The sequence below is a fragment of the Coptis chinensis genome, chromosome 8 (assembly GCF_015680905.1).
Source record: "Coptis chinensis isolate HL-2020 chromosome 8, ASM1568090v1, whole genome shotgun sequence".
NCBI lineage: Eukaryota > Viridiplantae > Streptophyta > Magnoliopsida > Ranunculales > Ranunculaceae > Coptis > Coptis chinensis.
Window position 1 is genome coordinate 56,187,003 of NC_141463.1, and position 72,089 is coordinate 56,259,091.

At 36.2% G+C, this 72,089-nt stretch overlaps 1 protein-coding gene, 2 long non-coding RNA genes and 1 pseudogene across 4 annotated transcripts; all 4 read left to right on the forward strand.

The window, feature by feature from the left end:
- The first annotated feature begins 4,595 nt into the window (after positions 1 to 4,595).
- LOC147482039 (ruBisCO large subunit-binding protein subunit alpha-like) lies at positions 4,596 to 6,192 on the forward strand (annotated as a pseudogene).
- Positions 6,193 to 27,960: 21,768 nt separating this feature from the next.
- Positions 27,961 to 29,017, forward strand: LOC147482040 (uncharacterized). The gene is made up of 3 exons (XR_015203670.1): positions 27,961 to 28,133; positions 28,475 to 28,835; positions 28,916 to 29,017. It is a non-coding gene; the product is annotated as an uncharacterized LOC147482040 (long non-coding RNA).
- An 11,501-nt stretch (positions 29,018 to 40,518) lies between these two features.
- On the forward strand, positions 40,519 to 44,823 carry LOC147482041 (uncharacterized). 2 transcript variants are annotated; one of them, XR_015204932.1, is made up of 5 exons: positions 40,519 to 40,838; positions 41,059 to 41,196; positions 42,324 to 42,472; positions 42,771 to 42,855; positions 44,393 to 44,823. XR_015204932.1 is itself a non-coding variant. In XM_086577893.1 (4 exons), exons 1-4 carry the CDS (start codon positions 40,650 to 40,652, stop codon positions 44,409 to 44,411), a joined length of 495 nt encoding a protein of 164 aa, XP_086434019.1. In that variant the 5' UTR covers positions 40,519 to 40,649; the 3' UTR covers positions 44,412 to 44,823. The 2 variants fall into 2 exon arrangements, 1 of the variants encoding a protein (XP_086434019.1); XM_086577893.1 differs by lacking the exon at positions 42,771 to 42,855.
- A 9,401-nt stretch (positions 44,824 to 54,224) lies between these two features.
- On the forward strand, positions 54,225 to 55,630 carry LOC147482042 (uncharacterized). The gene is made up of 3 exons (XR_015205663.1): positions 54,225 to 54,839; positions 54,927 to 55,017; positions 55,088 to 55,630. It is a non-coding gene; the product is annotated as an uncharacterized LOC147482042 (long non-coding RNA).
- The last annotated feature ends 16,459 nt before the right edge of the window (positions 55,631 to 72,089 follow it).

The window sequence follows — 72,089 nt, forward strand, 5'->3', positions numbered from 1 at the left end:
GATTTGATCAAGGACTAAACCATTAGAAATCGCTTTCCGAGCCGGTCGTTTTAACATATAATAGGCCCAATTCCGAGGTCTGAGTCCAAAAATACGGTCTGTGGAAATTCTGTTGACTTTTACGCTCTGTTTCTGCCTGCATTGACTTTGACTTTTCAGCTTTGACTTGCCTTTAAAAAGGCTTTTTCTCCTTGAAACTTGTGCTTTAACCATAGAACTTCTTAGCAACCAACATTTGCTCCTTTCTCTTACAAAAGTGACATATTTCTTCACATATTTTACTCCAATACCTGAAATATACAAAAGCACGTAAACAGTACTAACTCTTATTTATTATAAACATAATTAGTCTAAATGTAATATTATTAAGGAGTTAAAACTACAGTTTTAGACTCTTATCATAAGCCCTTTGCAATACAAAAACCAAAATTTGGAATACCCAAAAGAATCTATATGTAATACCTATTAGAATATTTTTGTATGTGTATAAAGGACGTGCCAAACATTATAAAAGTCACTGTCTTGGATTGATATACACGAAGATGCTTTCAATGCTTATTACACTCGATCACCAATTGTATGAAAAAAAAGCACATACTATTACCACTGGGAGATTTGAACCACCAGAATTAGATAGGTTGAATAATCAAAGCTTCAAGAGTGCTTTAAGACAGGTATTAAGGGACTTTAAGGCAATAGCATTACTTACTTTTTATGAAGGGACTTTAATGCAATTCATGAAAGTTTTCTAATTGTTTAGACATATCTCAATTTCATATTTTCATTCCTCTCGGAAGTAGAGTAATTACAGCATGTAACTTTCCAATAGTAAGTATTCTAGATACCACTGGCAATGCTCATAAATCACATTGTGACAGCCTTCAATAGATCAGTTGGCTTCCATGGATGGCCACCTAGAATAGTACGAAGAACTTACTGCTCTTTGTAGTTTTCAAATAAATAATATAATCTTTAGCATGTATTTTAAATGACGCAACTTGGTTTTTAGCATGTAATTCTCTTACCAAATAACATTGGATTACTCAAGTCCTTTGCAATTGGTAAGGTCGTTATAGATGAAGCATAATCCACTTCATTCCTTTCCACTCCAAAAGAAGTAATTCATGTAAATATATCTGACATGTTACAGTGTTATGGTATGCAAAGGAATTGAACTCAATAAAGCCTAAGAAGTAGAGAAAGTGGTCTAAGTATTTTGGATGCACATTAAAGGTTCCATGATGAAATAAAAAATTTGAACCCTTGAACAGCAATTGTGTAAAGCATAACACTTTTAATCTAGAGCAATTCAATCATGTGTAACAACAATATAAATTGAATTCACCTTATGTGAATCATCACTTCATGTTCATCTTTCAAAGATCTTCACACTTTATCTTCCCAAACTCTGCTCGCCTACGCAGTTCGCCTTATTCAAAATCCACAATAGAAAAAATCATCATTATTTATCTAGCTCAACCAATCTTTCACTTTCTCTAAAACTCAAATCTAATGCAAAACACTTAAATATAATTCTATATATAACCCTCCTTAAAAGTTTAGACTTTAGATGTGCTTAACACATTACTGCATTTCTTGAGACATATGCCTTGGTTGATTATGTATTATAGCTACACATGAGTATCTCCACTGTGTTCACAAAATTTTGGTTTTGTGCACAGATACATCGATGATATGAAACACATGTACAAAAGTTTGTTCATAGAGAAGCCAATAAAAGAGATTATAAAAGAAGGTAAGCATGCATATATCGTAGAAGAGGCATGTCTACCAAAGGTATTAAATCCTTTAGTGTTTGCAAATCATCTAATGCCTTTCAATCCCTGCCCAACTATTCATTGTCTGCATGGAAAGATCCTCTCTACCAAAAGTTTACCATCCTCTTCAAGCAAAAACCAACCATCTTGCGCAACCAACTCATAGTGAGTTAGATAGATGGAAGACATGAAGTGGAGGTAAGACGTATTCCAAAAGAAAAGAGTAAAAAAGTTCACCCAAATTTAAAAAGCATCTGGTAGCCCTTCCCTGCTCATTTCCCATGTTTGTTAGACTTACTAAGCATGCAAATATAATAATTGAACTTCGTACATATTAATATTGAAGACCATTTAGGACAAATTAAGTAACGGTTTGATCACTAATTTGTCCTTCTTTAGTATACCAACCCTTCCAGTAAATGCACTAAGGAGCGCATTACTTGCAGCACTTTTCGATAAGAAAATAAGCTTCTTTACTCGGCAAATAAATTCTTTCTTGCATAGTTTATGGATTGTTGAATTATCATTCGGGTCTAGCAGGATCATGGTAGATGTGAAGTATGAATCGTACTTGTCAAAATTTAACGTAACGCAATTTGCAGTACGTGTAGAAAATTCAAAACGTGAAGCATATAGCACACACAACAAAGATCAACCAAACAAACAAAATGAATATTTGCAAACAAACAAAATTTGTGTGATCCAAAGATCAAGTTTGCCCTAAATGATGATATGTAAAGTTTCAGTAAATTTAACAATGTGTTGCGTAAGCATTTAATCAGTTTTTTACTTTTTTTGCAATATTAGCTACGGCTAGTGCTTTTAAGGACCATTTAACAGAAAAGATTCCTCTATAGTCCTTATAATTCCCATTGCTTGCGTCTTTTTCATCTTGCTCTTGCTTCTTGGTTACAACCTTGAAGCTAGTTGTCTTTACTAATTGCTTAATTGTCTTAAAGTTAATGGGGCGTTATGTTATCTCTTTGTAAGGTAAGTCATATATCAAAAATGATGGATGAAGCTAAGAGCACTATGAGTCTATGAGCAGGAAAAAAACTTTCCCTTGACAATCTATTTGACAAACAAAAAAAAGTGAATAGATTAAAAAAAATATTACTTTGAAATTACCTGGAGAAGAACATATTAGATTCAAAAATTAAAATTGAGTAGAACCTTACTTAATCTCAATGTAATGTAAGAAGAAAATTTGCAGCCCTAAAATTCATAAGAGAAATCTCACTTTTAACTTAAAATCTCTTCCTTTCGATCAGCAATAAGATAGTACAACAAAATCCTTTTGATCAAGAAAGTGATTAAGACAAGATCAATTGTGGGTTTTTCAGCAAGGTCGTGGTTATTGATACGAAGTTGGAATTCTTTTTCTTTTTGGATTATGATACGTAGTTAGGTTAAGAATTAGAGAGTGCCACCTAAGATTAGGATTGTCCACGTCAGATGTACTCAGCTTTAATATAGAGAGATAGAGAGAGGTGACAAGGTTTTTTACCCGGCCATATGGCCGGGCTCTTTTAGAGATTCCACTTTTATTTCCACTTTTCATCTTGCGTGGTTGATATCTTCATAAAAAACCTAAAACTTAATGTTGTGTTCCCATAGAATTATCATCCCACCTAGTGTAGTTGCTTCCATATGTGTTTTAGTAAAGGACCATAATCTATTGAATTGGTATCTCCAATGCATCTTCAAGGTTGTCAAAGTGGCATTTAAATTTGAATTTACTTAGTAACAAACCAATTCCTGGATTATTTTCCAAATGAGAATCTCCATAGCGTGTGCTTCAAATCTTCTTCTTGTTTCGCACATACGTTAAAGCAACACTCCCTACCATAGGATGACATTCAACTCAATAATTAGTGTTGATACCCTGGCCAATCATTTTCCAATGTTATCTAAACCTTCTCTATAAAATGTTCCTATTACTTCAAGTCCTAGATTGCCCTCATCATGAACTCCATCTGTTTTGATCTTGACCTCAGACATGTTAGGGGTCAACCATATTATTATGTGTAGTGACAAATTCGCTAGCTAGGTACTCCCAATCATAATCACAAATTTAGAATTTAGCCTCAATTCGGCAAGGATGAAATCATTAAGTCATACAAATTCGTTAAGAAAATCGGAAAAAATCGGAAAAGCCATAAATAATTAAAACATAAAATAGTATGCAGTATGTGATTATGCATCATGTCAAGGTTACTTTAGGCATATATCAAATTCAAAATTTGCAAATATATATGTAAAGTCTTGTTATATCTTACGATATCCTACAAATAATTGCAATTTAGAAAATAAAATATTAAAATAAATGAATAGAAAGCTATCAATCATAAAAAAAAAAAAAAAAAAAAAAAAAATCACTAAAAATTAGTAAACATTGAGAATTATGAGACCTTTACCCTTTTTATTGTTTATTCGTTTTGAAATTCGGTAACCTGTCAATTTGGAGACTTTTTACGTTTTTTTTTGAAAAATCAGAGATTTTTGTGACTATGCTCCCAATATGCACGAATGTCCTCAAAATTGTTATTTTTGTAAAGTGGTAATTTTTTAGCGATCACGGTTCTACTACTCGACAAAGTTTGTAATTAATGGCTCATTGGTTTATTTGATTGTGGTAGCATAGCCTAAATTCAGTGAGTTGTTTAGGTAAAAATCAACAAAACCACTCCAATTCAATCAGTTCCGAGTCTTAAATTTTAATCAGCTAATAAAACTCTTCATGCTATACTAAGCTACATGTATCAATAATGACACGCGACCCAATGATCTAGTTACTATTTGTGCCACAAATTGCATATGCATAGCGTTGTAGCTATTGAATTGGCTACATTGCTAACCATTTCTGTTCTCAATCTGGTATTCATAAGAGACCACAAAGACTGTGGTAGCATTAACCTAGCAGGACTACAGGAATGCTCCAAATTCTTCTATTCAAAATTTGCAACTCACTCTCATATGTGAACTTTCAGTTCCTAAAAATTTTAGCAATAATAAGATTTGTTATACATTAGGACTCCCCTAATTATTAGCAACACTTATATTAGCAAGGATAATGAAATCACACAAACAGACGTACCATAAATACAGTTATAGCATCACAAACCTTTTGCTTACACCGAGGAATTCAATGACGGATAATTATTAGCATAATTTTTTAGAATTGATTTAGCAATTGGAGTTATATAAAATTTCCTTGCGAGATGTTGATTGACTTATTAGATATGTTGATTGACTTATTAGGAAACTTCTTAAGATTAAGAGCTCATGCTGTATTATGAAGCTTCTTATGATTTAAGAGTGTCCACATGGCATACCTCTCTCTCAAGAACGTGCCACATAGGAAATAGATAGTCCACATAAGATGTACTCTGCTTTAATATAGAGAGAGGTGTAGGTGATTGTATATATATATATATGATTTTTTTTCGATAATAGTATATTTATATATGAAAAATAAGAGTTTACATTAATAGAAACTTTCTAGAATATTCGGTAGATGTCCTCTTAGAACTCTAACTATATGTACTGTGTATAACAAAGACTGCTCTTTGGGAAAAAGGTTGCAAGTAAAACAAATGACTCTGCTTAGTGATGGAACAACGACGACATAGGTTCTTGCCCGAGAAATATTTAAATTAGGTTTGTTGATTGTTACATCCAGTGCAAATTTAGAGAAGACTAAGAAAGTAAGTGATAAGACTATACAGGGTCTAGTGGCAGATTTAGAGAAGAAAGCAAAGCCCATTGAAGGTCGCATAGTGTTAAAGGTATATGAGTACGTCTTTTCATATTATTTGGATGGTGTAATAAAGATTTAGGTTCTTTATATCTAATCCCATTGCACTTATTACTGTTATCTAAATGGTCCATTGTGCTAGTATCTATGTTTCATTAATCATTTTCTCCCTGGTGCATTTCAGCTGTTGCCACTATCTCTGCTGGCAATCATGAGACTATTTCTTGATTGCTGATGCTGTTGATAGGATGGTATTTTGTGTATTGACTTTTCATCATCCTTGGTGACAATAATTGATGTTGAAGGAGTGGAGGTTTGTATCGTTTCACGACGTCCTTGCCTATAAGTTTTTCTATCTATGCGTAAATGGTGCATAGTTTTTATGTCCTGCTGTGGTTCCCTCAGATCTCACTATGCTTTGGTGTATTATATTAAATTGGCAGAGACTACATCTTCCCACAGTTTGTGACAAGTCCAGAGAAGTTGATTGCTTTGTTTGAAAATGCAAAGGTGTTGGTGACTGATCAAAATATTTCATCGACAAGAGATATAAATCCTTTGTTGGAGAAGACAACCCAATTGCGATCACCGCTACCTATTATTGCTGAAGATGTCACTGGGATGGCTTTGGATACCCTTGTTGTGAACAAGCTATGAGGTACCACCAATGTTGATGCAATCAAACCACCATGTTTTGATGAGAGGCGAAAGGCTCTTGTGTAAGATATTGTCATTCTAACAGGTAAGACGTTTATTGTTTCAAGAACAGAATTTGCACATTGTGAATATGAATTCTATTATTTATAAAAAATTTCTTTTTATACATTATCCATAAGCATTGGAATCCTGTGAGTTTGTGACGTTAGGCTTGTCTTTATGTGTTCTTAAAAGGACAAATCTGTCAAGGCAGTCAAAGGGGTTAGTTAGGTGGCGTCAATGCTGCCCACAGCTTTGGTTGGGAAACATAACGCCTTGCCCCTCGCCTCGCCCGACAACATAGTTTCAGTTGGTGGAGCATGATTACATAACTTGAATTGTCTTTTTCGTGTCATAGGGTTCTTGAGTTCTCATACTTGTATCTTAGTATGCCTGTCTCAATGTTTTTATGCATTTCATTATAAAAAGTTGTTAATGTTAAATAAACATCTTCATATTCAATCCATTTATTAATTTTCTTTGAATTATGATTTGGGATTGTATAAATTAGATTTTTGAAGATGACTTCTGAAGGTTGCAGGTATCATGTAATCACCTATTATGGTTTGTTTTCAAAATTAGAGTTAAGAATCACGGCTTTTGAGTACGAGTATCTTAAAACATCTCTACATAGTTTTCAAAACCTAGAGGATATAAAAATGAAAATTATATGCTCCAAAGTAACCAAAATGATACCGGATTCACGTATAATTTTATCTTTTTGTCAAAACCTTTATATGGTTAGAGATATCTTTTGCATGGGAAAACCAACTAAAAAAAAACGAAGCGTCTCTAAACGCGAATTAAACAAATAGTGTAACCCATAGTGATACTATTCTCTGCTTAATTCTATCATTTGCCCCCACCTCTCTATATTCGTGTCGAGAATCTGACGTTAAAATACTCAACCTTGTACAGACTTTCAAAAATTTCCCCTTCTTTTAAAATCTTAAAATATTTCCCTTTCTCAACCTCTCTTTCTCAAAACTTTCACAAATTTTCAAAAAATGCCTTCTGTTAAGAACAAAAACCCTCCACCTAGTCAGACTAGATGGATCAATTTTTATAATTGTGTACAAACACTTCCTAGAGAACTGCAATTGAAAATATGGACACATATACCAAAAAACATTCCTGGTTTGGGTAAAAGTTCATACGCACATAAGAGACGCGCTATGAGAGAAGGCTGGTGCTCGAACTGTCAAACACCAATTTGCCTCGGTCTTCAACCTCATAGTGAAAATTAAGTTTTCAAGGTTTTCATGTGTCAGCCACCTGCCCACCGAACGCAGTTGAATAGAGTAATCCAACCATCTTCTTGGGATTGACTCGAAGTTTTAAAATACTTTAATAAGTCTTGGGAATCGGACTTAAAACGACACACCTTTTTTTTTTACAGTCTCCAAAAATTCATTCCCAAAAAATTAATTAGTCTTTATCTTTCAGTTTGTAAATACAAAATAAAGATCCTCCTTCCTTTGCCCTCGTAACATTCTTTGTGTATAATCACGCCATTCGTACACGCTTGCTTTTCCAATTGGACACACTCTATTTCTGTAGAGTTTCTTCGTGTTTGAGCTTATGTATTCTACACATCCCAACGTGTTATCCATCATCTTTTGTGTCATACGACCTCGGATAGAAGCATGTGATAGACCGTTGGAGATGATTTTTCATGCTGGTCATTTAGACGAATCGTTTTTCTAATTCTGACCGATAACGACGCGAGGATTCGCGTTTTACGAGTTACTAGACAGGAAAGGACAACTTCGGTATTTCGGATATTCATTTGGGCTTGGGCCAAATTTTCAAAAACCCTAAAAACCCAACATCCGATGGTCGTATGCTGATATAAAACCTAACCACGCGACCGCCCGACTTACTTTTTCTTCCTCCACAAAATCCAGCCCACAAAAACCCGAACCAGGCGCGCCCCCGCCCCTTGATTTTCTCCAAATTTAAATTCGTTCCGTCACCTTCCAGCAAATTTTCACCCCTTCTCAACCCAACCTTCAATTTAACAAAACATCCACTCATGGTTGTTGATCGAACGATAGTACTTGAGATGAACTTTTCATCTCTCTTTGATGTAGGTGTTTATGACGTGTTCTACAAGGCACAGATCCTAAGGAGAGGTTGGAAACCTCTCATGCTAGACTCTACAGCCCGATACTCCCCCTCTCTCATCTAAACCTTTTATCGCGGTTTAGCTCGCGATAACGAGGCTAGCACGACCGTGATGGTTGGAGAAGGATTGTTTGAGCTCAACAGGGCAGTGGTTGGGAAAGCAATGGGAATTCCTCCAAGGCACAGGATTCCGAAAAGTCAAGAGCTCCATGGTTTGGTGTTCGACATGATGACCGCTACGGTTATTGAGGGACAGTACTCCACTGGTTCTACATGCGCGAAGGAAAACCCCTTGAGGAAGAACCAGCTGGCAGTAACAACATGGATAACCCAGAACTTGGTAGGAATGACGAAGCCTTCCGATATAGGTAAGTCAATTCTCCACATTTTTTAGATCTTACAGACCCAAAACAATGGGTTATGTATTGTTACGTTTCTTTGGGACCAGCTCACACAGTCGAGACGAAGTACAGCTCCCCTACCTATCCTTGTTACCAAGATCATACTTGCTTGGGGAGCAACAGAACCTACAGATGCGTGGATGATTCGGATCTGCCACGCGATCCACGCTGATACCGCCACCGTGGGGCTTTGACCGTCGCCTATAGAAGAATGTGTCGTAGAGCACGCAGCAGAGGATCTCCCGCCACCACCTCTAGTCGACTACTTCTGTCACACCCCGAATTTCGACAAAATCGGAAAAACAATAATTGTTCCCGACTCTTCGATTTTCGAGATGTGATGCACTCTCCACTTCCAAAAACCCATCATCTATTTAATTATTCCTATAATTTGAAACCAATAAATTTTTTAAGTTTACAAAAGTTCTCTTAATTACAAAAATTCACAAATATGATTAAATTACAAATTTCCTTTCAACAACTCTTTAATTATAATTACAACTGAAAAATACAAAACAACATTGTCTCAATTGAAAATCTATTGCACCTCAAGGGAAAACAAAACATATCCTGTAATAAGACGCTCACACGAACCACAAGTAGCAATCAACCTTCTTCAACACTAATCCTGTTAAGACTTATCAACTATGTTCATTTTATGAACACACCCGATAAGAAAACATGCAAATTGGGTCAGCATTATAAGCAATGCTGGTATGAGTAGCCCTAAAATACAAAATATACTTATACATATATATACACAATCCATAAGGCAATTAGTTCCTCCACCGAGGCGCCTTAACTTCCAATGACTAATACAACATTCCTAATTACAATAATTAAGGCAAGTAGTTCCTCCACTGAGGCGCCTTAACTTCCAATTCAATAATAACAAGGTATTTAGTTCCTCCACCGAGGCGCCTTAGCTTCAAACCGTACTAGATCAACTATATCTAATAAGAAAATAACAATACTAAAACTTACTCTATACCTACACTGGTGTAGGCCTGATCACAGAGTGGGTCACACCTGCATAAATAATCAATCAAACCCACCCTTCTGTAACACCCTTGTGAATGCAACATAAATTACAATAAAACACACATATCATATACATAATTCCAATCATCTCATTGAACCAATAAGAACAATCTCAATGACCAATTTCACAACCACAATCAATCATTTATTATAGATTTAACGTACACTTTGATATATCATCACAATTATTGTTTAGAGTTTCTTTAAGTGTCTCTAGAATCACGTCGTCTCTATGTCTTACCTAGTTTCCCTGGCTACCACAATCGCTTCCCAATGCCGAACATGTACATCCATATGCCTCCCCTCACATAATGAACCACTCCGTGCGTAGCTACCCTAAGCGAGATATTGCATACTAGGTAACCCTCACACGAAAGCCATTATGTGAGTACTGCCACTATTCGGCATAAAATATAGCGCGTCTCATTCTAATTTTGCGAACGGAATAATCAAGCCACTATTAGGCTACGCCAGAAGGGCCATTTAGATTTACTGAATCGCCAGAAGGGCTATTCAGATTCACTGAAACGTCATAAGGGCCAATCAAATCACATACACCCATCACAAGGGCCAAATCACATGAGTTGTGGTAGCTAGGTTCTAGGATTTTCGTTACGTAATTTATTCAGGTGTCATACATTTATATCTCATAACCATTTCACTTTATCACGTGCATGCCAAATACATTATTGCACTAGGCCATAATATTTAGAAATATCTCAATACATCTTATAACAACTTTCATTCTTTCACGTGCCAATATATTATTGTACTAAGCAACAATCCCGTGGAAAATATCCACAAATACTATACTACCTCGTAGTAGCATCTTACAGATATAATTATGGAGCATTTACATTTATTTCTCCAAAAAATATTGCATTTAATAGATATCCTAACATATCATCTCATTTAACTAACACAATTTCAGCATTCCACATAATGTCACAAATTTCTCCAAACGTACCGCATAACATTTTTATAGCGGTTTAGGAATATCATGTCTTTTAAAATTTCACTTTCGTCCCGTGTCCATAATACACAATATCAACATCAGATCTTTCTTAGATAATGACAACCAAATTTATACTAGCTTCCACAGCATTCTACCATTGGATTAGTCCATAAAATTTACAACATAAAAAGTAACGTAATTAACAGTCAATAGTCCACAATCAAGGCCCAAAATCAAAGCCCAAAAGTCTAAACATTCAAAGACCCAAATTGGACCCATTTTAAGTCCTATGGACCCAGCCCAAACAAAAATAGAACTGGCCTAAACAAAAGAAATGAAACTAGCCCAAAAACTTAAACTGAACTGGCCCAAAACACAAAAGAATAGATTTTGGCCCAACAAAACAATCTAACTCAGTTCCGACCTGATAAAACATAAAAATGAATAGTTTACCTACGAAATGAACGATGAAACTTAAAACGTAAGTAAACTAAAACTATCTTATGTGCCTATATTTTATCAAGTTTTCTACTCTCAATCCTATGAGATATAGTGGAGTAGAGTGATTCGTTCCACTCCTAGTCCTTCCGCATGCTGTGTTCTCTACGTATAAGTATTCTTAACTCTAAAGTCTAATGAAAGTTTTGTTGAACCGAAATGGCCTCTACCTTTTTAGTAAGTGATTCAATTAGAGTTTTAAGCTCGGGATCGTGTTTAATTTCAAACATACCGGCGGCCTTAACTGTATTAGAAGAACTAGCGGAGCGATGGATATCGTCACTACCCCCCAGTTTGTTATTTCGCTTTAGTTGATCCTCTAAAATTTATAAGCCTCCCGGGCTCCTTTGCTTAAGAAACTACCCCCATTCATTATGTCTAGGACTTCTTTATGGTGGTGTAGAAATCCTTTGAAAAAGGCACGAACTAACGTGTCTTTCGCTAAGTTATGATGTGGACACTCTATAAGGAGATCGGTGAAACGATTCCAAGCCTCTGAAAATGATTCATGAGGATTTTGTCGAAAGAAATGAATCTTGGAAAGCATCTCATCTGTCTTTAGGGGTGGGTAAAATGTTCCATAAACAGCTGAACAAGTTTAGCCCACGAGTCCACAGAATTAGGTGCTTGGGCAGTTAACCAAGACGCCGCCTTATCGGCTAAGGTGAAAGGGAATACCCTTAGTTTAATTTGTTTCGCACCAACCGTAGGATGGTGGAATGTTGTTAGGACTTGTTCAATCCTACGCATGTGCTAATAAGGTTTTTCATGGTCTAATCCATGAAAAACGGGTAACAAATTAAAAATATTTGGGGGGATTCGGAAATCCCCATCGGTCTGCTAGAACGATGCAAGATTTGGGGCTATCGCCAAGGCTTTGTAGAAGTCGAGAGAGGAGTCTCTTCTTCGTCCGCATTGTGTCGTGATGTGTGTGAAATAGTAGCTAGAGGTGTAGTGGGTGGTATACTAGATAGACTTGTTTGTTGACGTTGTTGTGTAATTACGTTCGGTGTTTTTGTTCGGCCAGACCTTAATCTCATACAAGGCTAAAACCAAACTTAGCTAAACACATCAACACTCCAAACAATTCTGATATACTAGTATAAACCTCTAACAGGAGATGCGAGGTGTGGAAGAAAGGAATACCTGATTGCGTCCTTGCTTCGCTTATGAATAGCGTCTTGTTTACGCGTGTTTAGTATATATAACAAGTTAGAACACTGAAAAACTTGAAAAATCAAAGTTCGAATCAAAACTGTAGAAATCCGGAAAAATCTAGCTTAGGGCGCTGGGCGCGCGCCACATATAGCGATCAAGGCCGTGTAACTTCGATTCTACAGTGATTTAGGGCGGGTCGTGCTCCACATGGGGGCTGGTCGCTTCGGTGTTCGAGGCTTACGGCGCAGCTAGCTCAGTCAGGCCCTGAGCTGGGCGCGGTGTAATTTCTCGCGGGTCTTTTCAACGATGAAACGGAAACCCACAGTATGAATCAAACAAGGGTGGGTGGGTGAAATGGGACTTTAAGAAAAGTACTTACACTACAAAAACAATGCGAAAGTGAAACTAAGATGGCAGCGGCGCCATTTGATAAAACATAAAATGAATAGTTTACCTACGAAATGAACGATGAACTCAAAACGTAAGTAAACTAAAACTTTCTTATGAGCCTATATTTTATCAAAGATTTCTACTCTCAATCCTATGAGATATAGTGGAGTAGAGTGATTCGTTCCACTCCTAGTCCTTCCGCATGCTGTGTTCTCCACGTATAAGTATTCTTAACTCTAAAGTCTAATAAGAGATTTACGAAGTGGCAACTAGACTACGATGCAACTACCCACAAGATGCAACTAGATGACTATCAGAACAACTATGGGAATGCTACGTTGATTCTATGATAAGGAGTTAGAGGGGGATTGATTCCACCTTAACTCGACTTAATCCTACTAACGACGAATCGTCGTAATCCGAATTGAACTACTTCGCAGAACAATATGGTTACTCCTAATCCCTAATTACACATGGCATTTCTACCAATTCATAACTAGTATGTGAACGATTAAACCCATTCTCATGGTGAACTAATCATTTCTAGAGTGGAAAGGAAATTACGACAACTCTACGATAATCGGAATCAAGCTTTCATCAAGGTTTCTCAACCCCCTCAATGGAGGTTTAGCCGAGAATCATCACGCTATCATTCCCAATGGAATTCAAACAAGACATGATATAAAGATTGAAACTTTGCTTGTTTAAACCCAATTCAAAACTACTAATGCAATAATTTGAATTAAACTAATAATGACAATTACTTAAATCTGCGAATTGAAATTAAACAATTAATGGAAATGAAACTAACTTATGGAGAACACTATTTTATTAATCTAATGAATAATAAAACAATGATTCAAATACTAAATTAATAATCTAACTAATCTAAGTCTAGCTATCTACGTAATAAGGGAAATTAGATCTACACAATTGTAAATGAGAAGAATCGAAATTGACAAACTAGCTAATTTATTAATCAAACTAATTAAGAATAATGATTCTAAGAGTTTAATCTAAAACAAGAATTGAAATGGAACTAAACTTAATTAATCTACTGAAAACTAGATCTAGAATTCAATATATTTTTAGGTCTAACTAGCTACCATTAACTATCTACCATTAACAAAGAGTGAAGCTTTGGTTTTTATACATTCAGATCCAAAAATTGTGCATGGGCTTGGAGCCATGTTTTGGGCCAGAGAATCAGGCCCAAAACCCAATTTTTTCAGTCCAAAAAGGCTTCTTCAGCTGCAGTTGGCTTCAACAGATTTTTCGTCCACTTTTACTCCTCTGATTGGGTCAAGGCTTAGACCATTGGAAAGCTCTTTTCGAGCCGGTCGTTTTGACATAAGGTAGGCCTAATTCCGAGGTCTGAGTCCAAAGATACAGCCTTCGGAAGTTCTACTGACTTTATGTGCTGTTTCTGCCCGCGTCGACTTTTCAGCTTTTGACCGGGCTTTAGAAAGGCTTTGTCTTCTTCAATCTTGGCCTTTAATCACAGAACTCCTTAGCAACCGACCTTTACTTCTTTATCTCGCTAAAGTGGCACATTTCTGCACATAATGGACTTTGAAGCCTGAAATGCATAAAACACACGTGTCGTTAAACTCTTAATTATTATTCACATAATTGGTCTAAAAGTATGACTGTTACAGGGTTAAAACTACAGTTTTGGGCTCTTATCACGACCCAAAACAAAAGAATAGAATCTGGCCCAACAACTTAAACCAAACTGGCCCAAAGAAAACTAATCTAAACTGGCACAACCCAAACAAACCAACTTAGGTCCGGCCCAAGGCCCAACAGAGAGGTCATCTTCCTCCTTTTGCCAGCAGCCTCTCCTCCACCACCAGCCACCACGAATTCTCCTCCTCCTCCACTTTCATCCCATCGGTTTTACCCCTTATGAAAAACCCTATGACTTTAATACATGAAAACTCGATTTCCTCTCACCCTCACCAGCGCCAGCAGCTCCCTTCCACCACCAGCCACCACCGGATCAGCTACTCCTCACTTCCCCATTCAAACAAATCTCAATATACCCCACTCACCCAACATTATCCAACCCAAAACAACAACAGTTCACCTAATCTAATATACTGGGCGATTTCTCTAGACGCCATTAACACATTTACAGAGCTTCAACAACCCCACTCCTCTCCAACACTCAATCACCCAAACCAAACATCAATTCGCATACCCCACACTTCACAACAACCACCAAGCATCATGAAATCAACCAAAACAAAATATATCCTAGTTCAAATAAATTACAGACGATTCTTTCGGTGGGGCTTTAGCCGCCATGAACAGCGCATAAGCTTCCACCAAATTACGACCACCAATAATCTATACATCGATCTACCAATCTATTTACAGTAGTCCTGAAATCGATTGATTACTCGCTTGTTATCAAGGGATCGGGACAAGTTTTCCAGAGACAGAGTTTTCTTCAATCCATAAACACGAATATAAACACAGTTAACATTAAATAGAATACAGTACTAAAACTAAATAAAGACTGAGCACAGACCATTCTCCAGCAGCGTGAAATCGACAAATAACAAGAATTTTTATATAAAAGAAATTCAATAAAATATCTACTCACTTTAATTAAAAGCTCCACAAATCTCTCATAGTCCTAATCTTTGCGCTCCAACTCTCTAGCAAGCAAGTTTTTATCTCTGCCTCCATTTTATTTTATTTTTATTCAAAAACCCTATTCTCTGGAAAAAAAAATATGAATATATGTACCTGGGTTTGAAATCTAAGCCCAACACAGACTCGAGCCCAGAAATCAGGCCCACATATCCCAAATCCAATCCAAGAAATTTTAAATAAAACAAATTAATATATTAATAAATACATATTATAAATACGAGCGTTACAGTTATACACATCTCAAAAGAATCTCGTCCGGAGATTCAGAAGTAAGGTAAGTTATACGAACAAATAACTTTGGTTATTAACTTAGAACCTACACAAGAATGTACAGAGATTAAACTTAAGCAAGATACCGTTGATATTAATTTTTTTAAAATAATTCCAGAATATATGTCCGCATGCCACTACAAAATCTATTATAGTTTAACTGCCTATATTAAAACAAATTATTACTGTCACTTAAACACCAGATAAATATATCATTTATCTTTACCATGCAGTTTCTTGACGCGTATCAACCTCTATGAAAAATAATATACTACTTAAACTAATAAATAATGTGAGGTAATTTCATCCCTGCATAAAACATTAGGGAGTTTTTTTTCCCCCCCCCCCATTATCATGCACAAAAGAATATTAGTGTCCTAATACACTTAAAATAAAAATCACTCATGTCATTGAAACTACAATAAAAATCTCAAGCATTTTAATTAAGTGTACTCCCGTTTCATATGAGTCAATTCGAAAGGGAAACATCTAATTAAAAATACAACCAATAATATTAATCAATAACGATCACTACTCTAAACACCAATGTATCATCATCAATAACGCATTAAAACACTCTTATCCAATTTTTACATCAATTTCTTCTTATGCATATATCAAAATTTATTTTCTTTTACTAGTTAACTATTTTTTTTTTCTTACTAAACAAAAAAATCAAGTTCTCTTATTATCATGGATGACAATCTAAGCAACGGACATACTACGTATTTCATAAGAAAATTGAAATAACAAAATGTATATAATTTGTAGTTTGTTTCATGACTACTCACTATGATAAACCATGGATCTAAATGTGTAAGAAAACTTCGACACACTAACACATTTTAATCACACAAGAATAAAATTAATAAGTTGGCAAAAGTTATAGAGAACGAATGAATTACACTAATTATTATGCATTTGAAATCTATGGAAATGTCACAGGATAGTTACAACCTCAAACAATAAAACTTCATATTTACTTTAGTCATGCTCTAATAAATGAATGCAACTGGATAAAATATAACACGTATTCTAAAAATAATTATTCATATCCATCTATCAAAGTTACATAGACTGAAAAAAAATTAAGAAAAAAAAAACTTTCGACGTTCATTGTTATTATTATTATTACTAATTATTTTAAACAGTGAAAAGGTTCAAAAATTAATCTCCATATGCAATGACAATTACAATAAGACTTGCTACCGTATAACACGAATTTTAAAATTTTTAGGATAATATAAACTCACTTCTAATATATTTCCAACAACAAGTTATATTGGCATGAACAAAGTTCAATATATTAATTAAGAGCAATAAATCCAAGACATGTTTAAAAAATACTTGAAGATGCAAAAATCAATGTGAAACTAATTTAACAATACTAATCAATCATGTCATAATTTATAGGCACGAAACACACTTATAAGACAAAATAAAAAAATTTGTTTGCTGTTGAAGTAAGATCATCATTATATTAAGACATCATCTACATAAATTCGAATATGGTTTATGACTACCAATTATCGCAACTATTTTAATTAATTATTAATAACGTTGCATTAAGAAAACAACCTACACATGCATGTCTTATTAGTGAAACAATATTATCATCATATACACATAGTAATAGTTCTTCTATATACAATAATATAAGAAAGCATGTATACGCACATTTCAAAAGGAATACACATATATTTGATTTTATTTTTCTTTATATTTCTAACTAATCACATCTAACAAATTAATCTCTTTTACTTTAAAATATTATTCATCCATTAAAGTGTATGAGTGAGGCGAGATAGTTCCTCCAACACATAGGCAATGAGTTCCTCACTTAGTACGTCATAAAGTCATCAGTTAATGCAGCTCATTCAATATAGATTAAAATATCTCCTTGTTTCTTGAATAATAAACATAATACTCAAATACAAAGGTCACAGCCATATTGTCGTACTTAATCCATAATCCATGTGAAAATGAACACCAACAATAAAACAACATTATAGCAGTACACATCATTTTGATCAAATCTGTTAATAATTAACGTATAACAAATGTAACTACTCCTCATATGATAAGGAAAAATAAAAAGCATTTCATATGCACTCCATATGAGTAACTAATATAAATATACACATTACACATACAAATAAATCAAGAAAAATATTGACTCGCTTTATTTATGTATCTTTTTTTTTCTTTGTAAAAATAAAATGACTAGCGGAAATAGTTTTGAAAATAATACTTCCTAAACACTACCCATAAACCACGATCTGAGAATCACTTAGACTCACCTAAGTTTAAGCTAACCAAATGCTCTGATACCAAACTGTCACACCCCGAATTTTGACAAAATCGGAAAAACAATAATTGTTCCCGACTCTTCAATTTTCGAGGTGTGATGGACTCTCCACTTCCAAAAACCTATCATCTATTTAATTATTCCTATAATTTGAAGCCAATAAAATTTTTAAGTTTACAAAAGTTCTCTTAATTACAAAAATTCACAAATATGATTAAATTACAAATTTCCTTTCAACAACTCTTTAATTATAATTAAAACTGAAAAATACAAAACAACATTGTCTCAATTGAAAATCTATTGCACCTTAAGGGAAAATAAAATATATCCTGTAATAAGACGCTCACGCGAACCACAAGCAGTAATCAACCTTCTTCAATACTAATCCTGTCAAGACTTATCAACTATATTCATTTTATGAACACACCCGATAAGCAAACATGCAAATCGGATCAGCATTATAAACAATGATGGTATGAGTAGCCCTAAAATACAAAATATACTTATACATATATATACACAATCCATAAGGCAGTTAGTTCCTCCACCGAAGCGCCTTAACTTCCAACGACTAATACAACATTCCTTAATTACAATAATTAAGGCAGGTAGTTCCTCCACTGAGGCGCCTTAGCTTCCAATTCAATAATAACAAGACATTTAGTTCCTTCACCGAGACGCCTTAGCTTCAAACCGTACTAGATCAACTTTATCTAATAATAAAATAACAATACTAAAACTTACTCTATACCTACACTGGTGTAGGCCTGATCACAGAGTGGCTCATACTTGCATAAATAATCAATCCAACCCACCCTTCTGCAACACCCTTGTGAATGCAACATAAATTACAATAAAACACACATATCATATACTTATTTCCAATCATCTCATTGAACCAATAAGAACAATCTCAATGACCAATTTCACAACCACAATCAATCATTTATTATAGATTTAACGTACACTTTGATATATCATCATAATTATTGTTTAGAGTTTCTTTAAGTGTCTCTAGAATCACGTCGTCTCTATGTCTTACCTAGTTTCCCTAGCTACGACAATTGCTTCCCAACGCCGAACATGTACATCCACATGTCTCCCCTCACATAATGAAGCACTCCGTGCGTAGCTACCCTAAGCAGGATATCGCATACTAGGTAACCCTCACACAAAAGCCATTATATGAGTACTACCACTATTCGGCATAAAATATCACGCGTCTCGTTCTAATTTTGCGAATGGAATAATCAAGCCACTATTCGGCTACGCTAGAAGGGCCATTCAGATTTACTGAAATGCCAGAAGGGCCATTCAAATTCACTGAAATGTTAGAAGGGATATTCAGATTTACTTAAATGCCAGAAGAGCCATTCAAATTCACTATAACGGCAGAAGGGCCAATCAAATCACATACGCCCATCACAAGGGCCAAATCACATGAGTTGTGGTAGCTAGGTTCTAGGATTTTCGTTACGTAATTTATTCAGGTGTCATACATTTATATCTCATAACCATTTCACTTTATCACGTGCATGCCAAATACATTATTGCACTAAGCCATAATATTTAGAAATATCTCAATACATCTCATAAAAACTTTCATTCTTTCACGTGTCAATATACAATATTAAAACTAAATCAAGACTGAATCAAAACACAACACAGACCATTTTCCAACAGCGTGAAATTGACAAATAACGAGAATTTTTATATAAAAGAAATTCAATAAAATATCTACTCACTTTAATTAAAAGCTTCATGAATCCCTCATAGTCCGAATCATTGCGCTCCAACTCTCTAGCAAGCAAGTTTTTATCTCCGCCTCCATTTTATTTTATTTTTATCCAAAAATCCTATTCTCTGGAAAAAAAAATATGAATATATATACCTGGGTTTGAAACCTAAGCCCGACACAGACTCGGGCCCAGAAATCAGGCCCACATATCGCGAATCCAATCTAACAAATTTTAAATAAAACAAATAAATAAATACATATTACAAATACGGGCATTACAACTTCGATCCTGGAGCGATTTCTCAGTTCACGCGCCCGCTAGATGCAATTGCATTCATGTAAGAGAGTCAGCGACGCCTGCACCAGCGTGTCCTCATCATGCAGGACAAGTAACGCGCTTCCAGAGAGGACCAGGATGCTTTTCAGGAATGCACCACTCGAACAGTTAACGAGTTACGAGAAGAGATTATTCCTAAGTACTGATAATCACTTTATGTAAACTAACTATCTATGCGTAAACACAAATAATTAATCAACTAAACAAATGTTTAAATCAATATTCCTACTCTCAAATAATAATGAAGTAATATAAAGAGTACGGATTTGTTCCACTCCGAAACTACCAAGACATAAAAGAAATTCAACTAATTTAAATCACAAAGAAACAATGGTGAGAGTAATATTATGTTGAGAGATTTCTATTCTACAATTATATTACGGATTCAAATAAATATAAATTAACTAAACTAATAGAAATAGGGTTTTGATGGAAGAGAAAGTTATAGAGAAGAGTAATCAATCCACCTAATGATTAGTTTCAAGTAAGAATAGAATTATTCACTAAAAAGAAATCATCTCTAGATTTTAACACAATGATCCAATCTAAAGCCTCAAACTTTATCATCCCTAGCAACAACCTACATCTCTATAGTCATTATTACTACCATGTAGGATTATTACAACCAAATCTCTCAACTTAATTACAACAATCCCTAGTTTAATTTATTATATGGTTATTTTGGAAGTCATACAATAAACTAAACTCATTGAAATACATACACAATTAAATAATTCTATTAACCAATCTATTCCTCATTAGGCTTCATAATCACTCCCTCTAATAGGGGGATTAGTTTAATATCATTGGATTAATTAAACTAAAATAATAAAATGAAGACATAATATAAAGAAAAAGTAATTGAATTGAATAAACTAAAGCTTTTATTAAAAGGTTCTAATGGAGGCTATAATTATAAACCCTAATTACTTAAACTATATTAAAACTAAAAAATAATAATAATAATTTAGGGTTTTTATTTTCTTATATAATGATACAAAATCATTCATGGGTTTTTTAGGCTAGGTTATGGACCCATAAATCAAGTCTATAACCTAATTGGTTGAATCAAAGACTTCCAATTCTGGTTGTGTTACTGTAGTGGTAATTTTCACCAACTTATGCTACTCTGATCGAGTCAAAGCCTACACCATTGGAAAGAGCTTTCTGAGCCAGTCATTTTGATATAAAATGGGCCAAAATCTGAGGTCTGAGTCCAAAGATATGGCCTTTTGAAGTTCTGTTGACTTTTCTTCAGCTCTCTAATCCGGTTTGAATTTCACTTAACAATTTTGACTTAGGCTTTTTAAAGGCTTTTTCTCCATTAAACTTGGGCTCTCTTCATGGAACTTCTCTAGCAATCACTTTAGCTCCTTTTAGCGCCTAATTAGTAACGAATTGACATTTATTTAACTCCAAAGCCTGAAATACTCAAAAGCACATAATTAGTGATAAACCTATATTATTAATAACATAATTGGCTAAATAGAAATACTATTAAAGGGTTTAAACTACAGTTTTGGGCTCTTATCAAGTACAGATCTCAGAGAGTCCACATAGAGCCAGGAGAGAGTAGCTCGAGACAGCCTCAACGTTAGATATCATGCACAAATTCTGACTAGGCAGTTCCCTAGTGTCCATATAGTTGGATGTTGGATGTTTTATTTTGTTTTTTTTTTGTTTTCCTTTTCAGCACTTACGTGTATAACGTATAGTATAATTTTAATTATATATGCTTGTTTTAATTATTTCTTATGTAGAATTTGGTATATGAGTATAAGGTAATACAAATACATCATGCCAAAATTTCCATTTGCATTATATATATGTTTTCAAAAATACAAAAATCTAAAAAATTCATAACAAAATAATTACTTAACTCTCTAGTTAAATAACTCATGTATTTCTCGTTCTATATCAAACAAACCACGCTCCAAACTTATTTGGGGGTGCTATATTTGCATCACAAATAATATAATACAGGAGCACTGCCTTTTCTGCTCTTGTTTCTATGGTAATCTATTTCTTTATCTCTCCATACTTTGAGGAAAAAATATATTTCTATTTGGGGGTGGTATAGTAACATTTTGTAAAAACTAAGTTTTTCTTATATTAGTAATAATAGTATATTTCTTCTTTTCTTAAACAAAATTTTTGAAAAATACCAAAAATATTTTTCTGTTTAGTATTGAATATCTTGTTTCCTTTTTTCATGATGAATAAATAGTCTAGAAGTCTCATTATAGCAACAGAGTAAGGATTCGTTCTTCGAACTTAGAATAATATATGTACAATAGTTTTTGCATATTTTCATGAATGGCATGCATAAGCATTTGATTGTATATAACAGTGAGTTTCCGAGACCAAGGTTAGAACAATTAAGTTCCATATCCTGATGTGAGAATCTAACCAAAAGACACATCTGAATGATTATTGAGTGATGACACAAAGGATGTCTGGATAGAAAGACCACACGTCCACTTGCTTAATCACCACGCATATTCTAGGAGAGAATTTAGGCCCTTTTTGGATCAATATAGCCAAATAAACGTTAAAAACCTAAAAAGATAGTTTTTCCTCTAGTTACCCCTTTTGAGCCTTCAAAATTTTCTAAAAGCCTTTTTATTCTTCGCCATCAATCCCTGACCCGTTACAACACACAATAAAAAGTTTACTCAGTGGATGATTTCAGAATTGGATGAGTATTAGAAAAAGAAAAGAGATGACCTTGTACAAAAATAGAAAAATTAGTTGCTTCGAAAAGAAAGAAAGAAAAGAAAAGAAAGACCCATCAAAAACCAAAACTTGAATCTCTCAAAAGTTCAAAATCAAAATAAGTCGATATCAAAAGGAACAAAAACAAAAAGAAATAAAAGCAAAGTTATAACTCCAAAAATTCAAAATCACATGGAGTCAGAAAGTCAAAGGGCTAAAGAATGAATCACAATTCGGAAGCAAAGAACAAAACAAGGTTCATCTCTAGTTACAAGTATCATGAAGACCCAATTTCTCAACTTATCAGATTTTGTTTTCCCTTTCTTTTTCTTTCTAGACCATCACCCTAGCTCTGTAACTCCTAATAAAAGACCTCTAGCTCGATTAGGAATCGGATGGTGTGATAGTAAGTGGCAAGTGTGATCATTCGACCCTGGTTTCCTTTGGACGTCATTCGTGTATGTGAGGAATATAAATGCCCGCTACATTTGAGAGAATAAAACTTCAGTGAATCTATCAGAGAGTTTGTGTTTTAACACATCCCTGTGATAACCCACCTTAAGGATGCTCTCCAAAAGTTTCGGAAACGACTTTGCTTTTGGATTTCATTGCTCATGTTTACGCACTTATCTTTAGATGATTTAATTACTGTGCATTTTATTCTAAGTTCAAAGGAGCTTGTCTTTATTCCCCGATAATGAGATGTATAGACTTCTGAGAATAAATAAAGAGACAAGACCATTTGTACTAGATAGAGGAAGTTTATGAGTACCTTCTCTGGAAAACTCTTATGAGGCTTAAGCTCGTCTATTAGAGAATTCTTAGTGGTTTAAAGTCTTGTTACATATGGTCAATGCAATCACTCCGCAAAATGAGATTTGGATAATAAATCACACAATTGTGATCATAGTTTTCTATCTCATATTTGCTTGAGGACAAGCAAAATGCTATTTGGGGGTGGTTGATCAGCTCCTAAATGTGCATTTTATTACCTTTACAGTACTGCATTACAGCCCTTCTTATGCATAATAAACAGAAAACTCGTAGCTTTTACTACATTTGGCAGGTTACAGTCCATTTTAAACCACTTATCATAAAATATACATTTTAGCGCCAAAAAGAATTTTATTAACACTTCTTATAAAGACTCAAGCTGCTATGAAAAAGTGCTAAAAAAGTCAAATATCAAAGTCAAAGGTCAAAGGTCAAAATACTCAAACCCAGAGGACTGAAAGTTATGTCCTTTACTCAGAAGACTGGAGATGGATGGCCTTGTCACAAAAGAAGACTTGCTCAAGACCTACCTTGCTAAAGAAGATAGAGAAAAAGCAAAAGCATAAAGGAAAAGTCATAAAAAAACAACATAGTGAGGTGTCTTGATTGTAGAGGGAGAGGGCAAATCAGTCATTGTAAAAGTAGGAGTATAAAAGCAAAAAGTAGGGAGAGAAAGCATTATCCAATTTTTGGTATGACAACCCAAAAATTGAGATCAATTTATCATGCTTACTTAGGTAGATTTATTGTATTGCATTTTATTTTCTTGTATTATTATTTACTTATTTCATTCTATCTTGTTTTCTTGTTTTCAATCTTTCATTTCATTACATTCAATCTTGTTTTCAATACGTGTACGTGTTTTCAATCTTTTCATTCCAAGCACTTGTCTCTACATTCTTGTCATTCAATACCAAGAACACAAGTTGCACTCATTGAAGTCATCAACGAGTGTAACTTTGTGATAAAGTCATTACCTATTTCTTCTTCATTCTTCATGTTTTAATCCTACAACTTCATGTTTTCAATGCTTTTAATCTTTCAACATTAGTCTTTCAACACTCATTAGATTTAGAATGAAAAAGATGATTAGGAAGAACTAAAAAGTGATTGTTTTCTTTCATCAATCATTCCTCCCAACTTAAGATTTAGGATAGAAACTTCACTCACCACAACCAATACACTTCACAAGAAGTACTTTATGAGTAATAGGATCAAATAGTTATATGATTTTTTTTTCTTTTGACAATTTCTTAAGACTGCTAACCTGGATGGTGTTTCTTCGATAAAGTAATACCTCAAATCTCTTGCATTTTGCAGATCTTCTTCTTCACAATGGTTAGAGAACGTGAAATGGGTTCCAATGCATAGTTTATCTAAGGTATGTTGCTTATTCAATCCACGCAATTTTATTTGATGGAGTATCTTTCTAGGTCCTTAGCCATTAGTATGTATGTTAAACTGTGACTTTGAAGAGTGTGACAGTTGCACTACATTTTTCTACTTATAATTTGAGTTACTTTAATGATGTTGGTTTTGAAATTGGGGTATTCTAAATTAAATATGTTGTTTTGGTCAAAGTTTTCTGACCTCATTTCTGAGCAAAACGTGATATTATTGTAAATTTGTTTAACGATTATATTGGATAGAGTAGGTTCCTTGACAATGTAAGTATTAATACTTTAAACTCAATAGGTACATTGACTTGGTTGAATTTTTTTCATCTTCTATATATATATATATATATAAGGGGCTAGAGTGACATCCTATCGTGACATACTAATGTTTGTGTCCTTAAGCCCAGCCCACGCACGAACTCAACAAAACACAAAACAGAAATTGGTGAACAAATACCTTCGTGAAACAGTGTCCGGAACCAACTAAGTTGAAAAACACTCCAAACTCCGAAAACTCCAAATTGAAAAGCCCATTCCGGCATTCAAGGTCATCGCAAGCTTTAACCCCTGGTTTGTTACTTTCCTTGTTGCCCATTGCATTATTAATGGTTATCATAACCAACTACTACACATGATCCTTATCTCAATCAGTTTTAGTTTCCCTTTTGCTTTAGGACTTGTATTCGATGGGAGTCTATAAATAGGACCCCATCCTTAGAGTTTTATTATCACACATTAGAGAGAAACTTGAGAGTATAGATTACAAATTAGATGAGCTATTTTGTGAGTGCTTTGTGTGAGATTAATTGAGAGAGATATATTAGTGTTTGTAACTACTTCTTAATAATAGTGAATTGTGGTGCGTTTGTAGATTAAGGCAATTGCCTAACCACGTATGTCTGTGTGTTCCTCTTATTTGTTTCTTTCTTATGAGTTTTCTAGGTTCTAAATTCGTCGTGTTGGTTGGGGTAGATTCCTAGCACACACACCGCGTCTAATAGAGATCTAAAGAGGGCAGCAGACACCATACCCCTAAAAAGCCAAACACATAAAAGTTCCAACACTATGTTTTCCTGTAATCCTGTCCCATGTAGATTACACCTCCAATTGCTACACAACCTCTCGTACTGCTGCAGAAACCATCTGTGGATACTCAAACTTTGGATGAATTATGATTTATATATACCGATGGTTTTTTTCTTCTTCATTCTATTTGCATCTCTAAATACGTCTAGACATCAATGAGGATCAAAATAACGCTCCAAACCCAAAAGCAACTCCTCCTCGAACATCATTACCACCACAATCAATATAGCCAATTTATATATCCAGATACATTCATTGAACTCTCTACAGATATTGAATGTGCATTCCAAGAAGGCAAGAACCAATATTACACCAAATTTGAGCGAGCCCTCTTGACTTTCCAACAAGGAAAGCACATGAAAGCAATACAAAACAATAGGTATTTCTTACACAAGGACTCATTATCAGCTTTGCTTCATGAGGTCACTAGCTAGAGTAAACTCACACAACAAACTCAAGTAAATCTGGGAGAGTAAAACAACTTTCTTGCAGAAGAGATTACCTTCCTGAAGTACTCGCCTTTGAAATTTAAGCTTGTGTGATTGTCTCAGAAACTAACAACAACTTGAAGACAAATATATATGTGCGTGCACTTAGTGTTACCAATTATATGATACAGTTGTTCAAGCAGGGCACTCATGATACCGAATCCAGCTAATTAAAGCGATTTTCGTAGTCCTGAAGCTATATTAGGCGATGTACGAAAGATCGCTTCCGCATTCTCGTTGGAGACTAGTGCACAAACGTATAAATAGGACTGGAAAGCAGATTCCAGAATACCTACTTGGGTTTCTGAATAAGAAGACATTAGAGGACAATTTGATGAAGTACAAATTGTTGTACGTTAGCACCACCCAAAGATAGCGGGGAAGGAGGGTCGGCAAAGTGATCATGCCAACACAAATCTCAGATACCTCAGGAGAATGCGGAGAACCCCGTAGTGCCATTGGCTAATCACAAAGAAAAGTATGGGAAGAATGTAAGTCCAACAAATGCAAAGGTTCGAATTAAGTGTATCTCTGTTTAGAGATTTGAGACGATGAATATTACGTTTTTTCAGTTCGATCTGTTATGGCTCAATACATGCACGCCTCTGGATTTATAGACACCCCTACATACTTTACAGTTAGAACTGAACAATTGAAAAAGATTTTAACTAACTAGGATAAAAGAGGTTGTTATGATGCTATGAGCTGGTTTGGTCATGTGGAATTGCTGAAGTCGCATTCTGCTTATTAAACTTTACCAGTTTGGATGAGAGGCAAATTCAATTTCAAGTAGTTGCAAAGGCGTAATATAATATATGGGTCAGCAAATGAGACTCAGCTAGAAGTCACATTGAATTGGGTCCGGTCATATGAAAAACTAATTGGCGGAGCTACAAGTGCCGCACTTGATGAAGCGACAAGTTCATCAAGCGACAATTACCAAACTTGGGGTTATGTGAAAATTAACGTGTAATTGAATATAATAGCATTTCGCCCGGCCCATGGCCGGGTTTGTTTTTGGTTTGGGCTTTACTTGTGTTTTGGGCTTTTTTTTTTTAATTTTGCATACTATTTACTTGGTTTGGTCTATAAATTTGTTAAAGCCAACGTCCATTTCTACAATTGAAGCCCATAGTGCATAGAAGCCCATTATTATAAATCAGTAATTGGTCTTAAAAAGTTAAAATTTAAAAGTGCGTTAATTTTGAAGTCCAATTTGTTATCAATTGTCCTGAATGTAGTTGGTTTGGTCTCATTGTTTATTTTTTAAAATCCCAATTTATTTCTAGAACACACTGCATGTCCTTTATGGTGACACTTGACACTTGTTATGATAAGCTCAATTGACTTGATGAAATGTTTTCTTATGGCTTCATTTTGTGTAATTTTATGATTGAGATCAGTTAGTTCCACATATTGGCATAATATATTGTTGATTTCAATCTGTTTCCAGCTGATTTTTCCAAATTTCTAAACCGAAAGATACAACACTTCATCAATGATATCAACGTTAAGACAAACTTATTCCCTATGAAGTCGTTTAAGATTTATTCCAGTTAAGTACTCAATTACATTAGTTATTCTTTGTTCTATTTTCTATTATTGAATTGTTGTATATATTTTGTTTTTAAAATATTGATTTTTCGTATTTTTCTTTTACAGTACCCAAATATTATTTGATTTAATCGGATTGTATAATTTTCTTAAACAGATGACTCAATTCAACACACTAATCCAATTGTTTGTTATCTGTTAAATAATTTTTGTTCATGATTTTTTTTTATTTTTTTATTTATGTTCTTTAGTGGTATATTTCCATTTGATGTTAGTCTTTGTCACTGTTCTGTTTGTGTCTTTGTTATGTGATGCTAATGGTGACTCTTTTTTTCCCCGCAGTTGCTTTTGAAAGTTTTATTTTGCCTGTGGTTATTGCTCTCTCACTCAATTACATGGCCTAAAATGAGGTATACTTTACGCTTTGAATTAAGTTCTGGTCTAACCTTCCGATTTTCCGAAGTCATATTTTTTTTTGCTTGGCTATATTTTTCCAGTTTTGATTTGATTTTCTTTTTCTTTTTCTTTGTTATTTTGTTGGAGGACTCCCGTTGTATAATATCTTGGGTTGGGCTACGTGAAAGATTGAGAACATCCTGCGTCATGACTATAATATGCTCTGTTATGTTTTTGTTGGAGATATCCTCGTTGTATATTCCATTGACTTGGATGCATGAAGAAACTGAACCTAGGCTTAAAGGAGGTAATAATGAAGCTATGGTATCCTAATAGCCTAGCTATTATGTTTGTTTTTTAATCCAAAGTTTATTTTTCCATTCTTAGATGATTATTGATGAGCCAGTTAGAAGTATTGATAAGAATGAACTTTCTTCAAATGTTGACATCACATTTTAAGGGAAAGAAGACACTCAAATTTACGGTAAGTCTTCCATTTTTTTTTGGAGATATTATTTGTTTACATTGGCTTGGGCAGCATGAAGAAATTGTACCTAGGTTTGTTAATGGAAATGAGGTAATAATGAACCTTGACTTTTAATGTAACCTAGATAGTTAGTGCGTCTATGTAAAATAAACTATACTTTATCAGTTATCATTCAAAATCAAGGCAATAAGTAGTCATATAGCTACTAATCGAAGGTTCTAAAACTTCTAAACAAATGAAAATGCATGAACATTCCTAATAAAACTTGGCACAATTTATAATCCAATGATAACTCCTAAAAAAATTGATAATTCCATGTAACTCTATTCTATTCATCATCACTAATGTTGATTATGTCAGAATCTCCACCAGTTGTCACGTCCATTTGTTTGCCTTCACCATCACTTATGTTGATTGTTTCAACATGAGCAATTGATGTTCGCAATTCTCTGTTTTCTGTTTCAACATTAGCAAGTGTTGTTCGCAATTCCCTATTTTCTTGTCCAATGTGCATGATATCAACATGTAGGCCTTGATTTATTTCATGAAATTGTTCATTGGCTTATTCAAGTTGTTTGATTTCCTTTATAGCTTCTTCATGAATCTGACGTAGATGATTGATTTTGCTCCTTTCTTCTTTAAGTTCTATGAAGTTGAAATCTTTGACTTCAAATTTGTACCATTCACGTAGTGGCGGTTGTACTTTTAAATGTAGAGATCCTTTTATGACGCATGAAATCAACTAATAGAAAATGATTTAGATTAGTTTTTATTGGAAATACATAATAATTTAACAATAATGATTACGTAAAAAAATCTACCGTTATTTCTTTTTCGTGCTAAAATTCTCCATCTATTATAGCGAGCAATCCTAGCATTTTCTAACTTATTAATCTCTCCAGGGACTGTATAGAAAAAAAAAATACGTCAGTGCTATTTTCCTTTTTTGTTATATGCATGGGTTAGTAGTATTCTGTGCTTCACCTTCATAATGAGCAGTCAGGCGTGAGAGTTTTCCAAAGTAGGTGACTGTTTAAGCTATGCCACAGGGAAGGTAGATTCACCTAGTAAAGAGTGTTGCCCGTGAAAGATATAAAGGACAAAAATCCAGTTTGTCTGTGCTTTATAATCCAGTAGGCTCATGATGGAGCCAGTTCGTTCAAGCAGATGGGCCTTCAGGAAGCTAACCTCCTTTAACTTCCTACTGCTTGTAACTTGGTTAATGCAAACATCAGTGATTGTCCAAGTACGTATTGTATTATTTGTCTTCAGTCTTTTGGTTTTGCTTGGTAATAATCACTATGACTTTAGAAAAGTTTCAGCTGTTAACTGCTCTTATTGTTGTTGTTGTTGCGTAACTACACATTCTAACTTCTGTTCTTCTTCTTGTTTTTATAGAGCTTCTAAACCTAGCTCCCAATTCCCCTGACATGGGCATCTTCACAAATTCAACAAAAAGGAGCCCAGGTTTGAGGACACATTGGGGTTATATGAGGACAAAATAGCCAAATTAGAGAAGACACTTAAGATGACTGTAAAGGTGTGATTTAGTTTTCCTTTACATACAAGGGAGGAAGGAGAGTGGAATTGGATTTAGGAAAGACCGAGTTCGCTGATGTGTGAACTGCCTATGTATCTTCTTTTGATTCTGGAGGGAAAGAAGAATTAGGTCTCACGTAGTTCATGTAGGTGGTATTTATAGACATTGGGAGGTGTATATCCATGAGACACGTGTACTTTCATGTGCATATGTAGGATGGAGATTAAGGATTAGTGTTAGGTTGGTTTTGATAGGAATTGTGTGATGATTGGGAGTGGGTGTAGTAGTTCATATATCACAGTGATTGGAAGTACATGTATGGTTCTGGTGATAATTATATCTGGATAAGGGATGGTGTAATCACTCAAAGCGTTCTGCCTGAGGTGGTCTATACGACTTGAAATACTCTAGAGCGAGCTGAAGTGTACCACCTACATGAAGCGAGCTGCTTGCGAATTGATCTTTGCGGTCAATGATATGAGTTCGCTGCAATCTCTGCATATGCTCAATGCGTGCTTAATATTCCTTAGTGAGAATATTACTCCCTTACACTGACCATAGAAGATTTGGAAGGAGAAAATAAGGAAATGAAAAGGCTTCAAGTAATTATTCAGCAGAAGGAAAATGCTTTATCATTGGTGCTAGAGAATCCTGGCAGAAAAAGCAAGTTGAATCACTTAGTACATATGTTAGGAGACTGTTAAAGAGTTTGAAGTCATTGAAGTTGAAAGGGAAGCTGAAGCAATAAACAACAATCAACAATCAACAGCATCATTGTTATTTTCCAACATCTTGAAAGTAAAGGTTGGTTCCAACATTCTATCACTACCCTCACTATTTCTTCTTCTTCTTCTTATTTTTTTTATGTGTTTTTTTGTTCCAATTCTTCGTCTTCTGTCTGGGGTTCTTCTTCTGTACTTTCTTTTTGGTTATTTTTCTAGGAAGGGTTATTCCCAACCCAACCCACCCAACTTAATCAAAGTACAACACGACAACGGTTTTTTTTTTTTTTTTTTTTTGCCTATGTGCAGCCGTTTATGGAACTATGTTGCTGATGGAAAAGAACAATCATGGAATTCATTGTAAAGGTAAGTTTTATGTACATGTCAAATAGACATTGCAAAAAGAATGAAAGAATATCGAAAATAAATAAAATAAGAACTGTGTTGTGCTTTTTTTATAGGAAAAGGAAAAAAGGAAGATTGATCAACCTTATTAGTAAATCTAACTATTTTTTCTGTATTATTTTTCAACAGGAATAAAGTACCTTTGAAGGAGTAATTGAAGTTGTTGATTAACTAATTGAAGCTTCAAGTTTGATGATAGACGTAGGAGGCTCTTTCAAAGAGTTCTTCAAGTCTAAGGGGCCATTTGTTTTTGCCTCTTATAAGACCTTGAGGTCTTATAACCTCTTATAAGATGTGGCCCAGTGATTTTTGACATTTTTTTTTGTTTGTTTTTTGCCTCTTATAAGAGGCATTCTACTAGAAATGTCTTATAAGAGGCTCCAATTCTATAAGTACCAAAATTGGATCTACTTCAATTCTGTAAGTCTTATAACTTGAAAAATGACTCAAACACCCCCGTCCATATATCCCTAACCTCATTTATCTCTTCTTTCCTTTTTCATTATTTTATTCTCCAAATAACTCCATTGCCCTAGCCACCACCGGCTACCATCACCACCACCACCAAACTATTAAAACCACCACCACCATTGCCGCCACTACCACCACTATCATCACCACCACCACTGCCGCCACTACCACCACCATCATCATCACCACCACCACCATCACCTCCACCACCACTATCACCGTACTATTAAGACTATCACCACCACCACCACTGTGCTATTAAAACCACCACCACCACTATCACTACCACCGTGCTATTAAGACCAATATCATCACCTCCACTACCACTACCATCACCACCACTACCACCGTACTATTAAGACTATCACCACCACCGCCACCATGCTATTAAGATATCCACCACTTCTACTACTACTACTACCACCACCGTGTTATTAAGACCAATATCATCACTTCCACTACCACCACCACCGTGCTATTAAGACCACTACCACCACTGCCAATTAAAGTAGTTTCCTAAAATCAATATTCTAATTATAAAAATTGATTTGAAATCGAAAATCAAACTATATCTTTGTTTCAAATTAATCTATTCATGTTAAATGTGATGTAAAGTAGGATTATATTTGTCAAATAACCATCTATAAGATGTTATGTATTTGTTTTTTCTATTTTTACAAGTACTTATAAGAGGAACTTAAAATGAAAAACAAACCACTTTATAAGACCATCTTATAAGACCCTCTTATAACTTAACCCAAAAAAACAAATAGCCCTTAAGAGTTTTAGGCTTTTTCAAGTTTGAAGAGTTGCGGATTCTTAAAGTTTGAAGTCCTTGAAGTTGGTATTTAGAAAGTTTGATTGTTTGGGTCGGAAGGTTTTTGCTTTATTAGCATTCATAGTTTATTAGGTCGAATGATTTCTATTTTAGAATCAATTTATCTGTTTTAATGTTCCGTAGTTATATCACGAATCAAAATTGTGATTGGCGTGTAATTGGTTTGTTCTTAATATATGTATCTCGAGAATATCTAAACAATCTCGAGAACATCCGATCCTGCGTCCAATGAAATTTAGGGCAAGGATCAATTTGTAATAAATCAAAATATTGTCCTGTTTTGTAATTAACTTTGTGTACCCACTTAAAAATATTGCTGACGTGGCCTCTTGAAATCGCAGATGAGCATTTTCGCCCACTGTGCAATAATAGATTTAGATTCATCTTTCAAATATCGGACTTCGTGTAAATGCGGTAAAATAAATGGGCACTGTTACTAATGCTTAAAATGTGTAAAAGAAAACGTGGTTACATTTTTTTTGGTCACTTATTCATATCATGTGTTTTTCATAATATATTTTGGAAAATTTGGCTGTTTTTTTTTGGTAGAAGGCAATTTTTTTCACGGCCGCAACCGATGGGTAGCCTGGAGGCCACCTACGCCCGTCAGGAACAAATCCTGGAAATTCCCCACTTCACAATACTCGAATCGAGACTCCTTTGAGATTATCATTTTATGCATTAAGGCGATTTTTAAGCTTTAGACCTTATGATCTATAATTAGATTCAGCTAATTAATATCCTGTGTCCGCAATGTCTTACCAAATACTGGCTATAGGCATTTCTTACTTATTCATTTTATAGACCGCTACTAAAGTTTTGATCACATTGCCGAAATTCAGGCAAGTGAGTGTTTGAGGTATGAGCTAAAGTGAGAACGAGGCGTTATAAAAAAAAAATTCTGTTATCTGTTTTTACAGAATGGCAAACAAGAACGAACACAATAACTTGTCACCACGCTATAAAACCCTCTCTCCCAACCGCTAATTAAACCAACAAAGTCTCTCTTTTATTTCTCATAGCTAAACTTCATCTTCTTACAGCTTTCTTGTTTCTTTTCAAGAAACTTAACGCCCATTGCCTCAACTCTTCTTCACCAAGCAAATACAAGAAATAGCTATCAACTCCATTAATGGGTGATAATAAGGAACTCCTCAAACCTACACTCCAGCCACTCTCCGAAGACATCCCTCCTTCTTCATCTTCATCTTCAAAGAACCCCACCAATGAAGAAGACTCACCAACCTTCAAGAATACTGATACTGAATTTGCATATAATAACAAGAAACATTCCAGACCTCCACTTCATCCCAATTCACCCTCCAAAATGCCCAAACTGTCTTCTTCTTTTACAAAGCACCCTCCTAAGGCTCCCAGCAAACAAGATATACATAACATCAGGAATTTAGTACAAGAAGCTTTTGACGCTGGCAGCCATCTCACAGGTTTGTCGCTCATTCATGGTTTGTGTGAAAAGCACAACAGCATCGCTGTTCTTCACCGTGTTCATGCAGGATTGCTCGAATTTGTGCTTCAAGAACGGAAAGCCATATCGTGAAAGATGCATATCTCAGGATCTGCTATTGAAGCAAAGACGAATCTGTTGGAGTTATCCCTCACATGAGGAGAGAAAACAGAGCCGACGAAACGGGCTTAATTCGCATCGAGAATGTCGAGATAGCGCCAGCGCCAGATATAGAAGCGACTTCAAGGCCGTGAGTTCCAATAGACTAGGGCGACCAGCCATAGAGGCGACTTCAGCTCGGCTTCCAGTCTTTAGCGACCAGCGCCAGGTCTAATTTCGTGGGCCCTTGTTACAAGATTCGCCGAATTTGGTTTTGGAGAATAAAACCCGAATCAAGGTTTTGGAAAACCTAACCTAACAAGTCAGAAGGATTGGAATCCAGACTAAAACAAAGAGAGAGAACCTTTACGAGATACAACCCTCAGAAAGAGATAAGAGTGATCTAGTAAGGTGAGAGACTGAAAAGGAGAGATTGTAATCTTCCTTCCCACTTTATTAAGAACCGCTCTTGTGGAAGTAGGCATCATTGGCGAACCACGGTAAATCTTTGTGTTGTGGTTTGCTTTTACTTGCTTTTACATTATTATCCTCATTTGTTAATAGTTGTTTAGCGAGTTGGGCATGTTAGTATAGGTTGTAGTTGATATTTAGATTTTGTCGAGTTGAATTGTGTTCAAATACAAGTTATCCGTGGTAGTGGGGAATCGATTGGTATTGATATAATCCCCAACAAGTGGTATCGAGCCGTGGTTATAATAGCCTAGGGTGTTATCCTAATCTTGGTCGGGCGTGTTTGATTTAAATTCCCCGAGAAGATTTGAGGTTAAATAACTTGTAGAGATGGACCATTCCGTGAACACTGCGTGATGAGTCTAAATAGGAAGAACTACACCATCCGGAAAGCCAAGATGGAAGACTTGCTATACTTGCAAGGACTTGGCACTTCCCATTGAGAATGAGGGAGTAAAACCGAAAAGACCGATGAGGCCGAAAGAAAAAAAGCTTGACGTAAAGCCGATTGGATACATTCGACAATGGATTGACGATGTGTTTCACCATGTGGCCCAAGAGACTACAGCCTTCAGTCTATGGAAGAAACTCGAAGACCTTTATGAGAGGAAGTCGGGTGGAAACAAAGTGCTAGTCGTTAAGAAGTTTGCAGACTCACGAAGTACCAAGAAGGTTCTTCAATGTCTGAGCATCTTAATGAAGTACAGAATATCATCAATCAGATGCATTTGATGAAGATCAATTTGGGAGACGAAGTTGAGGCTTTGTTTCTATTAGGCTCTCTACCCGAAAGTTGGGAGACATTAGCAGTTTCTCTACATGGAGCAGCCAAGGATGGAATTGTTACCATGGAGATGGCTACCATGTCTTTGTTGAATGAGGAGACTAGAAGGAGTGCAAGAAGCAACTCTTCTCACTCAGAGATCCTTTTCACGAGAAACGGGGAGAGGTCAAAACAGAAAACCATCTCGCTCTAGAGGTGATGACGTATAAATCTAGGGGTGAAGCTAGAACTCCTAAGGCGCAGAGGCAATGTTACTATTGTGGCACAAAAGGCCACTTCAGATATGAGTCGCGAACACCGAAGAGGGATGAGAAGAATAACCGTGTACATGAAGACATGGTGCGAGGAACGGAAACACAGCAGAGATACTACCACCGCACTAGTCGGCGACCTAGTGGGAATTGTGTCGATTGTGGTATGTGCTGCCTTAGTACCTCATGTCGATACGAGTGGGTGATAGATACAGAGAGCATCCTATCACGCCACACCGCGACAGGGATTCTTCACTACCTACAGCTGTGGTGAATATGGTGAAGTGAGGATGGGTAACGATGGCGCCTCAAGATTATAGGCATTGGAGATGTTCATATAGAAACCAATGTCGGGCTACACCTTGACACTCAAGGATGTAAGACATGTCCCCGACATACGGTTAAGCCTAAATTTCGGGCGGGAAATTAGATGACGATGGCTTTGTAAACTCGTTTGGTAACGGGTATGGAAACCGAAAGCGAGGTTCCATTGTAGCAGCCGAGGAAAGAAAACTTGCTCTCTTTACAAAACACGTGGGCTAGTTTGTGTAAAGCGTAGTTTAATCGCGCGTAAGAAGAAGCTTCATCCGAATCAGCGGGTGGCAAAGAGACCGTGTCACATGGGCATAAAATGGATGGAAGTTCTTGCTAAGCAAAAGGCCATGCCGCACATTAGAGGTACACATTTAAATACATGTACTCATTTGTTTGGTAGGAAAGCAAAGATCGGTGTCTTTCCAAAGATTCCCGTCTCCACGTAAAGACAACGCCCTTGAACTAGTGCACACAGACTTATGTGGTCCTATGAGAGTAAAGTCCCACCGGGAGTTTCGTACTTTTGACATTCATTGATGATCGTCAAGAAAGATATGGGCCTATAGTCCCGAAGACCAAGGATGAAGTACTTGGCGTGTTTGAGAAATTCCACATGCATGGTGGAAAGAGAGATCGAAGTTGTTGAAGTGTATTCGCCGATAATGGGGGTGAGTACATTGGGCCATTTGAAGAGTATTGCCGAGTCATGGGATTCGCCATGAGCGCACCGTTCCCAAGACACCGCAACGTAATGGAATAGCAGAGAAAATGAACCGCACCATTGTAGAGAGGATGAGATGCATGCTATCTCACTCTAAACTACCTAGAAGCTACCGGGTAGAAGCAATGCGCATACCCGTGCATGTGATCAACCTGTCGCCGGCAAAGCCTCCTAATAGTGATTATCCGTATGAGAGTATGGTCAGGCAGAGATGTTGATTATGGATACTTGAGGGTATTTGGGTGCAGGGCATTTGTGCATATTCCGAAGGATGAGAGATCCAAGCTTGATGACAAAGCCAAGCAGTGCATTTTTCTGGGTTATGGAGATGAAAAGTTTGGTTACAAACTCTATGATCCGATTAACAAGAAGGTAATCCGAAGTCGAGATGTTGTGTTCTTAGAAGACCAAACCATAGCAGACTTTGAGGAGGGTGAGAAGCTACAGGCTTTCACCAATGATCTTGTTGATTCAGAACCAGAAGTTCCTACTGTGGAACGTGCAGAAGGCATTGAGAATGCAGAGAACCATGAGTTTGAAGCTCATGATGAGAATCCTATTGCTCATGATGGGATAGAACCTATTGGTATAGAAGATGCAGATGAGATGCATGAACCACCACCAGAGCAAGCAGAAGTGCAACCTCCTGAGGCACCAGCAGATGGGGCAAGGAGGTCTGACAGAGGGAGAATAGCTTCAACCAGGTATCCACCACATACGTACGTGCTACTATCGGATGGTGGAGAACCTATGTACTATCAAGAGGCACTTGAAGGTACAGATAAGGAAAAGTGGTTGAAGGCCATGCATGACGAGATGGATTCTTTGCATAAGAATCACACTTATGAGTTAGTTGAGAAACCCACAGGGAGAAAAGTTCTCAAGAATAAGTGGATATACAAAGTCAAGCATGAGGAGAACAATCCTCACCCAAGGCACAAAGCTCGCCTTGTTGTGAAGGGATTCGGTCAAAGGAAAGGAATTGACTTTGATGAGATTTTCTCTCCTGTAGTGAAGATGACTTCTATCCGGGTGGTATTGGGTATGGGCACAAGTATGAACCTAGAGGTTGAGCAGCTAGATGTTAAGACAGCTTTTCTTCATGGAGACCTTGAAGAAGATGTCTACATGGACCAACCAGAGGGGTTTGAGGTCAAAGGCAAGGAGCACCTAGTATGCAAGCTGATAAAGAGCTTGTATGGGTTGAAGCAAGCACCGAGACAGTGGTACATAAAGTTTGACTCCTTTATGGCGAAGCAAGGATACAAGAAGTCTGCTTCCGATCATTGTGCGTTTGTTCAGAGATTTCCAGATGGAGATTTCATTGTGCTATTGCTGTATGTGGATGATATGTTGATAGTTGGCCCAAACATCAACAAGATATCCAAGCTGAAGAAAGACTTGAGTAAGTCCTTTGAGATGAAGGATTTGGGTCAAGCAAAGCAGATACTTGGGATGCGGATCACTCGTGACAGAAAGAGTGGGAAGTTATGGCTTTCTCAAGAAAGCTACATTGAGAAGGTGTTGAAGAGATTCAACATGGATCAAGCGAAGCCAGTCAGTTGTCCGCTTGGTGGCCAGTTCCGCATGACCAAAGAGATGTGTCCTAAGGGTGAGCATGAGCAGAGTCAGATGGAAAAGATTCCTTATGCATCCGCAGTGGGCAGTTTGATGTATGCCATGGTGTGTACTAGACCGGATATTGCTTTCGCCGTTGGGGTTGTAAGCAGATTTCTGTCAAATCCGGGTAAAGAGCATTGGGAAGGTGTTAAGTGGATATTGAGATATCTCAAAGGCACTTCCAAATCATGTTTGTGCTTTGGTGGAAGTAAGCCCTTACTTGAAGGCTACACTGATGCAGACATGGCAGGTGATGTTGACTCGATGAAGTCCACCTCCGGTTATCTGGTTACTTTTGCAGGGGGAGCAGTTTCTTGGCAATCAAAGTTGCAAAAGTGTGTTGCCCTCTCCACTACAGAAGCCGAGTATATTGCAGCCACTGAGTGTTGCAAAGAGTTGCTATGGATGAAGAGGTTCTTCGACGAACTAGGGCTAAAACAGAAACAGTTTGTAGTTCTATGTGACAGTCAGAGCGCCATTCACTTGAGCAAGAATCCGAGTTTTCATTCTAGATCCAAGCACATACACGTGCGTTATCATTGGATTAGAGAAGTACTCGAAGACAAGCATTTGTGTATCGAGAAGATCCATACCGACAAGAACGGGTCGGATATGATGACCAAAGTCTTACCGAAAGGTAAGTTTGATGTTTGTTGTGCTATTGCGGAATGGCGCACCACCCTCCGCTGATTTGGAAATTGCATGGAGGAAGCCCCTCACCGTCTCGGAGGGGAGATTGTTGAGTTATCCCTCACATGAGGAGAGAAAACAGAGCTGGACAGAAACGGGCGAATTCGGCATCGAGAATGTCGAGGCCTGGCTGGCCAGATAGGCGACTTCTTCCTCGAGTTCCAGATAGACTAGGGCTTACCCACCATAGAGGGCGACTTCGCGCTCGCCTTTCCAGTCTTTAAGCGACCAGCGCCAGAGTGAGCGCCAGCGCCAGTCTAATTTCGTGGGCCCTTGCTACAGTACCCGCGAATTTGGTTTTTGGAGAATAAAACCAGAATCAAGGTTTTGGAAAACCTAACCTAACAAGTTAGAAGGATTGGAATCCAGACTAAAACAAAGAGAGAGAACCTTTACAGAGATACAACCCTGTAAAGAGATAAGAGTGATCTAGTAAGGTGAGAGACTGAAAAGGAGAGATTGTAATCTTCCTTCCCACTTTATTAAGAACTGGCTCTTGTGGAAGTAGGCATCATTGGCGAACCAAGGGTAAATCTTTGTGTTGTGGTTTGCTTTTACTGCTTTACATTATTATCTGTTGTTAATAGTTGTTTAGCGAGTTGGGCATGTTAGTATAGGTTGTAGTTGATATTTAGATTTTGTCAGGAGTTGAATTGTGTTCAAATACAAGTTATCTGTGTAGTGGGGGAATCGATTGGTATTGATATAATCCCCAACACGAACATCACTTGATCGTGCTCCTAATTCAGTTGAGTATACTTTGAACAATACTAGCAGCTTGGGGTTTGAATTCGACGCGAGTATATTTTCGAAGGGTGCTTTATTGTATTGTCATGGGCTGAGGCCCATGTATTGTCCGTCTTTCGTTGATATCTAAGACCATTAATACTGAGTAGTTGAGAATGCTCCCAGGCACCCACGTCAGCTCCTCTTTTTTCTCTCACACTGACACATCAGATTTTACCTAAAAGAATGAATTCTACGCCCATTTTTACGCCCTTATTTTGCGATTTCAATTGTTCGTAGCCAGATAGATAACAATTGTTCGTAGCCCATAGATAGATAAGTAGATAAAAACCTTTCTTAAATCTTATCTCCATTCTTAAATTTTATCTCCATTCTTATTCCGTTCTTAAATCTTATCTCCAAACAAAACAAGAAGTTGTTTTTCATTTTAGTACCGTGTTTCAGATCAAAGGCTTAACGTGAATCTTGAAGCAATCTTACACGAATATCTAAGTAATGGCACAATTCCAACGACAGGGAACATTTCAAGAAACCATGGAAGCCATCTCAAAAGCTAGGAGTGACGAGAACGATGAACAGATTTGTGTCGTAAGGACACCTAACTTTTCTAATATTGCAAGAGATTATGGTTGTAGCAGTAACGAGGAAAATACTGCCTCAGATGCGTCTTATACTTCATGGATTGTAAGTTTCTCTTTTACGCTCTGATATAGTATCATTGAGAAAGTATATCGCTGTTTCTTTGATTATTGTGTATGTTTAATTCTACAAATGCTATCAAGTACACCCTCATAAAAAGTTGAAAAACGTAATTGTGCGTGTGTTTTTTGTGTGTGCATGTTATGTTTTCTTTGTTGAAGCTATTGTGACTGTTATTTGACATTCAATTCCGCGACTAATGCAGAAGAGACATCCTTCCGCATTAAGCATGTTTGATCGGATGATGACACCAGCAAAAGGGAAAAGAGTTGTGTTTTTGGATTATGACGGAACCCTCTCTCCAATTGTAGAAGATCCCAGTTGTGCTTTCATGTCTGATTCTGTAAGCACGTTATATAAACCTTTCCAATCAATAACAAATTTGTTTTTGTTATTACTTTTACTAATGGAAAAAGTGAATTGCAGATGCGTTCAGTAGTTCCTGAAGTTGCACGATATTTCCCAACTGCTATAATTAGTGGAAGGTCTAGAGACAAGGTACAATACTTCTAATTTACTTTACAGAAGTTTTGGCAATTCATCAACTTAGCAGAATAGCTTCATATGACACTAAATTGTATTAGATGGATCGGAACACTAGGTTATTGCTGAGTTTTAGGATACCTAGAGAACATATTGCACAAGGACTCGACTTTTCTCAATAGTAAGTTTGATATGTTAATGTCAGCCACGAGCACAAAAGGATGATGAGTTTAAAGGTGGTCCTTTATTCCTTTTTAAAATTATTTTGTTAAGAAATACATGGGCGGAGTGATACAAACATATATAAGAAACAGGGGTACGTCCCCTTGAAATATAGGATGGTGTATAAGTGTACCAAAGGTAATACCTAATATATCACATTTCTTGAAACGCACCATTTGTATCGCATTGTATCGAGTTCATCGCATGTCTGCATATAAGCTAACAATATTCCATATTGTATGGAACCTTTTCATTTTATGAATCAAGTTTATCTTTTGTGCGTATATGAGTTTCTCGGTTAACAAGTGTATACTACAATCGGGTAGCCATGGGATGGACATTATGGCTCCAGTGCCGCCTCTAACCACTAGTGATGCGAGTAGTTGAGAATGCTCCCAGTGACCCACGTCAGCCCCTTTTTTTTCTCTGAGATTGACACATCAGATTTTTCTTAAAAAAAATAAATCTACACCATTTTTTGCAGATTTCAATTGTTCGTAACCTAAAATAGATAAAAACCCCATCCTTAAATCTTATCTCCCTTCTTTCTTAAATCTTATCTCCATTCTTAAATCTTATCTCCATTCATTCTTAAACAAAAAGAAAACTTAAACACGACATCTGATAGTCCGGAGTGCTTCCATTCTTTTCAATCACGGTTTCCATACCAAAAAAAAATTGCATCTACTCATTCTCGATGATTGCCCGGAGATTTTCTTTCGTCCAATTCGATGATATAAAAATTCCAGGTTTTGTTTATATCAGAGGCACTACTATCACCCAGAATTGGAAAGGAGTTGGTTTAGAGACGGAGTTGGTTTTGTCAAGCGGTGTCACATTTATCAGAACTTAGCAGTAAAAGCAAGGCGAAGCAAGGCAAACCTGAAAGCGTCAGTGTCACCATGGTCACCACAGTAAGTTTCTACACCAAATAATGACCTTTTGGAAAAGTAAATGAGTAATTGACATCATATTATCGTTACATATGGAATCACAGAGCTAAACTCTAAGTAGACGTCTAGAAAAACTCTGACAGCAATGTAGTCTATAGAATTACAAGCAGTTCTTTCATATTTAGGAGGAAATGGATCACAATTTGGTATGCCCGTAAGTGATAAATCTTTCCATCATAGTAATATGGTAGTTCTGATTCCTTCCGAGCTCTGAAGGAAACCTTTGCTATATCACCTTTTTACTTTGATTTTCCTCCAGGTTATGCTAGATGTCCCACAACACCCCAATCTTTCCAGAAGATTCGCTTCCTTGGTTAGGTTTCGTGAAAAACGAAAAGAGCGAGGTAATTAGAAATTACTTATAAGCTTTATGTTATTGGGGGTAGTTGAATATCACCTAGAGTTTTAAAGTAAAGAGAAAGAGATGATTTGAGAAAAGAAAGTGAAAGAGGAGAGAAAATATAACAGAAAGAACTACCTTGCTTATAACCCACGACTTCATGGTTGTATATGTATACCAAGTGTATTGGGATTATACATATGAGACCCATATATTGTTTTGACAATCAGTATTTCTATAACTGATGTTTTTTAATCTTTCATCCCTGTAGTTAGTAAATAAACCTAAAATTTAGCATGCAAGGATGAACTGGCGCCACTGCCAAAACGAATTGAAGTTCCCACAATTTGATGATTGATTGGGTATGCAATTTCCAATTTCAAACTTAATACAATTAGAGGTTTTTTTGGTTTAATTTCTGGAATTACAATGGGGATGTTAATTGGGATCGGTTTGTTGTTGGGATGGAGTGATGCACCAAAAATTTCCTAAAATATATATATATGATTGATTAAGGCAACTGAGTTACCAAGATAGAACAGGTGGAAAACTTCGTGATATTAGAAAAATTGTTACCTGTTGGAAGCTTCCTAAAGAAGTAGTAACGGGGTCGACAAAAATTAAAGCACCCTCCCCTTTTCCCCTATGGGGATGGGGATTGCGATGTAGCATGCTACGTGCTTAGTGAAAGTTGTGAGATATAATTCTGTCTCTCAAAGACTAGCTCGCTTGCATTGCTCTTAATCTATATATTCATGTTTAGGCAAATCTTCATCAATATATTGTTTGATGCGTAAGCTTCAATACTAAATTATGTTATTATTGTTTGATGCGTAAGCTTCAATACTAAATCATGTTATGGATAGTTAATTTTTTTGCAAGAGCAGTTTTCGAAGTTCAAAGTTTGTCCAAGAGCATTATAAAACAAGGTTGTTACTCCAATGATCAAAGACATTTATGTTATTTTCCTAAAGGCTAAACTCTTGAGGACCCATGTGCTGATTGATGCCTTGGTCCATTCCGGATTCCTCCATTAATAAGGTTCCTTTGGGCCACGATCATTTTATTTAAAATTTGCCTCTATAACTGTTATATATCAGTGGATAACTGATTGCAGTATGTTGGCTATGATACTTCATTGCAGTTTTTATAATGTGGAAATATTACTGAGCCCTGTTCTTAGCAACTGATGATGTTATAGTAAACAATACTTGAAGAGCAATTAAGACACTCTTCTCTTCAACGTCATAGGAGAAAGCATAATGAGTAATTAAAGGGATAGAAAAAAGAGCATCATTATCACAGGACATGTGAAGGCAAAATAGCTAACAGAAAAGAATGAATTCTATTGGACCCAGAAATGATAAACAACATCAAATGCTGTAATATTCTATTCTCTTGCCATCACTTTCTTTGATGAAAACAGATTCTTCTTAATATTTATGTTTGCATTGACCCCCCGCCTTTTTAGTATTGTATTCTGTTAACCATTGTAGTCATCTTAAGCGAGTGCTTCATATGCTTGGTTTGTATGGTTACAGGGGGTTGGAACCTTTGTAGGCATCTCGAGCGAGTGCATTATATGCTGAGTTCTCAACCTCAACAAAATGAAGAGTTCGAGTCAATTGATTCCCCACCCAAGAAGCTGATATAGTTGCTTTACTTGAAATAGATGGCAAGAATCAACTGATTCAGGTTTGTAATCGTTCCATGTTTTAGTTCCTCACGATTCTTGGAGAATTTTATTATTTATCCACATAGTAAGGGTGTCCGTAAAGAAGTTGAAGGCATTTATTATTCATATCTAAAACAGTATATGCTAAGGTGAAGTAAAATAATATCTACAATGTGGGCATTAGACAGCAGATTTGGTAAGAAAATGGTCTTGGCTCTTTTTTATGTACGTATTTATGTTTTCTCTCTATTAACACGTGCATTTAGTTAGGTTTTATGTTTGGAATTTGTAATGTGCAGATTATAGAAATATTTGTTATACTCGAGCTCTCAATGGTCAAGTAAATATTTACTTATTGTTGATATGTTGAAGTGTTTGATGGACTTTATTAGAAATGACTGCGAGGTAACCTGGCATTTTATTTAACTACTCTATCTCTTGAAGTGTGCAAAGTTTGAACCGTTTTATGGATGCAGAACATGAAGCATAACATTTTCTTACAATTTTTCAGGTTGGGGTGGAAGACAGTGTAAATGAATGAGTTGATATTGTAGATTATTGTCTAAGAAGGTGTCGATTTGCAAGCATAGATTATTGTAAAGATGTTGGTAGCAGTCTTCACAAAATAGCAAGTGATTTTAGTAAGGTAAATGATCCTGATATCTGAATGTTTTATCTTCTTTATGTATATGCATGTGCAACAGAGTCCAGAATTGCAACCATATTTGACGTTTATAGACTGGAGGGTGGTGTACCGTTGTGATTACCTCCCCCCTTTCAAAATGCAAACAGTATTTCCAACCGTTGGGTGAAAATCATATGCAGTTAGGATTTTGGGTGAATAGTAAAAGGTTGATTTTTGTTTAGTGCTCGATCCCATCTTAGGAAATGATTAGATTCTTCATTTTTGTTTCTATAGGTGGATAATTATGCAGCTTCGGTGAATCTAATCAAAAACTATCGGCAGGTTTTGGTACTGTTGATTAAATTCTCCGAGGCTTTATGCGAGTTGGCATGTGTTTTATGGAGACAAATCTGAAAGTTCAGTTACTAATTCAACGCTGCCAACTTTCAACCGGTAGTCTGGGATCTGCTATACTTAGCTGACGTGCTTCATCGTTTGGAAACTTATTTCCACAAGTGTTCTAGAAGTTGCAAAAGTGAGCGGTGAGGTCTTCTTTCCCATCATACTTGAATGCTTTAGCATTAAATGCATCATCCATTGGCGAAAATAGTCAATAAAGCAAGCCAACTTATTCTTGTTTGAGAAATTCAATCCGCTTTCGACTAAGCTAATGTTTATTCGGATGCATTCCAACAATTTTGTGGCGTGTTTCTTTATTTGTTACGTAGTCTCATTCAATCGGTTTCCACTAAAATCAGTGTAGTTTGTACTTTTATTTTAACAGTGGCGACCTTTGTTAATGAATCCATGCTCATAGGCTAAATGTGTGAATGCAAAATATCTTTATTCTTGGTGAATAATTGCAGCTGTGCATCTGAAAAGGAGAGAGAGAAGTTTAGAGAGAGTAGAAACACATTGGTGCTGCCCATAAAAAAAAAACACATTGCTATATGTAGCAATCACAACTTTCACAATATCCCTCAGGACAGATAAAAAACTTGAGGTTGTTCTTATTTTGTTAATTGAAATGCTTTGTAAGTAGAAATTCAGTTGTTATCGGTTGGTCATATATGTAATTCTATTTCATTTATTTCATAAAAGTGTATGCGTCGAGGGCTAAACTCATTAGACAATACCCCCGAGTACTTCGGATCGGTAGAAGATGTTCCTTCACTTGAAAGTACCTCTCCGAGATCCGAGGATTGTTCACTTATTTACGATGTTAAATCGTTGGCGTGGGGCCATTATGGGGATGCAAACGATCGGCACAAGGATGCTTCTTTTAGAGAATTTCTATTTGTTTATGGAGACCGTGGCATCCCAGTCCATGTCTTTTGTCATATGGATGGAACTCATAAACTAAATTAGAATGTTAAGTCTTTGCCCGAGGGCGAGGTTGGACAAAGGGAGATGGGTGGGGAGGGGGTCCCAAACACTTCACAAGACACATGCAAATAGAAGGACCAACTTTTATAGAAATGATTCTGATAATTTCTTGAAAGGGAAAACAACTCCTAAAAGTGAGGGAAGGTCTCATGACCTTATTAAGATTATTCTTCTTAAAATCATAGTTTTAAGATTTTTTATACATAATAATAAAATGAAAAAAAAATTATATAAAAACGGTCCCGTTCCTTAAATTTTAAAGCCCCAATCAATTGATGAGACAGATAAAAAAAAAAATAGAAGAGAAGGTATCATCAATTTTGCTCCAGTAAAGTGGCAGAGTGATATAAATCTTTTAACCATTTTGTTAGGTGATATACAACACACGGAAGCGTAATGTGCTTAGGTCTGTAGGTTCACTATTTTTAATTAGTTGTTTTTATTTAGTGCTTCACAGGTAAGGTGTTAGCTAGAATCGTTGAATATAGGGGCTACTGGTAACATGTCTTTTCTCCAAGAGTAGTGAATGTACGGTCTGATCAATAACTATTTAATTTCCTTTCTAAATATTCATTGTCTATTTCCTTTTTAACTTTGGTTATGTTGCAGATTGGCATTTTAAAGTGGATCTTTAGCTCAATGGAAGAGCACTTGAATGTGAAATACACCCCAAGAGATGGTAGTTCAAATCCACCAAGGTCCTGTACTATTGTCTATAATTTGAGTAGTATATTAAGTAAGATTTGTCAGTGGTTTTTAACGGATATTATGTTGCAGTGTGTATAGTATTTTGATTGCAATCTCTTAAAAAAAAAAAAAAACATAAACCCTTCAAACAAAGTATGTAGTGAATTATTAGCTATCAATATACATATATTATTTATTCAAATGGACTTTAAGCTTTTGAGTCATTAGCTATCCACGTAGCAAGTCCGGCCATAGGCCGGGCCAAATGGCTAGTTGATTGTAAAGGTTGGGATCTACCTTCATCCAATGACTCACATCGCTTGAGGATGATGTAATTAGTAGCAACACCATTATAGTAGCATCTAAGTTCCCTCCACCTCCCTCTCGAGCCATGGGTATAGTGCATGCATGAATTCAAGAGGGAATCTCAGCCCGGAACAAATTAAGTTGGAAACTGGAAAACCTCCCTATGTTGATGGTTATCAAAAATATTTACAGTTGGGTCCAAATATTTATATTCTACAAGCAGGTAAGAAAGGAGATCTTAAATCCTTAGTGAGTGACCTCAAACCTATAGTAGCAAGTGTCTCACTTGAAAGACTTGCTCAGAGAGCACAAGAATTCATTGACAAAGAGAAATATGAGGTTGGAGTATTGATCATAGGTTGTGAATATAACGAGTATCAGATATATTGTGCGATGATGGATTATGAAAGATCTGTAAGGGTTGAATTTTTTAAAGCGAATGGATGTGGGGTCAGGCACATTGAAGACGATTTGGATTTTACATCTACAATGAGTAATGGCGAAATATATAAGAATGTGGTCAAAGCAGTCAATTTAGCGATACTTAGGTCGGATAGATGTGGTCGACCGAGACACTTCCTAGTTTTATGCCAGAAGCACCCTATCGGTCCTAAAATTTTGAAAGATGACGAGCATTTGTATGGCTTGGAACAAGCTACGTAGAAATCGACTATGACTTGTATATTTTTGTAATTAATTTTTACATTAACATTTTATTTTTACATGTATAACATAGTATGGAATGACAATAATTGTTTAGTATTAGATAATTTAAAGTGTACTTCAGTTAGCGTTAATTGTTTTAATGTGAATGTATATGGCGGTGATTATTAATTGGATGTTTCAGAGTGGGCACTTGATGTGCTAAGGCACAATATTGGAGAAGACCACTAATAAGTTGACACGTCAGTCTTTTGAACGGAAATCCACACCGAACTTGAAAAATAAAATGAAAATAACAATCAACCAATCCTCTTCTAGGTAATCATCTATTCATCGGCTGAACGAAATTTCTCTGCAGATCTTAGTAAAAAGGTTACTTTTTTGTTCTTATTGATTTTTTCCCCCTGTTTATTATCTTCAATTCATACCAACTAATATATGTTAACACCTTTAATTTCACCGGGCCTGCATTGACAAGAAGAAATGAACGGCATCCCCTATTTTGAGTTCATTTTTGTTGTTTTTTTGAGCAATCTCAACAAGGGAGCAGCAGAGATATTTTCATTATCCTATCAATCAATGACTTGATCCCTCAATCTAGAGTGTTGGATATTAAATATATGTCTCTAATAGAAATAACTACCTTTTATTCCGCGAGAAAATTATGCACATATAAGAAAATGAGAGACTTAAACCCACAAAAGAAAGAGGATATGATATCACCATTCGTTAATATTATCCTAACAAGCATAATTTTTACTTGAAGATTAGTAGAGAAAAGAAAAATAAACATCCGAGTATTTTAGCATGGTCATTAAATGATTTTTTTGCGTGTCAGAACTGAGGAATCTCTAAACCCACAATGTACTGCCCAAGACCTTTTTTTGTCATATATTTTGATTGATTAGTAAAAGGCATATTTTTTCTACCCAGTCAAAACATGCAAAAACCCCTTAAATTGAGATTTGAGATAACCTATTGACTTGCCCTTTTCTTAGTGCGTAAAGATTGAGCTCGAGTTTAGGCTTTATTATTTCAGTGGTCTAAGATTTTTAAAGAGTTTAGGAGTATCCCTTTTGAGTATTTTGTGGTGAGATGGGATAGGATTTTGTATTTAGAAGTAGAATAATTTGTAGTTCTCGGGTTAGCCTCCTGTGGCTATGTTTTTAGTTTTATTTTGTTTCTTTGTAATAGTAGGCTTTCTCGGCCTACTTTCTTTTCAATTTTAATGAGATTTCAACTTTACCAAGCAAAAAAAATAAATAAATAAAGATTGAGCTCGAGTTCTTTGCTCTTAAGCTTTTATTAGTTACTATACCACTAGGACAACCATTTTGATGATTAAACAGTATCTAGATCTGTTATGTGGATGTTGTCTCTCTGTTTCTTTCATTAAGCCTGTGGAATGTTGCAAGAAAGACCTTGATTTGTTTTATGAAGGTTGATCTTGGGATGGTAAACTAAGTCCCGCTTAACCGTTGAAATCTGCATACTCATTTCATGTTAAGGATAGTGTAACAATATTTTTTATGAAAATAGGGTACCAATATTTATGTATTTTATTTCTGTTACTAGATGTAATAGCATGTGATGTGATAAATCTTGATCATATTGATGTGGAGTTTGAGGCCATTGGGCCAATTTGGATAACATTAAGCCAAAATTGATAGTCATGCTGATTCTTCAACTAAGAAGACATGAGCTATTTTCATATGGGATCCCACAGAAAGGGGTGTTATTGCAAAAGAATATGGAGTTGTATTTATTAATGTGAGGGTATCTAATTTGATGAGCAAATGATTTTGTGATGCATAGAAACTTGGTACGTGGAGTTATATTAAACACTGCTTGCCATCAGATTCAAGTTACTAATGATTGATATACGACCATAAGAAATTGAAGTATTATTCTTAATTTCAAGTTCATATTGGTAAAAACTAAAAAGTATGTATTTTTTAATCCTTTTTAATTCTAACAATCCAACATGAGTAAACGTAACTATACTTACACATGACAATCTTGACATCATTTCAGGTTATGATCAACTAATTTGTTCAGAAGTTTACTTGGACAATACAATTCCATTTTTTATTAGCTCTTTTATACACAATTATCCTAGATAAGTTGCAGGTATAATTTATGGATGATAAAATTAGATTGAGTTCATTCACTTTTGGTAGATCTTCATTGTCAGTTCACTATAAGATGGTTTTTGGTTGTTTTCTGTTCTGTAGTTAAATATTATTTAACAAATATCAATGAAAAATGTGATGGCTATTTTTTTTGCAGGAAGAGAACTATAAAAAGATGTAAGAGCTAACTACTAAGCTTTAAAAGTTTAGAAAATGAATGCAATGTATGAAGAGCGTTGTGGGCATATAGGGTTCATATAGGCAAGATTTTGAAAGAGTAGTGGACCCCCCTTAATTCAGCAAGTTTTAATATTTTGGTTGCATATGGGATCAATCTACCTTTTTATTTTTTATATATATGATGTTGACTATGTGAGTTATTTTTATTTTAGGGGGTAGTACAAGTGCAGAAGTGTGTGGAATTGTCCTACCCATAAACAAATTGAAAGAGTTTTAGACAAACACTAGTAGAAAAAAGGTTTTTTGTGACTGTTTTAAAATGTTATTTGTGACTATTTTGTTCGAAACGGTCACAAATAGTAAAAAAGGGTTTTTGTGACTGTTTTAAAAAGTTTTAGGTGACATGCTTTTTAGAAACGGTCACAAATGGTTTTTTTTCTAAAGAAGATGTATATGTGTGGAGAACTATTTGTGACTATTTCACTAAAATAGTAACGTATTATCCGACTCTTAAGTGACCGTTTGACCCAAGTAGTTTTTGGACTCCACTAAAAAACAACTGATTCAAAACACGACACACCCACGTTCACTCTCAACTTCCGCTGTCTCCGACTCCCTTCAAACTCTCTAAGTACAGAAACAAGGAGAAAGAAACACTTCGCGAGCTTCCTTCAAACTCTACTCTCTAACTCGCAGGGATATTTTAGTAAATACACACCTTCTAAAAAAATTTGTTCAAGGGTTTGCTGCCTCTCATCTTCACACTCGCACCATAAGGTAGATGGCTCGCCATGGATAAAAAAATCTTAAGTTCTATCTCTCAATGAGAATGACCGCTATTCCTTTTCAAATTCAGAGGTAGTCCCCAAGCTCTCCCTTTTCGTTCCTTTCCACCACTTTCTGTAATTATAGAGTATGAGGTGAGAGAGAAGTCAACTCTTCACACCTGGATGCGTGGCGGATTAGACTATATAATGCTCCATCATCTAGATATCGACAGAATTCATATCATTGGCAGCGTTCTTGGTCAAAGCATTGCTCTTGATTACTATGTTAGCCAGGTACCTATTTAATCATATTTAATTATGAAGGCAGACTAACTTGAACTTTATCAACACTCACGAATTGATTTCGCTTAGATCGATGGAATGGAGAAAACCGGTACATTTACAATGAAAGGGAAAAAACTTTTTCAACTTGTGGGAAAAGCAAACTCTAATTTAGCAGATGTGATTTTGAAGCTTGGACTATTTGAGAGGTAATGGCTTACCTTATCATACCAGTAGATACTCTGCTCTACACTAGATACAAAAGGCAAATTAAATTTGTTGATACCATGCCTCGTACTAGTCATGCAGTCCTCTTGCATCAGTTTTTTCGTTCATATTTCTTAAAAGGCATTGAATGAAATTCTCTTGCTTCATTTTATTTCTTCTCATAATCATTGCATACTTGGGCCATGGATGTCAGTTAGACAAACTTATTTTATGCATAATAGATATTCTGCTTTGTCTTTATGTGACCTCTTGGAGTACTTCCCAGACTCCTTTAAGGACATGATCAAGCGGAGTCATGAATGCCAACGTAGATTTAAAAGTAGTAGTAAATTCCCAGACTCCTTTAAGGACATGATCAAGCGGAGTCATGAATACCAACGTAGATTTAAAAGTAGTAGTACATATGTTTTCTAATTGCTCAAGAAAGATTATCATATAATTAGTCTGTGTTGGGGAGTGAACCACGGGATCCGGTGAAATAAATTATGCGTTATAGTACAACAATTAGCACCTTATCCACTATGGTGTGGCTTGTGAATGTCTTGATAAACTCTTTCCTTTCGCCAAAACAAATAGGTGTTGCAAAGCTTAGCTTTAAGTTTGAACTTGTAGGACTTACATGTTTAGTTGGATGGGGCTCTAAAGTATGCAAAACAAGGGAAGCTTGCATTGATATGCTATGTTAATAAATGGCATGCTCATACAACTTCATTCAGCTGCACTCTTCTTGGGAATGGCTGAATGAAGTTGGCAATTACATAGTCGGTATGCATTAATATTATAATTGAATAATTTTATACATTAGAAATGAGTTGATTCTACTTAATATATGTTTGCAGAATTCGATGCCTATACTGGAAGTAAGATATCGTCTATTTGCAGAATATGTTGTATAGTCCTATAAGTGGACATGTTGTTATTGCAATGCTTGAGGATTGTACAATTAGGTCGCATGATTTCGACACAGAGCAGACTTGTGTATTGCATTCACCTGAAAAGAGGATGGAACGTATTTCTTCCGATCACGGAAGTTCATCTTGCTTTGACACCTTTACAACCTGTTGTGTTTTTTGGTTTTCATAGAAGGATGAGTGTGACAGGTTCGTTATTGTGATTGAGTATGGTTAAGAGATATTCATTAAGGGTAATAGCTGTTTCTGATATATTTTTTTTCAATTGTTTGCACTGTGTGAAGTTGTTGGAACGATTGAAGGGGGAAAGGCACCGACAAAAATAAAGACAAATATGAAGAAACCGATTGTGAATCTTGTTTGTCATCCTTGGCTTCCTGTCCTGGTAATGCACATAATATGATCTGTATAATATTTATACTTTTGTTTATAGATTTTAACACTTTTTTCTCATGAGCAACCTTTTGTTATTGGCTTCAGTATGTGGCTTATGCAGATGGATTGATTCAAGCATACAATATCCATACATATGTTGTTCATTACACACTACAACATAAACTATTGCTACCTTTATTTTAAGTTCTCGTCAATCATTTTTTTTTCATTTTAACAATGGCAAGTGTTAATTCTTGCTTTGTGTTCCTCAAGGCAGTTGATACTACCATTAAGCTTATTGGGGCTGGTGCATTTGCTTTTCACCCGACCTCGGAGTGGATTTTTGTTGGTGACAGAAGGGGCACTCTTTTAGCGTGGGATGTATCTATAGAGAGGCCGAATATGATTGGCATGTGAGTTGCTCGTTTTTATGTTGTTTGCCTGGTGATTTTTGCATTGATATATCGTGAGAGAGGATAATCTACAAATGCATGTGTTCCATATCTGCCCTTTAAATTGCTTATATGTTCTCTCTTTTTTGTAGGATGTAGTTAATTTTAATACTACTTCTTGATGACAAATCTGTTGTAGTAATGCGTATGATGTGATCTTCATAAGCATATGGTACACCTGGAGCTATGTTGTTTCACCCTTAAAGGGGCATTTCTACCACATTCATAAAGTATGTCCGGATGTGTGCAACCTGTGGACCTTACCATGACTCTGATTCTTAATCATTACATTTTATCCTAAATTATGCATCACGATATTTTGGCAACACAAATATGTGCTGTAAAAGTCTTATTTGAATTCACATTCCAAGTTTTGTTTGGTACCTCTCATGTTGTCATTCAATGCCGTTAATACGATTTAAGTCCTCACCCAATTTTTTCCCTCCAAATTAGCATAAAGATAAATGAGAACGTGTCTATACCTTTATAGATAGAAGATGATGTTTTAAAATAAAAGCATATGCAATGTATCATTATAGATGATTACATGTACTTGCAGTGTCTTCTTCAGCTACATGAATGTCATGGTCTTATGGATAATGCATTTGATTCTTATTATTTTTACTTGTCAGTATATGATATGTAAGATAAAGATATCCTGTATTCGGTGTTGAAGATATACTATTTTACTTTTGCCAGTCAAGGTCAGCTTACAATATCAGATATTGCACGCAAGGCATTTCTTCACAGTGCACGTTCCTTTCAATCATTACTCCTCCCTAATATATCTTTTAGCCTAATGGCTAAGTTTCTCCCGTTCCGTTTGTCATGAGTATTTTTACGTATTCACTGTTAAGAGACAATGCATGCAATGATGGAGAATGTGCTCTGTTTTTAATGTCGTGCTATCCATAACACTAAGCATTACAGTAAATGTCTAGATTTTACACCCATTCTGTGTAGACTGCAAAGTATCATGTTTTTCTTAAAATGATTTTTTTATTCCCATTCTGAGCATTGCACCTTGTTAGAGTTCTAAGGGACAGTTGGGACATTTGCCCCCAAAAGGACCCACGACCTGAACCTCCTCCCCCAACCATATTGTTTCCCTATATAAAGATGCGTTAAACCTACCGTATCCACTTTTCTCTCTTGTTCTTCATACTTTCATCTTTAGCATTATTATAATTTTTACTTGCCTGATAACTTTTTTATAGCATTTCATGGAAGGTCATTCGAAAGGTGGTCCAATCTCTCGATTGCCCCTCATTACTTTATCAAATGCTAATAATCTTCTTAAGGATGTTCCTGTCTGTCAGGTACTCTGCTGAAGCATTTCTTTCATTCTCCTCCTAATAACTTCATTTTGTTTACTTTGCAACTGATGGGTTTTTGTTCTTTTATAGCCATTTCATCTGGAGCTGAATTTCTTTAATAAAGCCAATAGGGTTCTTCATTATATGTGGGTCTGCTCGTACTAATTCCTTCAACATTGAGGTATGGGCCAAGATGAATTGCTGCTTGATTGTTTTTTCTTTGGTTTTAAAGAGGGTTCTCATTCTTGGAGGACTTCAGAATGCTCATTTCAAATTGGTCCAGTACTCGTAGTGGAGGAGCCTTTCATGTTAAACTTCAACTGGGACGTTGTCCTGTGTTATCTTCATTTGGTTAGTTTCTCTATATTTGGCAATGGTTATATAATACTTGGTGACTTGCAGATTGATAGTGGTCTGATGACACCAACAATGAAAATAAGGATGGACAGAGTTGTGGCTCGATACTGCGATCAGATTTCAAGTCTTCACAAATAAAGTTCTATTAGAAAGATGCCTCCCACCTCACCAAATCTCAGTATAAGTAACAATATGATTCTTACCCCTTTTTATCTTCGAGTTAGATATCAGGATGTTCAACCCCATTTAAGGAACCTTTTAGTGGTTGGTACTCGTGTAAAGCATAACTGCTTGGTCCTTAAGATGGCAAAAGGTGTTATTTATTTCATTACGTTTTACGATTAAGTACAAATATATATTGGTTATCCAATGGGATTGGAATATTTCAATGAAATTAGCAATATATATGTGTTACTTGAAATTTAATGGATCATATTGATAAGAGCCCAAAACTGTAGTTTTAACCCTGTAACAGACATACTTTTAGACCAATTATGTGAGTAATAATTAAGAGTTAACCCTGATTACGTGTTTTTCTACATTTCAGGCTTCAAAGTCCATTATGTGCAGAAATGTGCCACTTTAGCGAGATAAAGGAGCAAAGGTCGGTTACTAAGGAGTTCCGTGATTAAAGGCCAAGATTCAAGAAGACAAAGCCTTTCTAAAGCCCGGTCAAAGCTGAAAAGTCGACGCAGCGCGTAAAATGTAAAGACACAAAGTCGGCAGAACTTCCGAAGGCCATATCTTTGGACTCAGACCTCGGAATGGGGCCTACCTTATGTCAAAACGACCGGATCGGAAAGAGATTTCTAATGGTCTAAGCAGTGATCCAATCAGAGGAGCAGAAGTGGACGAAAAGTCTGTTGAAGCCAACTGCAGCTGAAGAGGCCTTTTTGGACTGAAAGAATTGGGTTTTGGGCCTGATTCTCTGGCCCAAAACATGGCTCCAAGCCCATGCATGATTTTTGGATCTGAAAGTATAAAAATAAAAGCTTAGCTCTTTGTTAATGGTAGATTTTTTAGTAGAGAATAGTAGATTTTTAGGTTAGAAAATAAAGGAGCTTAGAATAGAAAGTAGCCATTAGAATAGCTTCTAGATCTAGATTTAATTGTTTTAATTAAGTTTAATTTTAAATCCAATTCTTGTTTTAGATTAAACTATTAGAATCATTACTCTTAATTAGTTTGATTAATAAAATAGCTAGTTGTTAAATTTCGATTCTTGTCATTTACATTTTGTGGTATACGATCCGATTTATTTACTACTTGTTATTCAATTCTTAGTTATTAATTAGATTTTAATTATTGTTTAATTTAGATTAGTAAATTTCAATTCTTTATATCATGTTTAGTTTAACTTTAATCGAAATGATTATGCATGATTCTCGGCTAAACCTCCATTAGAGGGGTTGAGAAGCCTTGATGAAAGCTTGATTCCGACTATCGTAGAATCATCGTAATTTCCTTTCGACTCTAGAAACGATTAGTTCACCATGAGAATGGGTTTAATCGTTCACATGCTAGTTATGAATTGGTAGGAATGCCATGTGTAATTAGGGATTAGGAAGAACCAATTGTTGTTCTCGAAGGGCGATTCAATTCGATTACTGACGATTCGTCATTAATAGGATTAAGTCGAGTTAAGGTAGAATCAATCCCCCTCTAACTCCTTATCATCGAATCAACGTAGCATTCCCTTAGTTATTTTGATAACCGATTAGTTGCATCTTGTGGGTAGTTGCATCGTAGTTTAGTTGCCTTTTCGTAAATCTCTCATTAGACCTTAAGTAGAGTAATTACACGTGATAACACAGCATGCGGAAGGACTAGGAGTGGAACGAATCACTCTACTCCACTATATCTCATAGGATTGAGAGTAGAAATCTTTGATAAATTAGGCACGTAAATAAGAATATAGGATCATATAAGCGTTTAGTTTTACTTACGTTTAGAGTTTCATCGCTTTATTTCGTAGGTAAAACTATTCATTTTATGTTTTATCAAATGGCGCCGCTGCCATCTTAGTTGCACTTTCGCATTGTTTTCATAGTGTAAGTACTTTTCTTAAAAGTCCCATTTCACCCACCCACCCGTGTTTGATTCATACTGTGGCTTTCCGTTTCATCGTTGAAAAATTTCAGCGAGAAATTACACCGAAGCGCTGCGCGCCTATATAAATGAACGGCCGACCGACCTACCTAAAAACATGGAATTTTGAAATTACCCGGAGCCACCAGCGCCTCTATCTGGCGCACCCGCGCCCTTTGTTAATTTTTCCGGAATTCTACAGTTTTGACTCGAACTTTGATTTTTCAAATTTTTCGTGTGTTCTAACCTCGTTATATACACCGAACACGCGTAAATAAGACGCTATTCATAAGCGAAAACAAGGGCCTTGTCAGGTATTCCTTTCTTCCACACCTCGCGATCTCCCTCGTTAGAGTTTTTATACTAGTATATCAGAATTGTTTGGAGTGTTGATGTGTTTAGCTAAGTTTGGTTTTAGCCTTGTATGAGATTAAAGGTCCGCGAACAAAACACGTAACGTAATTACACAACAACGCCAACAAACAAGTCTATCTAGTATACCACCCACTACACCTTTAGCTACTATTTTACACACATCACGACACAATGCCCGACGAAGAAGAGACTCCTCTCTCGACTTCTACAAAGCCTTGAGCGATAGCCCCAAATCTTGCATCGTTCTAGCTAGCGGACCGATTAGGGATTTCGAATCCCCAAATATTTTAATTTGTTACCCGTTTTTTTCATGGATTAGACCATGAAAAACCTTATCGGCATCGCGTAGGATTGAACAAGTCCTAACAACATTCCACCATCCTACGGTTGGTGCGGAACAAATTAAACTCGGGTATTCCCTTTCACCTTAGCCGATAAAGGCGGCGTCTTGGTTAACTCGCCCAAACGCCTATTTCTCATGGACTCATGGGCTAAACTTGTTCAAATTGTTTATGGAACATTTTTACCCACCCCTAAAGACGGACGAGATGCTTTCCAAGAGTCATTTCTTTCGACAAAAAATCCTCATGAATCATTTTCGAGGCTTGGAATCGTTCACCGATCTCCTTATAGAGTGTCCAAATCATAACTTAGCAAAAGACACGTTAGTTCGTGCCTTTTTCAAAGGACTTCTACACCACCATAAAGAAGTCCTAGACATAATGAATGGGGGTAGTTTCTTAAGAAAAGGAGCCTCGGAGGCTTATAAATTTTTAGAGGATCAAACTAAGCGAAATAACAACTGGGGGGGTAGTGATGATATCCACCGCTCCGCTAGTTCATCAAATACAGTTAAGGCCGCCGGTATGTTTGAAATTAAACACGATTCCGACCTTAAAACTCTAATCGAATCACTCACTAAAAAGGTAGAGGCCATTTCTATTCAACAAAAGCCTATCCCCGTTATGAATGTAAATTCAAATCCATGTAGTTTCTGTTGGAGCCCTGAGCATCTCGACTCCCACTGTCCTATAGCCTATGAACAGGCTTGTTCTATTAATAGTGAACCTAACGCCCCTTGGAGACAAAATCCCAACTTCGGTTGGAGAAATAACCAACACGTCACACCTCAAGGGTACAATAATCAATATGTTAGGCCCTACGCAAAATTTAACCAAGCCCCACTACGACAAGGACAGGGTCAGGGGAATTTCAATAATTATAACAACCAAGTGCAACCTCGACAAGGTCAAGCACAAAGTCAAGGTAGTTATAATAATTATAATGCTAATAGAGGTATCGTTCCGGTAAATAATAACTATCAAAATCCACCCATAAATAATTCACGTGAAATAGTTCCAGTCACACTACCCGTGACTACTACACCCACACAACCGGATCGTCTTGACACCTTCATACAAGTGAGCCAAAAACTTTTCCAAACCATGGCTCTATCTAACCAACAGCTTCTACAATCTGTTAATAATTTAACCCAACAGTTGGCTCAAGATAAAGCCCAACCCAAAGGTGTGTTTCCAGGTCACGCAATACCTAATACTAAAACAACAAATACAGCCTTTGAGGTAACCGATAATAATAGTAATGAATATGAAAATGTAGGTGAGCTAAAGGCCATCACCACTCTCCGTTTTGGCAGAGTGGTTGATAACAAAGTAACTATGCCTATAGTTACCCTACCAGTCACCCCTACACCTGCTATTTTACTAGATACCGAAATAGAAACTGAAGAGCCTACCACTGTAGAGGTACCAGTTACAACACAACCTAAGAAACAGAAAGCCACGGTTAAACATCCAGGTGATACCATTGCTAAATATAAACAGAAACCGCCGTTTCCACAAAAATTAGCCGTGTTAACTAGGGATACAAATTATGAGGAGATTAGGGATGTTTTCAAGAATCTAACTATAAACCTTCCCTTCCTCGAAGCTATAAAAAAGCTACCACACCATGCTAAGTTTCTTAAGGAATTGTGTACTACTAGGGCGTAAGACCAATATACCAAAAGACACCTTTTAACGAAACAATTCCCAACTTTATCTCGAACATAATGGAATTGTTAAGTACAAGGACCCTAGTCGCCCCATCGCATAATGCACCTTAGGGAGATTCTTATACGACGATCATGCGTTATTAGACTTGGGGCTTGCGTTGACTTACTCCCCGTTTTATTTGTATAGACAAATAGGTCTAGACGAGATGCAACCCACTAAAATGACGTTGCAATTAGCTGATCGGTCTATTAAGTATCCTAAGGGTGTCGCCGAAAATGTTCTCGTAAAAATTCAGGATTTTTACTATCCGGGCTGATTTTGTCATCCCTCGACGTACGTCGCTAACGACTGTCCCGATCATCTTAAAGGCCCTTTCCTCGGCAACTGCCAATGCGCTCATTAATTGTCGCGATGGTTCAATGTCTATGTCTTTTGGTCATCTTGCTGTTGAAGTCAATGTTTTTAAAACAAAAACACAGTTACTCGATTCGCCTATGGATGGAGAGGTTAGCATGATCGAGAGCTTTGCTCGAGATTATTTCAACAACACGCGTTCGGATAATCATATGCCCAAATTTCTTTCCTTTGGAAGTTCAGACTCCAACATTTCCATCCCTACACTAGTCGATACACATATTACGGATGAGGATGAGATAGATGACTTTCTCAAAGATGTAGAAGACTATCATAGTAACGAGGATATGACCAATCTAGATGAGCAATTCGATGAGTTTCTTAGAGCAGGTGATAATTCACCCTATCAAGAACTACTTTCCACAACATCCACCTCATCTCCCCTCCTTCCACCCTTTCAAAGGAATCTCGAGTTTGCACTCGATCCTGTTTTTTCTTCTGTGCTTCATAATTTTTTAAATTCACCTAGTAAACAAATACTTGAAGACAAAAGCGTGACACCTTCATTTTCAGACTTGAGAGTCCATACCTACACTATGAATGAGTTTTGTGCTAAACCCACATCCTCATTTTTCCATGCTTTCCTTCCACAACTTACCCATATCCACCATATTCTCCACAACCATTCACTCTTCCACACTTATTCACTAGGACACCCTCTCGTTCAAAAATGAAAAAAAAGGTGCATGCTAGGTTAAGTAATAGGGTTATCCGACTTCGCTTTCATTTTACTTGCGTCATAGGAAATCTTGGTGCTTGATTGTGTTTGGGTATGTTTTCTGTGATATTTATTTATGGAATGATCCACAACTATTTCGGTTGTTGATATATGATAAACTGCATGTTCATACATATGTTTAGATAAGTCTCGAGTATCTGACTATAAACGACTCAACTTTTGTGTTTGGTGCATTTCCTTTCATTTCCATATATTGGTGAGTGCACCATTAAGGTAACCGAGCCCTCCCTACGGAGTGTGTGGCTATAAGTACCGGATCCTAAGTCCACGTTTAAATATAATTCACGTTTTCCACTCTTGCATGTTTTCTCGGATTTTTGAGTCATGTTTCTCTATGGGGTGAATTATGTCCTTCTTGTTTATTGTTTTCTTTTTAAAATTAAAAATAAAAAATATATATATATATATATTAAAGAATAAACATAGTAATATAGGAAGTCTCGGGAATCTGACTTTAAAAGACCCACTGCTAAAAACAAATTTTCTAAGCTCCGTTGTAAAAAATTGTTTGGGGGTGGGTGTTAGATGTTTCCGTCCTAGAATGTTTATGTCCCATTACAGTTGCTTAGGCCGTTTAATTGTATTACGATTCGGGTTGACATAATCCATGATTTTAGAGTCCAATTGTTCGCATAACATACGTCATGCACGCACTTCGAGGCATTTTCTACTATCTTATATGTCATCCACGGTCGGAATAGAGTGTTTTATGGATCATTGGATTGGAAATTCTCTCCTGATCATTTCCATAACTCATTCGCAAAAATCGGACCGGTAACAAAGCGGCAATTTTGATTTGAAGTTTCGCGAAAAATAAAAAAAAATCACAAATTTCGATTTGGGCTTGGGCCCAACCCGCACCCACCGACAGCGCACCCGTGCCCTTACCTTCACCAACAGTTGCGATCAGCTTCCACAATCCGCCATTAACGCCCAAATCTTAAAACAAAACCTAAAAAAAAAATAATAATAAAAAATAAAAGAAAACCTAAATTAACCCACGCCCACAATCAATACCCAACCCAAATCGACTGCAAACGCGCCCTACCACCACCTCCACCAAATTAAATAAGCAAAAACCACCGGAAATTACAAATTGTGTTGCTGCCGCACCACCACTCCACCACCACCACTGTTTGCTTTAGTTGGTCGATTAACAACCCACCACCACATCCCATTTAAACCCTCACTACATTCCAAACACCAATGGCTCAACAACGCCGAATTTTGCCGGAGCAAGCTTTTACAGGCGACGACTTCGCTACCGCTTTTACTTGGTGTAAAATGATTAGTCGAGACTGGAATAGCTTGTGGTACTCGACTGAAGCCTATTACCACGAGGACTTAGTCCGACGGTTCTACAATACGAGGGAGTTGGAAGGGACGAGGATTTTTGTTGTGGTGGCGAAGAGGAGGAAGGAAGTGACGACTGGGTTGTTGGCTGAGATTCTAGGCATCCCGCCTAGAATCCATTTGGATGTCACGTTGCAGGAGTCCCAACATAATGGGGTAGAGCCATTGATGAACGAGACAGTTACTGAAGGGAACTACAATGCGAGGTCGCATTGTGTTCGTCAGGCTTCCCTTAGGACCAACCAATGGGCCGCAGCTTCGATGGATTGGTCGCCCGATCTGAAGGGAAGGATAAGGTCAGCGACATCGGCCTGAACTGCCTCCACATCTTATGGATACTCTAGGAGCAGAAGTATGAGTTCTGCATCTTGGAGTTTTTACTTAGCATGATTAGGGGAGTAGGGAAGTTTGTTGCCCCTTTCCCTGTGTTGATAACCAAGATCATGTTGAAGTTGAGACCAGCTCAGGCGACTGATAGGACTTACATCACCCTACACCGTAACCCTCGCATCTATAAGGAGTGTGTCCAATGAGTTTGGAGGTTGGCTGAGGATAGAGAAGAAGAAGAAGAGGATGGTGGAGATCAGAATGCCGAGGAGGCTGGGGGAAATCAAAATGCCTCGGAGGATGAGGAGGATTTGACTTGTTTTGATGTGGATGCCTTGGAGAGGTGTTGGTCAGACGCAGAACGCATGGCTGTGATTCATCATGGCATCGTTAAACACCATCTCTGAAGACCTCCGGACTTCGACAGCAACGATGCATCATAACTTTGAGATCCATACCCGGAGAGGATGAGAGGTGGGAAATGATGAGGGCCAAGCTAGAAGCTCAGCGCCAATTCCGGACCGACATGCTCGCACGATTCCCACCTCATGGGGACTCTCCTTCTGAGGACACACCATCGAGGCACGAGCGTCGTCGCCGCCGGGGGCGATCTAATGGTGCCGGCCCATCGGTGCTCGGGGAGCCATCTCCTCGAAGGCGTGTGCCCTCCGCTACCGATGCCGGAGTAGTTAGGGATAGCATTGTTTGATATTTTTATGTTTATTTGTAGTTTCATTATTGTTATTTATTTTAATGTAAGTTTTATTTTCGTAATTTGAATTTTGTAGTGAAATGTACTCTAAATAAAAATTTTAATATAATGCGGTTATTTTTTATTATCGCGTGGTTGTCTCATATTGATCCCACCTTCCCAAATTGTTTGGGGTGGTTTTATCTATTCCAAAGATGATTTTTATATAACCCTCGTGTTAGAATTTATTGCGGAGTCAAGGTGAAAATATGGCCGATTAGGCATATCCAAGAATAAGTATAAGGGTAGGATGAAATCTAGATTAAATAGGTAGATTCTATCATAAATTCAACCTAAAAGATACTAGGTTTGAATTAGAATCAAGATAATGAGTTGTTTCCGTTTTCGGGTTTGGAAATTTTAGGATTTCCGAAAACTGCCGTAATTAGTTTTGGCAACTTTCCGATCCGTTTTAGCAACTTAAAACCTATATAAACTTCATACATTCTACACTCACAACTCATACTACACCTAAACTCCAACACTCACCTTTCACTCCCACGATTCCCATAATTTCGCTCATTTTCCGAAGTTTCAAGAACTCCGAAGCGATTTCAGGCTTCTACTGTGAGCGCCTTTCGGCGCTACGACTTCCTTTGGACGAGAAAAATTTCCAGTTTTCTGCGGGAAGTATCCAGATCATTCGCAGCTATTCCAGAGCGTAAGTTTGAGATAACATCTCCAACATTGATACCGGAACAGTCTTTCGAAGATTTGTTCCAAAGCACTACTTATGGTGCTTGGTTTCGCGAGGCGATCACATACGTTAAGGCGGGGAGCCGCTTATGGTAAGACCTGATGCACTTTATTCTCCAACACTAGCATCTTATTTTTACGATAACTGCATTTTCTTTGAAAGACCAGATGGAGAACAAGTGTTCTCCATCAACATTGATAATGAACCAATGGAAATTACCAGGTTCTTGCTAGGATTTGTTCTTGGACTTGCCATGCCCAATAAATACAAGACCCATGGTGCTATTGGGTAGATAATATATATGTCTACACTTACGAAGTTCTTGCATGAGTCGTGCGGGCGGGCATTTTCCGTGATATCGAGGACCAAGGGGACTATAACGCCGCTTTTGGTAGCCCGTCCATGAACATAGGAACTGTATGTTTTGGATCATGCTAAACATTTTAGGGGAATGACGCGTTTTCTTCCGTGAATGATGCCACTTGCAGCGTTTTCCTTGCTTTAGCCACGGGGCGTATGTGTCATGACCTTCCCCAAACCTTGATGTCTAGTTTAGCTCGATCCCATAGCATGAGGCATAAGTTCCTTCTTATGCCCGTTCTAGTTTCCCCGTATTATGCTATGTTTCTTTCCTGTTTTTGTACACATTTCACGGATTGGATTACAGATCGACCGGGTATGACCCACCAATAGTATTATTCGATCCTTCCGCGGTAATGACTTGGCAAGGGTGGAGGATACAACCTCATCAGTTGCACCCTACACCCCATCCCACCAAGTGGCTCTTAATAGGTTAGCAATGATAGATGATAAATGGCGGGAAGCCCCGGCAAATTATCATGGCATGGCAGATTTAAAGGAACCTCACTTCTTTATCGAAGAAGAGGATGAGTAAGATGATGAGTAATGCGGGAGATAAGGTAAGTTTTCATTCTAGTTAGTGTCTGCTTATGTCCCAAGCAATTTCATTCTTGTTAACCCCATAATGGGTAGAACTTCATGATAGAGTTAAGGGTCGAGTTTATTTCCTATATTAGTACATTCTAACTTTGTTTTGCAGATATCCCTAAATTTCACGCGTTTCAATGGTATTTTTCCTACCCTCTTTATTTAAATGCTTTGAGGACAACGCATGCTTCTTTTTTGGGGGGGGCATAGAAACACGTGTAATTAAGGCATCTGTTAGGATATAGATAGAGTTAATATGCATTTGTTTTCTAGTTAAAATTTTAAAAATTCAAAAATATAAATAAATAAGTTCATGCTATACACTTAGGAATAGTGGTATTGTTTTCCTTCTCTATGCTCTTAACAATCTAGAAATCTCAATGAAGCTTTTGCATCGTAATAATTTTTAGAAACATAGGTTAATATGTAGGTAATAATCTTTGCATCTATTTATAAATATATTACATGAGTATCGATGATTGTTAGCAGTAAGTTTCTGAAATCTAGGCTAGAGTACTTATTCTACAAATCCTGTGAGAATATAGCCTAAAGCCTTATATGAGCGAAACATTTGAGAAATGACACAAGGGAGAAGTAAAATCCGGATAGAGATATCACACGTCCACTTGCTTGATGACTAAACCATATCCTAAGTGAGAATTTAGGCCCTCTTTAGATCGATATAGCCAGAAATTCAAACCTATGAATTATTTTCCGCTAGTCGCCCCTCTGAGCCTTTCTTTAGCCTTTCATAAACCAAAAATCCTTTACCTTGTTACAAAATAAAAAATAATAATAATAATAATAATAATATTCAACCTACCCAATTAAGATAAGTCTGAGAATAGAATGAGGAAGAAAGAAGAAGAGAAAAACCTGTGTAAACAAAAGTTAGTTAATTGCTTCAGAAAATAAAGAAAAGAAGTTTCCATCCAAAGAAAAGAAAAATAAAATAGAAATAAAATAAAAACTCCAAAAAAAAAAAAAAAAAAGGAGTCAAAAGCCAAAAGTAAAGAAAAGGAAAAATATATAGCTAAGGATGGAAACAAAGTATAGAAGCAAAAGAAAATAACAAGGTTTCCTCTAAGTTACATAATATGAAGACTCTATTATCTCGGACTTGTCCTTTTGAATATCCATTTCCTTCCTTCTTAAACCATCTCCTAATCCCATGACACCTAATAAAGACCTCTAGCTCAATTAGGAATAGGTTAGTGTGATAGTAAGTGGCAGATGTGTTTGATCGACTCGGCTTCCTTTGTTGTCATTGAGATTGTATGGTAAAGTGTGCCCACTACACTAGACTAGAGCTTAAACTTGAGTGGAAAAATCGGAGTGTTGTATCTTGACTATTATTGTGAGAACCTACTTAAGTGCGCTATTCGAAGTTTCAAACGGACCTGCTATTGCATTTCATAGTATTACTCATTGTATATATATTTATTGTAGATGATTGATTATTATGCATATATTAGCTTAGGTTTCACTTGATTACTCTATATACATTGCTAATGAGAGGTATAGATGATTTGGAGCATGAATAAGGAAACAATAGTTTTATTTCTTAGTCGTTGTAGTATAGATGAAGTTTGTGAGTACCTTCACTAGAAAACTCTCACGAGGGCTATAACTTCGTCCACTAGGGAATTCCTAGTGGTTTAAGGCCTTGTTGCATATGGTCAATGCAATCGCTCAGTAATAAACGGAGTAGTTAAAACTCCATTTTTGGTCACTTATTCTAATTTCTCATCTTTGCTTGAGGACAAGCAAAATGTTGTTTGGGGGTGGTTTGATAAGAGCCCAAAACTGTAGTTTTAACCCTATAACAGACATACTTTTAGACCAATTATGTGAATAATAATTAAGAGTTAACACTGATTATGTGTTTTTATGTATTTCAGGCTTCAAAGTCCATTATGTGCAGAAATGTGCCACTTTAGCGAGATAAAGGAGCAAAGGTCGGTTACTAAGGAGTGACCAAGATTCAAGAAGACAAAGCCTTTCTAAAGCCCGGTCAAAAGCTGAAAAGTCGTGGCGCGTAAAACAAAGACACAAAGTCACAGAAACTTCTGAAGGCCATATCTTTGGACTCAGACCTTGGAATGGGGCCTACCTTATCTCAAAACGACCGCCTCGGAAAGAGCTTTCCAATGGTTTAAGCCGTGATCCAATCAGAGGAGCAAAAGTGGACGAAAAGTCTGTTGAAGCCAACTGCAGCTGAAGAGGCCTTTTTGGACTGAAAGAATTGGGTTTTGGGCCTGATTCTCTGGCCCAAAACATGGCTCCAAGCCCATGCATGATTTTTGGATCTGAAAGTATAAAAACAAAAGCTTAGCTCTTTGTTAATGGTAGATTTTTTAGTAGAGAATAGTAGATTTTTAGGTTAGAAAATAAAGGAGCTTAGAATAGAAAGTAGCAATTAGAATAGCTTCTAGATCTAGATTTAATTGTTTTAATTAAGTTTAATTTCAAATCCAATTCTTTTTTTAGATTAAACTATTAGAATCATTACTCTTAATTAGTTTGATTAATAAAATAGCTAGTTGTTAAATTTCGATTCTTGTCATTTACATTTGTGTTAGATCTGATTCATTTACTACTTGTTATTCAATTCTTAGTTATTAATTAGATTTTAATTATTGTTTAATTTAGATTAGTAAATTTCAATTCTTTCTATCATGTTTAGTTTAACTTTAATCGGAAATGATTGCATAATGATTCTCGGCTAAACCTCCATTAGAGGGGGTTGAGAAGCCTTGATGAAAGCTTGATTCCGACTATCGTAGAATCATCGTAATTTCCTTTCGACTCTAGAAACGATTAGTTCACCATGAGAATGGGTTTAATCGTTCACATGCTAGTTATGAATTGGTAGGAATGCCATGTGTAATTAGGGATTAGGAAGAACCAATTGTTCTCGCTGCCGATTCAATTCGATTACTGACGATTCATCGTTAATAGGATTAAGTCGAGTTAAGGTGGAATCAATCCCCTTCTAACTCCTTATCATCGAATCAACGTAGCATTTCCTTAGTTATTTTGATAACCGACTAGTTGCATCTTGTGGGTAGTTGCATCGTAGTTTAGTTGCCTTTTCGTAAATCTCTCATTAGACCTTAAGTAGAGTAATTACACGTAATAACACAGCATGCGGAAGGACTAGGAGTGGAACGAATCACTCTACTCCACTATATCTCATAGGATTGAGAGTAGAAATCTTTGATAAATTAGGCACGTAAATAAGCATATAGGATCATATAAGTGTTTAGTTTTACTTACGTTTAGAGTTTCATCGCTTTATTTCGTAGGTAAAACTATTCATTTTATGTTTTATCACATATTCAGATATGTAGTTTATTCAGGTGTGTAGTTTATTGCAGGTCCCCAATTTTGGTGGTTTTTTTTTTATATATATTCACATTTTTTTTTCTTTTTTTAATAAAAAAAAAACAATATATACATATCACTGTTTTACCCAAACTGTCATGACTAATGGTACTTTTTATGACTATTAAAAATGATGAATGCATAATAGTTTATTTAAAACCGTCACAAATGATATGATTTGTTGTGACGATTTTTGAGCAGTTGTTACCGTTTTTTTTTTATGGTTTTATGACTGTTAAAAAGGATGAATGCATAACTGTTTATTTAAAACCGTCACAAATGATATGATTTGTTGTGACGGTTTTTGAGCAGTTGTTACCGTTTTTTTTTTTGGTAGAGAGAGGCTAGTCTGGAACAAATATTTCTGATGGTTTTGGGAAAAAAATAAATAACTCTTACTCCATCACGGTTTTGGAAAAAAAAAAGCAGTGACAAGACTTTTTGTGAATGTTTTTAACAGTGATATAAAACATTTTTTCTTGTAGTGAAAGCTACAATGTTGATCATCACATACAAATGAGAGCACCATCATCCTAACGCAGTCACTGAGACAGTAAGTGTAAACATCCTTGAATCATCTTAATTTGCTTATTAATTATACATGGTAGTTAAAAAATTCTTTTTCCATTCGATCGTGGTTATATTTAAGAGGAAGTTAACCTACTTGGTGGTGCATATAATACATGTATTTTGCATGGATTTAACTTCCCATGGCAGATAAGAATGAATCCAACTTATGATGAACATAATCAAATACTACAAACTTTGTCAAATATAATAGCATTTCCCTTCATGATCATGTTCTACATGTATGAACATAATCGAATCCACCACCAGTCCCTCACATTGTCACCAAGAGAAAATGCATGCCAATGTTCAAAGACCAATTTTGAAGTAGTACGTGCATTCAGGAATATGGTTTGGTAGTTAGTTCAATGTAATTAATTTAATTTATTTGGTAGCTACATCATTGTAATTAGTTCAATGTAATTAGTTTTATTTATTTGGTACTTACTTTAGTGTAATTAGATTGTACGAAGAGAGGTTTTTTTTTTTTTTTGTCTGGGTTTCTCTTTTGTTAGACAAAGGGTTTTCTTTTTGGGGTTATTAATTTTGTTAGACTGAAGGGGGTTTTATTAAGGCGAATAATTAAAAAACACTTTTTGAGGTTTACCGATTGGCGCTCCCTATTTCTCCAATAGCTTTGTAAAATTGGAAAATTTTATATGATTCCATTTGGTTAAACAATCATATAAAATCTGACGATTGTATTGAAATTTCACTTTTTTTGGATAAGATTTTGTGTGACATAAAACTGTAGTCGAAGGCTGTTTTCAATCATGTTTCTTTGGTTACTGATGACCTTAAACAAATGAAAGGTATGGGTATGTAATTCCATAAACAAACGGTTCGTATAAACTCTTAATCCAAAGGCATATGGCAAAGTGCAATTGTAACAAGTAGTTAAGCTTTTTCATAGTTGTGGACACCCTGTTGGTATGACAATATTTTTCCTCTTCGAGTTTATATCGCAATTGTTGTGTGCTAGACTGCTAGGTTGTTATTCGTAGTGTCTATTATGTCAGCCTAAGTTTTACCAAAACTTTTGCAGGTACTCCGACCAAAGATGAAGTAACAGAGAAAGAGGAAGTTGGTTTGAAGCACCTCCATGGTGATGTATTTAGATACCCTCCGAACATATCCTTATTCTATACTATCATTGGAAGTGGTACTCAGCATCTGATGCAGGGTGTGGTGGAGAAACTTAAAATTTTCAATCAAATCAATTGAACGTCACAAATAACGTTACCTGGAACTCGATGAACTTCCTTTGAATCAATTGAAATTCACAAAGAACTTACTTGAGAATCGAAAGGCATCCAAGACTTGTTGATTCCACTAATATAATACCAAGATATATATGGGAGATAAGCAAGAGAAAACACTTCTTTAAAAAAAAAATCATTAATCAATAAGCTAATTTTCGTGTTACATATAGGTTTCAAAACACTCCAAAACATAAATAGAAACATCCAGAAAACCCCTAAATTGACACTACTACCTTAAAGGACTTAAAACTACTTAACACACTTCAAAAACAACTTTGGAAACTTCTAAAAACACCCTAGAATCCTAAATAACGAAAATACATAAAATAAGTAATTTCTAAGATCACGTACATATGGGCTGAAACTTTGGAATTCCATCAATCTCATTGATTTTGACTTGCAACATTCTCCCGGTCTTGGAAAAAATTCGTCCTCGAATTTTACTTGCGTAATTACTGATGAAGAATAGACAGATATACTGTCTTCCTCGAATTTTTCCATTATACTTTCTAACATCCATATCTTGTTGAAAGTAACTATTTTTCATAACTTGCACAATAAAAATTCTCGCTAAGACAAAGCAATGATTCTTTGGCATAACTGCGTCTTCAAATCCCTCTAGGAATGGATCTTCGAAATCTAGGAAGGGATCTTCGAAATCATCAAACAATACTCTTTTATCATAGAAAAACAATTGCTCAAAACATTCACAAGTAGATTTATCCTTCACATAAGACAAACTCGGATCCACAAAACTTAAAGCAATAATTTCTTCATCATCAGGATATAGGTCATAAACTGGTGGTAAATCCCAATTGACAAAGACCTCTTCTTCTTCTCCAATAAAATAAATTGGATCTTTGTTACCCATTTTTTTTTCTCAGTTTTTTTCTTCTTAGAAAAATTAAATCTACATAGATAACTAGCTATAGTAACACAGACTCACCAGGATTTACCAGAAGCTCTAATACTAACTGATGCAGGGTGTGGTGGAGAAACTTAAAATTTTCAATTGAATCAGTTGAACGTCACAAATAACGTTACCTGGAACTCGATGAACTTCCTTCGAATCAATTGAAATTCACAAAGAACTTACTTGAGAATCGAAAGGCATCCAAGACTTGTTGATTCCACTAAAAGAATACCAATATATGGGAGATAAACAAGAGAAAACACTTCTCTAAACAAATTTTCATTAATCAATAAGCTAATTTTCGTGTTACAACTCTGAGCCACATATGTAGGCTTCAAAACACTCCAAAACATAAATAGAAACATCCCGAAAACCCCTAAATTGACACTACTACCTTAAAGGACTTAAAACTACTTCAAACACTTCAAACAACTTTGGAACTAAAAACACCCTAGAATCTTAAATAATGAAAATACATAAAATAAGTAATTTCTAAGATCACATATGGGATGAAACTTTGGAATTCCATCAATCTCATTGATTTTGACTTGCATCAATTTCTGATGTAGTAAGTTTCTTCAACTATGAAAGTTTTATTTTTCAGGTCAATTTCGAGATTCCAACCATATATGTTAAAAATTTATTCGATAGAGATTTGAAATAGCCTCATTTTTTCTTTTTAAGCTTGAATATAGCTTGAGTTCTAGTATGGTTTTTAGCTAAGTTACATGAACACGCTATATTTTGAAAATAATCCATGTCGGACACATTGTATGGGATATACCTCAATTTTTGAAATGTGCCGTGTCTGACTCTTCATATCCGTGTCAATATAACTTAGGTTTTTAGCTATTGTATTATGCATTTATGCTTGAGGTCACAATATGTAACTTGGTCCTCGGCTATGATGCACGGATATAGCACTTTTGTCATTGTACCGGTTGGACACCGATACGATACCGGTACTAGTACAAGATACCGTACCGATATGGTTCAGCAGTTGATGATACCTCACCCAACCTAAATCCTAATAGTATATAAGTGTTAAAAAAAAAGATGA

What these genes read in the sequence shown, in the direction of transcription:
- LOC147482041 (XM_086577893.1), top strand. Translation starts at nt 40,650, where the DNA reads ATGGCACAATTCCAACGACAGGGAACATTTCAAGAAACCATGGAAGCC. An exon ending in CGTCTTATACTTCATGGATT is followed by an intron (nt 40,839 to 41,058) that starts GTAAGTTTCTCT and finishes CGACTAATGCAG; the next exon opens with AAGAGACATCCTTCCGCATT. An exon ending in GTGCTTTCATGTCTGATTCT is followed by an intron (nt 41,197 to 42,323) that starts GTAAGCACGTTA and finishes TGTTTATATCAG; the next exon opens with AGGCACTACTATCACCCAGA.